The sequence below is a fragment of the Pelmatolapia mariae genome, linkage group LG3_W (assembly GCF_036321145.2).
Source record: "Pelmatolapia mariae isolate MD_Pm_ZW linkage group LG3_W, Pm_UMD_F_2, whole genome shotgun sequence".
Classification (NCBI taxonomy): Eukaryota; Metazoa; Chordata; class Actinopteri; order Cichliformes; family Cichlidae; genus Pelmatolapia; species Pelmatolapia mariae.
The window spans coordinates 54,451,432-54,523,520 of NC_086229.1; the positions used below are offsets into that span (position 1 = coordinate 54,451,432).

At 39.5% G+C, this 72,089-nt stretch overlaps 2 protein-coding genes and 2 long non-coding RNA genes across 4 annotated transcripts; 2 read left to right on the top strand and 2 right to left on the bottom strand.

Moving 5' to 3' along the window:
• The first annotated feature begins 1,035 nt into the window (after window positions 1–1,035).
• On the top strand, window positions 1,036–11,209 carry LOC134646956 (low affinity immunoglobulin gamma Fc region receptor II-b-like). Its single transcript, XM_063501019.1, has 6 exons — window positions 1,036–1,066; window positions 2,348–2,611; window positions 3,054–3,308; window positions 4,122–4,235; window positions 7,680–7,751; window positions 11,121–11,209. The coding sequence occupies exons 1-6, from the start codon at window positions 1,036–1,038 to the stop codon at window positions 11,207–11,209; spliced, it is 825 nt and encodes a 274-aa protein (XP_063357089.1).
• Window positions 11,210–30,134: 18,925 nt separating this feature from the next.
• Window positions 30,135–33,682, bottom strand: LOC134646963 (ladderlectin-like). The gene is made up of 5 exons (XM_063501033.1): window positions 33,622–33,682; window positions 31,129–31,238; window positions 30,910–31,038; window positions 30,345–30,453; window positions 30,135–30,202 (listed from the first exon to the last, which is right to left on the bottom strand). Exons 1-5 carry the CDS (start codon window positions 33,680–33,682, stop codon window positions 30,135–30,137), a joined length of 477 nt encoding a protein of 158 aa, XP_063357103.1.
• An 11,938-nt stretch (window positions 33,683–45,620) lies between these two features.
• Window positions 45,621–47,639, top strand: LOC134617173 (uncharacterized). The gene is made up of 3 exons (XR_010091501.2): window positions 45,621–46,026; window positions 46,836–47,003; window positions 47,333–47,639. It is a non-coding gene; the product is annotated as an uncharacterized LOC134617173 (long non-coding RNA).
• An 813-nt stretch (window positions 47,640–48,452) lies between these two features.
• Window positions 48,453–49,815, bottom strand: LOC134617168 (uncharacterized). The gene is made up of 3 exons (XR_010091500.1): window positions 49,696–49,815; window positions 49,363–49,659; window positions 48,453–48,543 (listed from the first exon to the last, which is right to left on the bottom strand). It is a non-coding gene; the product is annotated as an uncharacterized LOC134617168 (long non-coding RNA).
• Between the last annotated feature and the right edge of the window lie 22,274 nt (window positions 49,816–72,089).

Consider the following 72,089-nt stretch of genomic DNA (forward strand, 5'->3'; position numbering starts at 1 on the left):
CAACCTCTCCACCATCTTAGCCTGGCCCTGAACGTGTGGAGGCCTGCTGTTCCCGAGCCCATTGGGGCCGACTCAGCATCTGTTGCTGTGCAGCCTTAGCATGAGATGAGCACAGGGCCTGCTCCTCTGCTCCGCCCCGACATCCCGCTGCTCTTTGAAGCATCAGCAGTCAGGGCCTCTGAACTTTTACATGTTTAAACTTTTGAATTCCGGTTTGTTGTTGTTTGTTGCATTCACTGTTTCTTCTAGTGTTTTAGTTCCCTCTGTGACTAAGTACTTTTACCATGAGGTATCATGTCTTCTCCAGTGTTAGATGTTTATTTCCTGTTCCACTTTAGAGGTTAGTCTTCTTTCATGTCTTACGTTAGTTTTTCCTCGTTCCTTATGATCTTCTGCTCCTGATTTAATCTGTGTGTAATTATTCTAACTTGTGTCTCATTCACCTCCAGTCATTCCCTAATTAGTCCTTGGTGTTTATATATATGTCCCACTGTTCACTTTCTATGATCTGTTGCTGTGTATGTTTAATCCTTGCACATCTTTGTGGGTTTCCATCTGAAATGGCTCTTGACACTAAATTGAATCAAAAATGAACAATTATCCAACAAAAAACAAACAAAAGTAAAATAAATTTATGGTCCAGTAACATAACATCACATAATCAATAATAACCAAGTGAGAAAATTTCAAAAATCACTTCCCTTCAGTTTTCTTTACAAATCACATTTGGATGAGCTCTTGGTTATCACGTGACCAGATGCGTTTGGCACATATTTATTCAAACCACGTTCAAAGAGCAAAGGCAGGACAGAACAAACACACAACAAAGCAAAACAGGACCGCGTTCACATATTTACACACACTTTGACATTTGAGGTGTCAGAAAAAGACACATCCTGCACAAACAAGTTTTTAACACATTTAGAACAGGAGATGATTACGGCAGGAAGCTGTGGTCACTGTGACGTTAACAAAAAGTAGAAAGCATGCGGCACCCCCCAGGGTTATCAGCCTGCCTGTCAGTGCACCAGCAGCATGGAGATAGCAACACTGTGTGCTGTTATTGGTGAGTAAAAGTGTGTTGGAGCGCTCTCATTTAGTGCAAAAGCACTAGCTGTCTTCTTGTTTATGAGCATAATCTATATGTATGTGTTATATATGTTTTATGTTTTATGTTATGTATATTACACGTTATATTATACATTATATTTTCAATGGCTCATAAATGTTACTCTGCAGATCATAAATTTTCAGTTATCTTGTTGTTATGACCAGAATTTTTCAATAAAAGATGCACTCATGGCAGCTTCAATGCATGCCTTGAAGCTGCCATGTAATTACAAGGTTGCCATAAGTAACAGCAAATGATTGTTGTATTGTATAGTAACGGCTCAGTAACTTACTGCATGTAACTACTAAGTAATTGCCAGAATTACAAAGTGTATTTTAATTTGTGCGTTTAGGTTTTTCTTGACCGTTCACTTTAGTTTCAGAGCTGATTGCTTGTCTCAGTTTAGATTTGATCACATTAAGTATTATTATTTCAAAAGTTGTGTGGGTAAGAATTTGTCAGGGTCAAAAATTTTAAAGTTCAGAAAAACAACACAAAATACAAAACTGTGATTTTTGAATGCAGGTGAGTCACAGTCATGCACACGCAATGCACGGGAGTAATCTCAGTAAACCTGCACGTCAAAGCCTATTTAGGCTGGTTGCCATGGCAAATTTGTCCAAAAAAGCTTAAGTTTAAAAACATTTCATGTGTATTTTTCTATATTTTAATGTTTTCTTTAAGCACACAATATCATTCTGTTGGTTTCTTTGTTTTGGTAAAGTTTAACTTCATTTTCTTTTTTAAAATTTTCGTTACCTATGTTTTTTCCACATTTAATTTCATTTGTTGTTGTTGTTTCTTTTGGGACAAAATGTAAAAAAAAAACACCTCATAACTAATAAAAATCAAAAGTCAGAATTTTATTGTTAAAGGTCAAGGGCAGTCTGTCTTTGCTATTGTGTGTTCCCACTAACGGCATTTAGTTTGATGTGTTGCTTGTCTATATGAGATCGTGGGTGGCACATTAAGCTTCGATTGCATCCAGTCTACATTTGCTACTGTAGCTCGCTGCAGCCGCTAACCGCATCGCATTGTAAACAGGTAGCCATTCTGCGTTAGGCCGGGGTTTCATTACAGCCACATGCTAAACAGACACATTTTAATCCAAATAACATCCGTAGTGAAACAGCATCTAAAGCAGGCGTCTACGCACAGCGTTTCATGGTTGCTCCTTTCTGCAAGTGCATTAAATATATAATTATGTTTGCCATGATTTCTCTTTTTGTTTTGCAGCTTCACTCAGAGTCGTTCCAAACAGATCCCAGTTCTTCCAGTATGAGTCCGTCTCCATGAGCTGTGGAGAGCAGGAAAATTCTTCTGAGTGGAGAGTTAAGAGGAACACGTCCTTATACATAAACACAACATGTCCCTCATCCTCAAATGGAATAGATGAATCTCACTGCAACATCAGTGACCTTTACCCAACAGACAGTGGAGTTTACTGGTGTGAGTCTGCAGCAGGAGAGTGTTTTGGTGCTGTCACCATCACTGTGGCAGGTGAGCTTTGATCAACAAATCATGAGTTGTAGCCATTAGTGACTCAAAAGCTTCTACAAGTTTACAGATAACATCATCATGAAGAAGCAGCTCTTTTTATGCCAAGTAAGCAGTGTTGGTCTGCCCCAAGTAAACAGGATGTTTTAATTCACCACAAAGCCCACAACATTCACCATCTGAAGTTTGATCATATCACACTGTAATCATACAAATTGTATTTAACTCATGAACTATTCTACACAGGCTTCAACTGACTCCAGTTATTTGTTCCAGTGAAAGTCCTGTTATCTGCCAGCAAGCAGATAACCACTCCAGTCTCAGCTTAAAACAAAGCAAAATTTAAAAACTACAGAAAACAAAAGAAAAGCTTTTAAATAGAATTGCAACAGAAACATAACCTAAACTTGTAAGGGGAGTCTGAACTAAAAGTTTTATCTTTCAGCTGGTTCTGTGATCCTGGAAAGTCCTGCCCATCCTGTGATGGAGGGAGACACTGTAACTCTGCACTGTAGAAACAATACAGACTCATCCTCCAATTTCACTGCTACATTCTATAAAAATGATGATCTCATTGGGAGCAGCTCTACAGGAAACCTGACCATCCACACGGTTTCCAAATCAGATGAAGGACTCTACAGGTGTAACATCTCTGGAGTTGGAGAATCACCAGACAGCCAGCTGGTGATTGTTTCTGCAGGTGAGCAGAAAACATAAAGAGTTATAACATCTTACTGTGAGCACAATGGATTCATACTAGAAGCCAGGTATGGTTGTTTTAGGGTTAGGATGACAAAGTTGTACTTTTGTGCTTCTAATCTTTCTATTCTAATCCATTTTAAAGTGGGAGGGTGTTACCTGGGAGGGATACTATTATGCATTTTTTTTTTGCAACCACCAAAATATATCATTATTTTTCAAATTTTACCCAGTAAGTATTGATCAAATCTGAACATAAATACATCCAGACACCTTGCCCACACAAAATTAGCTTAGCTTGGTTAAAAGTTTAAGTGTAGCACTGTTCCGTCTTCAACTATTCATTCAGTCTCAAAACATGGACAAGTTTTAAAGACCTGAATCCCTCTTTTTATGTTTGTCTTCTAAAATGATGATTTTTTGCAATCTGAGAAACATGCAACACACTGGTACCAAGTTTCTTGAACACTCCCACCTCACCCACCACTTTGTGTGCAGAATATGCAGATTTATTGAAGAAAAAAAAGCTTTAAAAAATTGTTAGTTAGCAATCTTGAAGACTTGTTTAATAATGAGAGGAAAACTGCTGACTGAGTTCAAATGATGGATTTGTATCAACCACCAACCACTTGAATGTTTTTCTAAAGAAAGTGGACTATTACAACATCATAAGAATGTACTTGTTTGATGTCCTACCTGAAGGGTAGATCCTGTGTGCTTTCTGCCCAGCTTAGCACAAAAAACCCTGCTGGACGTTTACACAAAGGCCTGTGGCTCTGCATTTAGGCCAATGTGTGGTATTTTTGTTTTGAAGCAGGGAGTCCTGACTCGCCGCCTGATTCTCCCCCCCGAGTGATTCTTCCTGTGGTGGGTGTCTGCCTCATGCTGATTTTGCTGATGCTGCTCTGCCTCTGGAGGAGCCACAAAGGTCAGCATGTTTTGATGTAAATAAAAAAAAGAAATGACATTTTACATCCTGTTGCTACAATGTCACTTTCACTGTGTGTAGAATTCCTTTCTCTTGGTCGCGGTTAAAAAAAAAACATCGCCCAAGAAGAAAACTAAAATCTGCTGCACTCACATGAGAGTCCGGTCCTACCTCCTCCTACACTGTTCATTTCATAAAGGCAATACTACAGATACATCCAGGTCATTTCAATCAAACCTTCTTAATCCTGTAACCCTGATACTTTTAGAGCAGTCAACCTTTGATTTCTCCAAGCATTCCTGTGACTGTTTGGATTGTTTGACAGTAGAGAGACATTTAATGATTCGTCATCTGCACTTTAGTTCTGTGGTGGCTAATACTATGAATACATGAACAATCTGTACGAGATAGCATTTCTGTAGAAAACAGTGGGACAAAGATAGAGCCATGACAAACACTGTGAACAAAATCTGGAACAGAGGATGCAGGCGTGAGCAATTAATTTTCCAAATGGGCACAAACAAGCTGAACCCAGTTCTGCTCAGTTAATTTATATCTTTATAAACTGGTGCTGGTAAGAGTTGGGATCGCAGCACATGGTCACTCCTCCTTCAGCCTTGTTCTGTTGGCGTTTTCTTCCTGTTGAAAGGGAGTTTTTTTCTTGCCACAGTTGCAAGTCTTTACTGATAGTGGGACTCATTTAACTGTTGAATAGTGTAGACTTGTCTTTACCTTAAGGCATAAAGTGCCTCTATGTGCCTGTTGTTGGTTTTTGATGCTATAAAAATAAACCTTAATTTAACTGAAAATGAATCAATGCTGGCATAGTGATTTGCACTGTTGCCTCACAGCAAGAAGGTCCTGAGTTCGAGTCCACCAGCTGGCCAGGGCCTTTCTGTGTGGGTTCTATCTGGGTACGTCAGCTTCCTCACGCAGTCCAAAGACATGCAGTTAGGTTAACTGGCAATTCTCAATTGCCAGTTATTTGTGAACTGCCAATGTAAATACCAATCTGGTTGTCTATGTGTTAGCTCTGTCCAGGGCGTACTCTGCCCCGCAACCCTAACAGGGATAAGTGGAAGGAAATGGACAGATTGTGGCCACCTTTCTCTAGATGAACTACTGTGACAGATCGTCTAATCTCAGCCCTGATTTCCCGATTGTGCAGGAGATCAGAATAATCAAATGTCTCAAAAGTAGCTTTCAAATCTAGAGGCACTGAAACTGAGCGGTCACCTTTGTCACCTGATAAAAAGCAGTTAATGAGAAACCACTAATGCTGTGCAACACATGAAATCAATAAGATATCCATCAGGAAGTCAAGGCTGGCCAGGTTCTCTGTGGCACACATATCTACTGTTTATATCAGTGTGGACACATAGCTTCTTTAATGAATTTGGTGATGTTACATTGAGTGACTTGTTAATAGTGAGTTTCTCTGCATTATGCATTTGTGGTTGAAGTGATGATGCATTCACTATTCACTTCTCTATTCATTCTAACTCTTAAAGCTTTGTTTCTTTCATCAACAATGAGCTGACTGATGCTTGACTGCATATGTGTGCCTGAAATACTGGACTGTTGAAAAGGTTAACTCATGCATCATAAAACTGCATTTTAAGCATAATTATAGCCTTTACAAGGAAGCAGAAACAAAAGTCTGTCTCTAGCTATGCATTGGTGACCTACAGGCACGTCAAAGCTACTATTATTGTGGTTGTTCATCATTGTGGTATTGTGTGCAAGAATTCTAAAATGAACGTAGCCACACAATATTTACACTGCCACTTAATTTTAACCAGTTAATACAAAACCAACACTAATAAAGTAGACTGCACAAAAAGTGGAATAAACCTACAGAAATATAGAATACTAATAAAAAATATCTAAATGATGTCAGGTGATATCTGTAAATAATACTTGTATCTCTTAAATGGTGTAAGTGAAAAGGTTTACATGAAAAAAGAAGAAATTATGTTTGGAAAAACCAAAAACAGATCTATAAATAAAGTTACTGTTGTAGGCCAAACACTGTCATTAGTTTCATGTTGTTCTCTGTACAGTTGTAAATCACCTGAATGGTTTCAGAGGTGGAACATTTACTCTCTGCAGATTATTTTATCTTGAAATTAATTGATTCTCTGTGCTTTTCCTGTGGCTTACTCATCTGCTCTGTGCTGCTTGATCCTGCAAAGTCTGTTTCAGAGCCGGGCAGAGAATATTCAGAATCACACTTTGGCACATTAAATGTTATCTGAGCCTAAATATAACACAGCAGGTTTATTGCTTGAGAGTAGTTCAAAAGTTATGAACAAACGGTGTCACGCAATAACTATTTGCATTCTTCACTGGGAGACACTATTGTGACGTTCGTTATGACACTAGTTAGGAGTTCGTTATGACACTAGTTCATTCCTTTTCATGAGCAATCAGAGGGAACTCCTTTCTTGTTCACCAAACAAAGTAAACACTGAACAAACAGCGACAGAGCTTGTTCCTCTGGTCTTAGTAGATCTGTGCTCTCTTCCAGTCTAATCTTTCCCTGCTACAGGGATTGTTTTTAACCTTAAGTGTCAAAAGAATCCTGTTCACTTATTTTCAGTAGCAGTTCTGTGTATTTACCTTATTACTAGTTCAGTTTTCTGGATTTACATGTTTGAATCCAGCTGTCGTGTGAACACATGAACTGTTTGCAGATAAAGTGAACACAGCTGGAAACTGTGAGGAAACAGAACACAAGTAACACAAGTAACTGTAACACATATTTTAATCATGAATGGCTCCTAAACTTGTTATCAATGAATAACTTGATAATAAAATCATTTAGGTCAGGTGATAACTGTGGGTTTGTCACTGGGAGTGGGACTAATACAGTCTCAGTGTGTTAATGATAAAGGTGAGAGGTCATCCCTTCTTGTTTGTCGTCTTTAACTTACAATATAAAGCACCTTGAGATATAGATCTTTCTATCCATCTATATCAAGGTGCTTTATGTTGTAAGGCAAAGCCCATGCAAAACAGTTCTGTGTAAACTGGTCATAAACTCACTGAGGTAAGGTGATTGCTCCCAGTGGATCTGTCACTGGGAATGTTAGTCATCCCATGTGACACAGTTTCATAATCATGGTTTATGTAACATGTTTGATGTCAGCAGAGGGATTCCCTCTTGCTTCACTATGCAGGGTAAACCCAACAAACAAAACACAGGTAACACTTTAATGATGGGTGTTGGTTGGTAGTGACGGAGATCTGTTACTGTTCTCACGTCACTGCATTGTTTTCTTGGCACATTCATTTTCCGAAAATGTGACTCAGATTCTCAAATTCATTGTTTGCTTTGTTTCCAGCAGCAGTTTAATGTTTCCTTCTGTCTTACTACTGAAAGACACTTATGTGGATTAGAGTCCAGCTGTTGTGTAACACAGGAACTGTTCTGTTCTGCAGATAAAGTGAACCCTGCTGTCTCGTACTCTGACATTACCATCACACAGGAAGTGAAACCTCGTACTTTTAGAGGTAAGAACATAAAAACTCACTCACATATTCACAGTTGTCTCTTTTATCGCAGTCTTCTGTGTCTGACTGAATTTAAAGGCCTCTGTGATATAAAACTGTAAATAATGAGGATAAAAACAACCAGAGTTCATATGAGATTTTAAACTAAAGGACAAGCTGCACTAAACTTTAGTTCTCACAGCATAACCACTGTAAACTCACTCTGTCATTTCCTCCACTATGTACTGAAGACTGTGTGAAGTCATGTGCATGTTGTTGTTATCTGCCTAGAAACAGAAGACCTCTGCACTGTTACTGGTTAACTATCACCATAGTTACAAGCATAATGTTTTAGCACGTGCTCCAGACTCCGCCCTCTAGTTTTACTGTTAGTCAGCTCCTGCTGTTTCACTCAGAGACGTCCAATTATATTTGTTGTAATAAAACTGACATGCTCAGAGTTTCTGCACAGAGCTTCTGTGTTTACTCTGATGTAAACACAGACTGCAGAGGTGCTGTTTTATAGGCAGCTACAAATGTTATGTAACTCTTGAGGCTTTTGTTTATGCTGTTGAAGAACTAACATCCTGTGGGTTAAAAAAAAAAGCATGCAGACTGAGCGTGGGAACCAAAAAACACAACAATTACATAATATATCGAAAGTATATTTATAAACAAACAAGCAAACAAAGAAACAAACAAACATGGTGTTTCTCTTATTGTTCACAATCTTGTAAAAAGAAAACAAATGGCCCAGAATCCATCATATCCAAAGCCTGATGCTGTGTGGTGTGTCTCTCTTCTGTTATTGTCATAAAAGGACACATTTCATAAAAATAGTTACCGTCAGCAATTCTTAGAGACACTCTGCTGCTGCCACCAAAGGCTTGCATGAATAAAAAATGTAATTAACAGTCTTTAGTAAAATATTTTGCCTGTCCTGTTTTATTGCAGGTCAGATATCAAGTTTAATGTGACATTTTCAGGGATTTTCACTTTGTGTCTGAACAGAATAAAATAGCTGCATCTTTACACATTGAATCCTAATGTTACTGATCATTGGGCAGTGTGATGCTGCATTACTTGAAATGTATAAAACAATGAGAACACATACTGTCCACGCTCAGTTAACATGTGACAACTTAAAAATATATTATTTTCTCCTGTCTGTGCTACCATGGTGACCAGAACAAACCCAGTAACCAACTTAAACCACTGACATGGTTTTGTCATCACACATGAAGTAAAAAAAAAAAAAAAAAAACACTCAAATGAGCCCAGCGACTGCTCTGAAATACAAGAGAGGGACAATGCTGCATGGCAGGCCCTGCAAAACATACATCAGGCATTTACAGCTCCACATTACCTAACCAGAAACGCCCACTGCAGACAAATGCAACTAAGCTCTCTAAGGCAAGTGTCAGATTTATTAATAGAAAATAATGCAGAGCCTAACATAACATCCTCCTCCCCTTTCTCGAGCCATAAACTTTGTTTAAACATTTTATTTCAGTAGCACAAGAATTGTTGCTTCGGTGATCAGATGTGTTTGAGCAATAAAAAATAAAACTGTTGATGATTAAGTTCAAAACATGTGAAACAAGATTTCTGGATCATTTTCTACAGGTTCACAGCACCAACGGTTACAGGCAAATCCTATTCTTACGTTCAATACAAAAATCTAAACACCATATTTTGACTTTAAATTGTTATCAGTGGTAAATTGTACCTTTAGAAAAATCTTTAGCTGCTGAAACAGATAACATCCTGATATTAATGAGAAAAACCTGAGCCCTGGATTTTAATACACATCTGGTCTTTGAGAGCAGTGGTTGAGATGTGTAAATGTCACGTAGTTGGAAGCCACATGTAGCCCTTTTCCTACTCGACTGGACGGGGCTCGAATCTACTCAGTTTCAGTGGTTTTCCATTACAACTAAGTAGCACCTAATCCACAACGGGTCTTTATAGCTGAAAATCCAGTGATGTCATTGTGACACAAACAACACGACAATCGAGGATGTTGTTCTTTTTTTTTCATGAGAGAAAATTAATTTGCTCCAAGTATAAGTTTTTACAGTTTCTTATCAAATGGTAAGAATTTAAAATTAGTTTTACATGGTGCCATAGACCTCGGTCTCTCTGGCTCAGAGACAAAGGCTGCCACAGCCCGGCAGTAAACCCTTTTTATTGTGGGTCACAGAAACTGAATATTAACAACATCTGATGCCTGATATCAGCTCATGTTTCTTCTTCTGCACCTCTCTGGACATCAGCCTTACATGGTATACTTTCTGCTCCATCTGTGGCTTTTTGTCAGACACGAGGACTACTGTGTTGTCTAAAATGTCTATGCTAATTGGTGGCATGCAGTCTGTTGACTTTGACGGTTTCAGATCAACTCAGATCACTTAGAACCCAGACAAGTAGAGCCCAACAAGCTCAGCATTTTCATTGTAAATATTCACATTACTGGGAAACTGCCTTTATCCAGCTGCCGGTAAAAGTTATTGGTACTGGCTGTTACACTCATTGTCACACTGCAATTCAATGAGCTCCAGCTGTAGTTGATACGGAGCATTATCAGGGTCGATGGAGTAGGGGGAAGACGAAAAAATCAAAACGTGTCTTTTTCAATAGATGTAATATCCTGAAACTGTTCAATAAACAGTTCAACAGTTCAATAAAATACACAGTCCTATAGCTGTCACATGCCACGTCACTTGTGCAATAATAATGTCCTGTGGAAAACTTTCTAGCACCTCATGCAGTGCTGGAAAAGCTGCAGCTTAGTTTCGAAGGTTTTGATGTGCACATAGAGCTGGTTCACCACCACATCCTTCCTTTTGTGCAATGGTTGTCCCATTTCAGCCACAAACTGCCCAATTTTTTTCCTCAGAGGACAAAACCCCCCAAATCCCTGTAGTGCAGGTCTCCCACTGATCACTCTTCTGACATATTACATCTCCATACTCAGCTTGATGGTCGAGCAGGGACTGCTGAAACTGGCGGTGGTACAGGACTTTGAAACAAATTGACTGAATGGTCTGAACAGAGAACAGAACTTGCCGGTGAATCATAAAGTGAAGTTTAATAATGTTGCCTCCTTCTTCCTTTTGGTCCATATTGAGATGAAAGCATCACACAGGTGCTGCAGACACAAACAAACACTGCATTGTTGTCTAGAAGCAGAGATCATTGACACCTCCATTTAAAAGACTTCACACAGAGAAGCAGAAATCCCCCACCACATCCGTGTCATCACTTTTAACACCTTTGAAAGATGAGACTGACGCCAACCTTTCAGTATTAAATTAATTAAAAGGGGAAAAATGCTTTCACAGCTTTCATTCAGTTTGAACATTTTCTGAACCTGTCCTCTCTCCACAGATCTGGACTCTGAGGCGTCCTTCTACTCAACACTCAGTCTGGCAAACATGTGCCAGGAAGCACCTAAAAACTCCAGATTAAGTGTTTAAGCTTCTTATTTATTTATTCTTTGTACTAACGTGAAAAAATGTTTGTGGAGATTTCAAAGAATTTTCTTCAGCAGCTAAAATTTCTTGACATTTCTTAACATTTGCACAAATCTGTCATTTTGTCACTTTTGGTCAGTTCATATGTCTTTGCAGTTGGGTTGTATATGAAATAATTGCTGTGAGTCTCTGTTGGAGGTGTGTTTACTTCAGTCATGTTACATTTTCATTTTTTTATTGTTAACAGTTTATCTTTGTAGTGTCTTTGTCTTTCTTCATCATTTTTTCCAGCGACTTTGTAGATATCACTCTTATTTCTTTGTTGTTACTTTGAAGCAACCACAAAGATCTCGAGTAACTTTTAAGTTTTTTTGTAGTCCTAGTTATCATTTAGTTCCACATTGGGTTAGGGTTGGGTTTTTTGGGTTTTTTTTTATACATTCGTGTTTTTTTTTGTTTGGTTGGTTTTGTTTTTGCTTTTTAAATTTTTCTTTCGAACATGTGATGTAATTTAGCAACATTGTACCAACTTTTTTTGATTTAAAGTTTTCTTTTTCTGATTTTTTTTTTTTGTAGTTTGTTTCCCTTTAGAGTAGCTATTCATTGCTTTGCAGCTGTCTTAAGGCATTTGCATCTCTTCATCATCTTTTTTTGTGTTCTTTAATACACCGAACTTCTGGCTCAGAAGTTTTGCTGAAAGCAAACTTTCAGTTACCCAAAGGCAAAAATGTGAATGACTTGATTTGGAAATCAGTGCTTTTAATAAGCCTTGAACTTTCTGTTGTTACATGCAATGATTTTGTCTTGTTATGATAGTAATGTGATCTTAACGAACAATAAAACCACCAAACCCAAGATATAGCGCAAAACCTTTTTGTTGTTTTCACAGAAGGAAGAACAGTCCATATCTTTGTTATCGATATCTCTCTGGGACTCTCCCTATTAGGCCAGAGTCTGGCTGTATCTTGTCTTTGAGTGGCTTTCTCTGTCTTTTTCTCTAAGTAAAAATCTTACTACATAAATAATGGATAATACAGATTACAGCTTGCACTGCAGAGTAATGTATTAAAGCATAAGCAATTTTTTTCTATCAAAGTGCTTTATAATGCTTTATTTATCTGTATTTTCTTATACTGTTTTTGGTGCAGCTCCAGTGTTCTGAAAGGTCATATAACACCAGTAAGGGGGAGACATACATACAGGTGAGACAGTGAGTGAATCGGTGAAACTAAATTTTAGTATCACAACTAAAGGAAGGAAACCCTTAAGTTATTGTTAGAGTTTATGTCATGGTACCTGGGTCTGTGACCCAGGGTTTTGAGTTTTGTGAATGTTCAGGAATCTTCTAGTTTGTTATACTTAGATTTCAGTTCCATATTTTGTATATGTTGTCATTCAGGTTTTTGTTAGTATGCGGTTAAATTTTCCCCGTCCTTTTGAGTCTAGTTTCTTGTGATTTGTGTGTCCCTGTGAAGTTAGTCTTGTCTCATGTTACTTGTCTCCCTCCTCTGCCATGCCTCTGTGTTGTCTGTCATGTCTGTTTATGAATGTCAAGTTCGGCCTCACTCCTGTGTCCATATTTCGCGTGGCCAGAGATAGAGCCTTGAGGAAAACCACAATCAAAATGTGCAACGGAGGAGCATGTAGAGGAACTGCCTATGGACACAGAAGGTTTTTCATTTCAGAAATAAGAATGCAGTTATTATAGAGCAGATCTCTTAATCTCAACACAGGTCTCTACAGGAGATCATAATGATCGACTTAAATGTGACATTCAAATTTGAAAATGCTCAAATAAAAAGGTGATCACAAAGCAAAACACTGCAAACATCTTCAAAATAAATCATATGAACATGTCTCCTTATATCTACAGTAGCACAAACATACTAGATCACACTCATTTCGCATTGCATTTTAGATATTTAATGTTTTTCCTTTCATGATAAAGAAAAAGCTGCTGTGAGTAAGAAAGAAATCTGTCAGTGCGACTCTTTGGACTTGCATTGTAAGAAATAAATGCAGTGATGAAATATTTAGAGTTTCACAATAGAAGAATGCTTTCTTAGATAACATCTAGACAGGTGAGATCTGAAAGGGTTTTTTTTTTTTTTTTCTTAGAGAAGCTGAACCAAATGAATCTTTTCATAATCACTGGGGCATCACAAGGCTTTGTGTGATCAGTCATCTGTACAAGGACTGACCTTTGCCTGCTGTCGTAAATGCTGAACTCCTAACTATTCCGGCATGTTAGAAATGCATTGTTGGTATAATTACAGCCTTTAGAAGAAAACAGACAACAAATAAAGGATTGACTGCAGCTGGATACATATGGGCTCATATTGTGGTTATAAATATTTTGTACTTGCAAATCAGGATTTGTATGTGTAAAAAGAATTTGTGTGTGGACGTAGCCAAAAAATACGTGTGAAACTCTGCACTGAAGTTTTTTGACCCTATTTTTCTTCCTTTCAGCTGATTGGTCAATGTCATGTCAATCACAGATTTAACAATCCAATCAGAGAACAGATGGGTTTGGCTATCGGAGGGGCGCTTTTTTGAACTGCAGGTCCTTGAAGGGTAATACAGTTTGAAGCTGGAGGATCTCTATATAAATATCCGATAGAAGCTAGGTCCCCTAACTTTCAGCAGCTGTTGAAAGGATAAAGTTGTGGTATATCAGTGGTTAGAAATACCATTATTACTTTAGGATTAGTTTAACACAAAGTCAGGACTGTGAGTCACAGTGCGCAGCATAAAGGTACTTTCACATCTTACGCAGCATGTGCCGCTAATGCTAACTGCTAACTAAAAGCAAAGGATCCAGAATTTGTTGCGCTGGCTGCTGGGCTCTGTGGGTTTTTGCAGCAGCTCTACCTGTACTAGATGCACCTGCTCCTTGTCGTTTCTATCTCTGACTTTATGTCCTCTATAAGAGTTTCTGTTTTTTTTTTATCTTCAAATGTTCAATAAAAACATGTATGCTAATTCATAACGAAGAAAGCTTTGTAACTATCCCCACTGGTGAAGACTGTGTCATTTCCACAACACTAGGCGCTACTGTCAAAATGTTGCAGCAGAAATTGAGCCTCATCAGACCAAGCAATATTTTTCTAATCTTCTACTGTCCAGCTTCCATGAGCCTGCTCAGACTGTAGTCTCACTTATCTGTCCTTAGCTGACAGGAGCAGCACCCAGTGCGCCCTTCTGCTGCCGTGGCCTATCTTCTTCAAGGTTTGATGTGTTGAGCATTGAGAGATGCTCCTCTGTGTACCTCAGTTATAACGAGAAGTTATTTGAGTTACCGTTTCCTTAAATTCACTGTAAACCCTAAAGATTTTGGGAAAATCTCAGTAGACCAGCTGATTCTGAAGTACTCAGATCAGCTCTCTGGAACCACCAATCACTCTGCCTTCAAAGTCACTTAAATCCTCTTTCTCCCTCTTTCTAAAGTTCAGTTTGAACTCCAGTAGGTGTTCTTGACTGTACCTATGCCTAAATGCACTGAGGTGCTGCCTGGTGATTGGCTGGTAAGTATTATTGTAGGGCCAATAACTTACAACATAAAACACCTTGAGGTGACCGCTGTTGTGATTTAGCTCCATGTAAATAAAAATGATTTGAATTTGCAATATTGAGCAGCTGTACTGGTGTACCTAATGAAGTGGTTGGTGAATATGTGTAACTGCTGTGATTTACAGTGTGATAAATGTGGATGAATCCACTGCTGAAAACAGTTATATGCATCATCTGGGAGAACTAGTGTTCAGCTGTTTAAAGAAATTAAAAAGCTACACATAGAATTAAAAGACAATTGTATTCATTACACAAACAAATGCTGTTAAAAGATAATTTTAGACAGGGTGGTGGTGATGTGTGCAGAAATCCCCGATTATAGGCGTGAGATCTATTATAACACCTCTGACATAATGAGACTAAAGTGGGTGCATCAACTTGATCTTATCTAAGGGGAAAAAACATTCTTGGTATTTACGCCTACTGGTTATTTATAAAATTATTCTGTATTACTTTCTTGATTTCATTCTGGTTTATTTTCCCTGTTTTTTTCCTGCTTGCCTTGTGTTTCTGTGTCTGGTTCTGTGTTTATTTACCTTTCTGCGTTTGTGTCAAGTTCATATGTCTTAATAAATGTCTCAGTGCCATTTCCTGTTTTATTTTGGTAACCTGTGTCCCGTCTGCATTATGTTCAGTTTGAATTCCCTGGTCTCATTAGCTTGTATTAGTGTCAGCTGTGTGTTCCCACCTGTGGCCTGTATTATCCTCTGTGGGTATATATTGTCTGAGTGTCCCTCTCTCCCTTGTTGCAATAGCTCTCTAGTTGTGTGTCCTGTGGTCCATGTTTCAGAAGCATGGTGGAATAATTCAGTTAGAAATTAGTCAAAATAATTTATGGTTGATTCCATCCTGTCAGGGTGGAATTTTGGGGGAGAACCTATTAGGGTGGAAATTCTAAAGACAGAGCAATAATTATTATTGTTATCATTAATTATTAACAAAGAGAGGGAAGATAGTCAGAACTGAGAGGACCGAACTACCAGAAGGCAGCATTACCAGTGGCTGGACAAAGCTGGACTGAAAGACAGCACAGAGGCTCTAATTATGGCAGCACAGGCACAAGCTCTGAGCACAAGATCCATAGAGGCTGGGGTCTATCACACCAGGCAAGACCCCAGGGCAGGATAGACCATCCGCAGGGTCAAGAGGGGAATTTCTATGTGGTATTATGGAGTGTGTCATAATGTTTATATTCTTATGTACTTTTTAATGAACAAATATATAACGAGCAAGATGAACCGTAGATATTTACTCAGTTCTTAAAATCGGAAACGCTGATTTTCCACCCTGTTATGTTCCGTTCCATCCTGTTTGGAAACATGTTTTTTAAAAATAATTGAACAGAATCATTAAGTCTTGTGAAAATTCTTGTGCCATGTTGAGAAGTCAGGAACATTAAATGCACCAATATGTATACGTTTTAAAACTGCAAGTATTTTCCATGCTGCTGGGGAAAAAATGGGTTAAAAATAAATTGTTTTTGTATAACACAGACCTATAATATTTGTAATTAAATTATCTGTTACAGTTTAAAGAATAAGACATTATATTAACAAAAGGGACATCCTCTGTCTAAGAAAAAGTCACTATTGATCAATATTCATATGTTTAGCTATTTCTGGCCTATTTGTAAACGTCCCTAACAGGGTGAAACACATTCAGATGTGATGTTTAATAAAACTACCTGTAATTACTGTTTTATCGATCCTTGAGCTTGACCATTATGAATTTCATATATTTAGTATTGTCAGTATTGAAACAAATAATAAAAAATATAAAACATAATTCCTTTTTTTTCAAATGTTATGAAGCTGAAATGCTGCAAAAAGAGAATCACCCCATGATAAAGTTTGAAATTTTCATTGTTTACAGGCTGTGATCAGCTGACCTGTTCTGCTTGCGCTGCTGTTTTGATGTTTACTGCTTGTCGATTTAATTCAGTTCACTTTTATTTATTCAATGCCAAATCACAACAGTTGCCTACAGGTGTCAAACTCCAGGCCTCGAGAGCCGGTGTCCTGCAGGTTTGAGATGTGTTCTTGATCCATCACAGCTGATTTAAATGGTTAAATGACCTCCTCAACATGTCTTGAAGTTCTCCAGAAGCCTGATAATGAACTAATCATTTGACTCAGGTGTGTTGACTCAGGGTAAGATCTAAAACCTGCAGGACACCGGCCCTCGAGGCCTGGAGTTCGACACCCCAATGGTTTGCAAACTTTTTTTGCTAGGCCCCGCTTTGTTTCACAAGAAAATCTTTGCGACAACATTTCCAATATTTCTACACACTTAGGGTTTGGTATGTTCTTGACAGCATTTGACTTCGTTTTTTGTGTTTACATGTGGACGGAGATATTTTTTTCGAAACTGCCTGTGTGGACATGATTTTCTTTTTAAAACGAAAATGGAAAATCTCTGTTTTCATAAATACCCGTGTACGTGTGGACGTAGCCTTAAATAACAGGAAAACAAACCATCTTCATGGTGTAATTATTTTATGTTTAGTTGTTTTTTTCCTGTGTGATAATATTCAACATTTGGTTTGGACAGACCAGCGCGTGCTCCCCACGCAGGGGATATTTGGCGATGCTTTATCTTCTGCTTTGCGTTTCTGTGGGAGCCCCGTCACAAACCTGTCCATTATGCTAGCAGTGTCCAAGCATTCTTTGATTTATTATTCATACCACGCACCCCCACTTTGGGAATCCCTGCCTTAATGCATTTTATATTGTAAAATGTGTTACAAGAATACAGAGAAAACACTAACAACAAATAACTCCCTCTGAGAAGCACTCAACAGGGGGAAGGAAATTCTAACAGGAAGAAGCCTCCAACAGAACGAGCTTCAGTGAGGGGTGGCAATCTGCCTTAACCGGTTGGGATGAGAGGATGGATACAGGACAAAGACATGCTGTGGAAATGTGATTCATAATAACGAGAGAGCGGTGTGTAAACACATGGTGTAAAAAGCAGTCTACGCCTACTGCACTATAACTAAGGGAGAATTCAGGGTCACCTGGTCCAGCCCTAACTATATGCTTTAGCAAAAAATAAAATTTTAAGCCTAATCTTAAAAGTAGAGATAGTGTCTGTCTCCTGAATCCAAACTGGAAGCTGGTTCCACAGAAGAGGGGCCTGAAAACTGAAGGCTCTCCCTCCCATTCTACTTTTAAATACTCTAGGAACAACAAGTAGGCCTGCAGAGCGAGAGCGAAGTGCTCTAATAGGGTGATATGGTACTACAAGGTCATTAAGATAAGATGGGGCCTGATTATTTAAGACCTTGTATGTGAGGAGCAGGACTTTGAATTCAATTCTGGATTTAATGAAGGGAAGCCAAAACAGGAGAAATATGCTCTCTCTCTCTAGTCCCTGTCAGGACTCTTGCTGCGGCATTTTGAATTAACTGAAGGCTTTTCAGGGAGTTTTTAGGACATCCTGATAATAATGAATTACAGATCCAGAGCAAGTATCTGGCTAGACACCGTGTTTCTAAAAGTTTTAGGGCTGAGTATGATAACCTCAGATTTATTTGAATTTGGAAGCAAGTAACATGCTTCTTCACCTAATGTAATTTGATAGTCTTGTTCTTTCTCAGTTTCACAGCTTTTCTTTCTGTATTTACAGATTTACTGTACATTCCAATGAGTAAATCGGTCAAGCAAAAACTTGCAAACAGTTTTTAGTCTCTTCAAAGAATAAAGCACAGCAATAGTCTTGTTAGTTGATGTCTCTCTGGCTGATGGCCACACTGGTATCTTAGCTTTGGAGATGGTGAGTAATTTTCAGGTGGCACAATCTACTGGATTTTACAGTACTTATGTGCTTATGAGTCAGACTTTTGAACTGATCTAAGCCAAAAATAAAGAAACGCCAAACAAAATCTGAAACCTGAAATGCACTCATGCTCATCAAAGCTGCTGAAAATGGTTTTACAAACTCTATTGAGGCTGCAGGCTGTTTTGGTGCAGAAATGAGAACATTTCCATTTTATTACAGCCCCTGAACTTTGATCAACAACAGAAAATGAAAATGAATAAAAATAGTTTTACTGCCATTTATAACGAGACTATACTGACACGTCAGCAATGGAAAAGAAGCAGGTGACAGGTGATTTTTATGAGGAAACAAGAGAAGCTAAACACCCTATTTCACACCTCCGTGGGTTAACTTAGGTGATTTCTTGGGTCTGTAAGAGGAACACCACACTCAGAGCCAAGCAAAGCTTTGCTTTCCAAATCAGATCTGTAGTTTCTGTAGATGGTCTTAACCAAGCTGCATACTGATTGTGAGGGAATAGAAACCAGAAAAGCAAAGATAACACAGCAGTGATAAACTATGAGAAAATAGTAATGAAGACTGCCTAAAGGTCAAAACATGTAATGAATGCTGATTAAAGTCAGGTTTTTACACATGTGGCCCTTTATGCCATTGTATCCACTGCATGCTTAATAACATGACCTACTAATACAATTTTGATAACATTCAATTTCCTTGTAACTGGTACAGTCTGAAGGGGCAGCTGTGCTCTTATCAGGTAATACAAACATTAATATACTGTTAAAGGTCCTTTTTATAACATGAGTTTCAATGCAACAAACTGTCTGGGATTTTTCACCACTCTTGGTAGATACATGAGTGCTGCTTGAAACACAGTGAGTCATTCACTCTCAGTCTGTTTTTCTTTGATAGCGCTCTAATGCTTTCATCTAGGACTCTATTAGAGCAGCTTCACATGTTTCACATTCATTATGATTATTTATTTTACACTGTTCACTGGTGCAAACCCAGTGTCCAGAAACTCCCCATAACACCAGTGAGAGAACAGTTGGGACACTAAGTGATACTAAAAGGAGTCCTGATAGTTCACTGTTAGTGTTTAAATGGCTTCTGGCTATTATGTGTTCAGCAAAGCATTTGAGGCAGACACTCTTTAAACAATTAGAGCTTGTTTAAAGTGAACATTGTCTGCTTATTACATGTTTTTATTATTAAACTTTATTTTTGGGAATATTGCAGATATACTTCAATCATTTTTTCACCCTCTGTATGGAAAAAATATATTTCAGCTCTTCCTAATTTAAGCCAGCTTTCTTCTGGTTGTCCTTTTTTGAAAATAATGATTGTGTGATGGTTAATGTTTCTCAGCTTTTCTCTGTCAACACAAAATTGTACTTTTACTATTTTTGTATTTTTATATAACAATAATCCAACAGCAAAACCTACACAGTGAAAATGAAACAATCTCGTGCTCACCACAGCTGCTGAAACTGATCCTAAAATACAAATTTCTCGACACTGCCTGCTGCTTCTGGATATTAAAATTAAATGTTTTCAGTTCCTTTCTACCTCTGAACTCTAACGGGAAATGGGTTTCACTGCCATGTATTACCAAGACACTACAGCAATGACAAGTGATTTTATGAAATAAAAGCAAAATATAATATTTCACACCTAATTCCCCCTGCAGTCATCTACTGTGTCATTGTAATGGGAATAGTCAGTTGGTAGGGGAGGCCTTTGTCTAGCTGCATGCTGGTTGTGAAAGGGGAATGGATACGATCCATCCATTCATCCGCATATCCAATTCAGGGTTGCGGGAAGCCTGGAGCCTATTCCAACTGTCGTAGGATAAGATGCAGTGTACGCCCTGCACAGGTCACCTGTCTGTCACAGGACTACCTCACAGAAACACAATCATTCACACCTATGGTCAATTCAGAATCACCTGTTAAACTAACCCCATGTATATATTTGTGTTATGGAACGAAGCCAGAATACCCGGTGAGAACACGGAAACTTCACACAGACTGGAACTGAACCAGGATCTTCCTGCTGTGGGGTGACAGCGCTAACCATCGTACCACCATGTTAACCTGAAATGGATACCAGACAACCAAAAATGAGTCACTCTGCTGTTAGTACAGCAACACGCAAACCCAACAGACTGTACAGGTGAAGCGACAGATGCCACGTGGAAACAAAATGTGATATTACACACCTGCAGTCGCTGATTTACAAACTCAAGCAATCAGCAGTTGTGATTAATTCGTACTCCATCAAAATCTCACAAATTTTCACTTTTCTTTGGCTAAACTGGTCTGTGAGCTGCAGCAGGTACGCTTTCAACAGTGGCAAAAAAAAGTGTGTGCAGTCAAAACAAACCAGATACAGATGCAACAGTCTGCTGATGTAAAGGAAACAAGCCAGAAAGATTTGTCACAACATGCCAGAAGTCTCATCTGTTGCATTGTTAAGAGCTCAAACAAGTAAGATGTCATTCCTTTTCATTTTTTTTTTTCCACTTACACTTCAAATACACAGCAACACCCAGACAGTGAGTGCATATTTAAATTCTATAAGGCCATTATATCCAGAATAGATTAATGACTGTACTTAATAAATAACATACCCTGAGTTTATGTCAGATCTCATATAAATGAAGACCCAAACGCAGACACTAGAGTGAGGTCCAACAGTGATTTAAACTCATAAAAACTTCCAGAGTCCAGAAGGGTGGTGAGGAAATCAACAGAAAACACATGAGGAGAGTTAAACACCAAAATAAAACAGGAAGTAAAAAGTACATCGGGGGTGATGGGGTCAGATGAGGGCATCTTATAACATAAAACCAGAACAAATACCTCAAAATCATAACTTTTATTACAGTGTAAGCGTCGTATATATGAATCTTTTTCATGCCTGGAAATCACCGGATTTCCTCAGAACTGATAAATCATCTCTGAGGGCGCAGCCGTGACCTTGATTTCACATTGTGAGAGTATTAAAAAATGTTTTCCTGCTTCCTTATCTTCAGTGGAAGAAAAAAATACTCTTGTATCCTGGAAAATGAAAGGTTCATTGTAGGCCGACAGTGAATCATGTTATAAGGGGAAAAAAATGACGTCTCTCAGGGACTTCCATTAGGTCACTGTCTTGCTGTTGGCGAGGTTAGCATGTTAGCTTTGGGAATGTTAACATCATCGTGTTAGTAAAAAAACTAAATCTCACTAACTTTTGGATATCGCTCCAGAATACAGCTGGAGCACATCAAGTAATTCATTCACATTTATAGTCTGTTTTTTCATAGTGCTCGAATAAAACGCCATATTTCCATGTTTTATTCTAGGACTCGACAAGAGCAGCTTCACATTCAGAATAGCTATTATTTTTGGACACTGGTACAGGCCCAGTGTCCAAAAATTCCCCATAACATCAGTGTGAATACAGTAAGTAAGTACGGCTGGGACACTGAGTGAAATGAAACATGCGTCCTAATATCACAACTGAAAGGGAAAGCCCTGATAGCTTACTGTTAGTGTTCAAATATGCTCTGGTTATGAGCACATGGACAGTATAATGTTTTACATGGAACAGGATCACTCAGTTTAACCTCTGCTTTCCAAGCTCCTTAGACTACGATGACCTGGATGACTGAGAACCTTCACAGACACTCTGTTTGTAACAAGCTGTTCTGGCTCCTCCCCCTTTAAGCCAACCTTGCTCTAATTTGTCTTTTTAAACACAACGTTTGGTTAGCGACAGCTTCCTCCAATATATTCCATTCAGAAAGCCTTTGATGGATGCTGACTTTATTAAAGCAAGCGTTGCTCTGAGATCAGTCAGTTATGAGATGGTGACGAGAACAGGATGAGACGACAAAAAAAGAGCCCCACTCACCCTCTCCACCTGAGGAGTGACCAGGTAAGTAAGGTGAAACCGCACCGACTGTAACAATTACAGTCTTGGAAATTGATATCACCATGGTGATAATACAGCTTCAGCAGTATTAACACGGTCAGGTTCAGCTCAGTTTTTGTTGTTGTGTGTATCCTGTTTACTTATGGCTACTTCTGGTCTCTCTGTGTGTCACCCAGTATCCTGCTGGTGGACCATATATTCATGTTGTCAACAGAGTTTGCAAAGAAAAGCGTCTGGACTTCTTTAAGTTGCTTGAAGACGTTTCACCTCTCATCCGAGAAGCTTCTTCAGTTCTAAGGTCAAATGGCCGAGAGTCCCAGATTTAAACCCAGTGGGAGTATCCCCCCAAAGAGGGACAAAGGACCCCCTGGTGATCCTCTAATCACATGAGCCAAGGTGTGAAAGTGGGTGTGGGACCTAATCAGCCAGGGTTTCGGGTGAGCTCATTGTGAAACCTGGCCCCACCTTGTCATGCGAATTCCTGAGGTCAGATGGCCCAGGATGTGAGTGGGCATTAAGGCGTCTGGGGAGGGAACTCAAAACTGGATTATAGATGGCAGACAGTTGGTGTCGTAAACCACCGCCTCTGTTCAAAGATGGTCGCTCACAGTGGACATAGATGGCCTCTTTCACTCCTCTTTCAAACCATCTGTCCTCTCTGTCCAAAATGTGAACATTGGCATCCTCGAAAGAGTGACCTTTGTCCTTTAGATGCAGATGAACAGCTGAGTCTTGTCCCGTGGAGGTGGCTCTTCTATGTTGTGCCATGCGCTTGTGAAGTGGCTGTTTGGTCTCTCCAATGTAGAGGTCTGGGCATTCCTCGCTGCACTGTACAGCATACACCACATTATTCAGTTTGTGTTTTGGAATTTTGTCTTTCGGGTGAACCAGTTTCTGTCTGAGTGTGTTGCTGGATCTGAAGTACACTGGGATGTCATGCTTGGAGAAAACTCTCCTGAGTTTCTCTGATACACCGGCTACATAGGGGATGACAACGTTGTTGCGTCTGTCTTTCTTATCCTCCCTCGCTGGTGTCTGATCTTCTTTTCTGTGCCTCTTTGCTGACTTTATGAACGCCCAGTTAGGATAACCGCATGTTTTGAGTGCTTCCTTTACGTGTGTGTGTTCCTTCTTTTTTCCCTCAGGCTTAGAGGGAACATGTTCTGCTCGGTGGTGTAGGGTCCTGATTACTCCAAGTTTATGTTCCAGAGGGTGATGGGAGTCAAAGAGGAGGTACTGGTCCGTGTGTGTGGGCTTCCTGTAAACTTCGATGTTGAGGTTGCCATTCTCTCCAATGTGCACGGCGCAGTCCAAGAAAGGCAAACAGTTATCCTTTGTGTCTTCCCTGGTGAACTTGATGTCTTTATCCACAGCGTTAATGTGCGCAGTGAAGGATTCCACTTCTTGTGTCTTGATTTTGACCCAGGTGTCGTCTACATATCTGTACCAGTGGCTGGGTACTCTTCCTTTGAAAGAGCCAAGAGCCTTCCTTTCCACTTCCTCCATGTAAAGGTTGGCTACAATAGGTGACACGGGGGAGCCCATGGCGCAGCCATGTTTCTGTCTGTAGAAGCCTTCGTTGTATTTGAAGTATGTTGTGGTAAGGCAGAGGTCTAACAGTGTGCAGATCTGATCGGGTGTGAAGTTGGTCCTGTCTTCCAAGGAGTTGTCTTCTTGTAGTCGTTTTCTGACAGTCTCCACTGCCTCCGTGGTGGGTATGCAAGTGAAGAGAGAGACTACATCAAAGGACATGATGGTTTCATCTGGCTCCAGGGTAAGTTTCTGGACCTTGTTGGTGAAGTCGGTGGAGTTCTTGATGTGGTGTGGGGTGTTCCCCACCAGAGGTGCAAGGATGGTAGCAAGGTGTTTCGCAATGTTATAAGTGGCTGAGTTTATGCTACTGACAATGGGTCTGAGTGGGACCCCTTCCTTGTGGATTTTAGGAAGTCCGTAAATGCAGGGTATGGCATCCCCTGGATAAAGGCGGTGATATGTGAGGCGGTCAATGATTTTGTCCTTTTCAAGGTCCTGAAGGCAAGCTATAACTTTCTTTTTGTAGCTGCTTGTGGGGTCTCGCTTTAAAGCTTCGTAGGTGTTGTTGTCACTGAGGAGAGTAGTGATCTTTGTGTGGTAATCTGTTGTGTTTAGGACCACGGTGCACCTTCCCTTATCCGCTGGTAATATAGTGATGTTGTGGTCTTTGCTCAGGGAAGCGACGGCCTTCTTTTCTTGAAATGTGAGGTTAGACGGAGGGACTTTGGCACTGGAGAGGGTGGCTGAGACTTTCATCCTGAGTTGCTCTGCTTCTGTCTGTGATAATTTATTAATCTGTATGGCGGTTTCTGTGGCTGTGATGAGGTCCACTATGGGCAACTGTTGCGGAGAAATGTTGCGGAGCAAATGGCAAAATTGAGTCCTTTGGCTAAAGGACACATATATTCATGTGTCTTGATGCATTCTCAATCATCCAGGAAAGTAAATCTCCAAAAGTTGAATCTGTTCATCTGGACGGAGAAACGTTTCGTCACTCATCCAAGTGACTTCTTCAGTCTCAGCTGACTGCAGGTTATTATGCAAATGTACTGTTTATAAGGTTTGGGGAAACCTGCAGTCAGCTGAGACTGAAGAAGTCACTTGGATGAGTGACGAAAAGTTTCTCCCACAAAACGCTACGTCCAGATGAACAGATTCATGTGGTTGTTCCAGATGAATACATGGTTCCACACAGTTCTTAACATTGCTTAAAATATATATAACCCAACAAATGTGTGGACTACTACACACGCGAGAGAAGAGATGCTGAAAAGAACGTGGGCATGCTCAGACCAGTATGTAACCAGTGGTGTAAATAGCTGTGACATCTAGTGTCCAGATTCTGGTACTGCTTTTCTCAAGCAGTCAGTTTCACCGCTCACATTTAGTCCTTTTAAGGGTCAAAAATATCAAGAAAATTAATGGATAAAAACCTCGGGGCCTCGCATGAATGAATCATTTTATATGTTTATAAAGATTTAGCACTTTAATAGAAAACAGTATTTCAAGTTGTATGTACAATTGTTAGTGAATTACATAATTTGAGCATTTAAAAATACTCAACTAAATATTGTACTACAAAGCTTATGCACTGCATTGATGTGTTTAAAAAAGAAAAGATGTGTTTGGGATTGTTCACAATATTCTCAGATGTGTGATAACAAACATAATTTGTATTTTGGTTTTTTGGGTTGTATTTAAAGGTTTTTCACCTATGGCTGACTATGGCCGAAAAGAAGATTAAAGAAAAAGGAAAACAAAAGATCTGCCTGGTCATTGAGTGAAATCCAGTTAAACACCTGCGGTAGATGCATCAATCCCTTTCAAGCGGGGAAGCTGCACAAACTTAAAGAGCTTGACAATGTGGAAAGATTAAATTACAAGCTTTGCATAAAATGTGCTTATGCATTAATTCGTTGTTCATTGCTAGAGACACTAAGATAATGTATTTTGGTGTTTCTTATGACATGAAATCGCAATGAATACACCAAATATGCTCACGGTGAGGGTGGACTTTTAAGGAGCTGTTGGGAAGAAGGATTACTCACATGGAACAACTGCTGAATGTTGCCATAGTTACCCTCAAAATTTAAAGATTAGTTAATAAAAAATGTTAATGATTTGTAAGAAATATGCAGCGAAATCCAGTCTGAAATATCACACGAGGTAAAATCTCTGGATGTGCTCTCAGACACAAACTTTGAATGATGTGAACAGTCGGTGTTTACTGACATCTACTGTTCATTTAATGGAATTTCATTGGAAGACGTGCAAATAAAGTTAAGGTGCAGCTGTCTTGTGTTTTATCATGACAAGCCCCCCAAAAAGAAAATAGAAGACTGATAGTGAAGGAAATTGTAGTCCTACAGAACTAAACTATATGTATACCTGATAGTTCAGGGTTCATGCATATTTACTGGACATGCACAAACAGCTGGCTATGAAATGAAAGTGCTATCTGAAGTCTGCCTGTTTTTCCATCATTTAATCTGCTGTCATTTAAATGTCATAGACCACCTTTACTTCTTCATGAACTAAACAGTAAAGAAAATAACCACACTTACACTGTTTATCCTGTACGAACTGCACTTCAATACAATTCTTGCTTCAGTTTAAATTTGTTTTTGTCCTTTTCCATCACATTTTTTAAAAATATCATATAAGTCTTTAAATTCCATCAGACACAGAAGCCTGCTATAAATGAGGGAACTTTAAATGTAAGGTTCATTTCTTAAGCGCCTTTCAGAGATGTTTACAAAGTAAACTAAAGTGAGTAAAATAAACCAGACAAATAAGTCATATAATAGCCAAGAAAGACATAATGATGTGAAAAAACACAATAAGACACAACCAAGTAAAAAGAAAAAAAAATCATAAACATATAGTTAAATAAATAAAAGGTTCAGTAAAAATGTCAACAGAAAGCCTGTTTAAACAATTTCAGGTAGATTATACATGTTATTTAGGACTGGTTTCTTTATTCTAACATGATTTAAGAGCCATTTATTATTAAAATATGCAACATGTTACACTAGAACTGCCGGTGTTAGTGTTTCCTGCTGTGTTCAGTTTATCTGCAAAAGTTTCAACAGCTGGATGAAATCATGTAAATCTAGAAAACTGGGTGAGTAAAAAGTGAAAACAGCTGCTGAAAATAAAGTAAAAGAAATCTTTTGCGATACTTGTGATGAAATGTTAAAGAATAAAAATCTTTTCTTATTTAGCTTGTTTGGTTAGTATGAGGCGATGAAATATTAGCAGTTCGAATTAAACAACTCTTGAATGTTGACTGTAGTGAGATCAATGTGCCAACTGATAACTAGCTTCAGGAAGGACCCGGGTGTGTTGCATTTCTGCTCATAAAGCCGTTAAAAACACTGTTTGCAATGCCACAAATGTGTCAGAGCATGTGCTTCCTCATTTTGTTTACATGTTGTGCTATGATCAAGCAGCAGCATTAGCATTTAAGGGGCTAAATTATTTACAAATGGTCAAATGGAGTGAAAATTAAACATGTATTTACCTTTAGAGAAATTCAAGCAGATGAATCTCAATTCCCACAGAGAGAGAAGACTCCATGAAATCCTCACTATGTATATATAACAGAGGAGAGCAGGTCCACAGCCTCAAAGAGAAAGATTCAGAGACTCCAGTCTTCTTCGTGTGCTTCTTTCTGCACTCAAAGTTCCCGGTTATTCAGTTGACATATTGGTCACACATCAAAGCAGAACCCTGACTGTGTGAACAGCTGAGTGAAGCCTGTCCTCTTCTTCTGTGAAGCCACTTTCTGGGTTTTTGTGCCTCTTTATTTATTCCTAGTGGTATAACAATAAAGTGATAAGAATAAAGTTATGAAGTAATACATATAAAATAATGTATTTATGATAATTCAGTTTATTTGACTATCCACTCTCTGGAGGGAGAAAGTTAATTAAATTTTTAAACTAAGATACAATAATTTTGCTGTTGTAAAATCAGCATTTTGTGATATTTAAAATATAAACAATTGATGGTGTTGAATGCACTGGAAAAAGTTAAAAAACAAACAAACAAACAAAAACATGACCCTCACAGTGCTCGCCGGCTGGTCCAGATGGGTGTAGATACGACTGAGCAGGGAGATGATGGCATCCTCAGCTCCGAGGCCGGGCTGTTAAGTGAACTGAAGAGGATCCTGATGTGGCTTGACAATATGTTGTAGCTGGTCAAGGAGGAGTCTTTCCAGGGTCTTCATGATGTGGGAAGTCAGTGCCACAGACCTGTAATCCTGGGGCCACTGGGACGTGGTATCTTTGGTACAGGAACGAGGCATGAAGTCTTCCACAGCACGTGGACCATCTGCAGACTCAGACTGCACAGTTTATGAAAGACTCCACAAAGCTGGTGGGCACAAGCCTTAAGGACACAGGGACTCACCCCGTCTGGTTCGTCAGACTTGCCTGAGTGGAGTCTTCTCATTTGTCTTTGAATCTGGTCATGAGTGACAGTGATGGGTGGGGGAGGGGTGTCAGAGCTTTTACAGGACGCAATGGTGCAATGTGGAGATGGAGGCAGTGAGAGTGGTGTGGCTGTGAATTCTAGGCTGACTACATGTAAGTCAGTAAAGTGGTTAGCATTTACTGCACTGTCAAATCTGTTGAGAAACACATTGAACTCTTTAGCTCTGTCCTCACCGCCTCCAGCTTCTCTGCTGTTGAATGGCCTGAATTCAGTCAGTCACTCCTTGCCTGTGAGGGTAGCAGTCACGTCCCTATATTACGAGATCGGAAAAATGAGCAAACATGAGAACCGTTAGGAATTAATCTACACACGTACGTAATTTTACTTAAATTGCTTTGGAAAACACTATCTAATGTCATTAAAGCACTGGTTAGTGTTAGGGATAAGGTTAGCGTTAGGGATAAGGTTAGCGTTAGGGCTGGAATACATGGCTGGAACGTCTATTACAGCAGGATTGTCATTCTACTGGATTTCATCCATAACCCGGCGCATAGCATAAGAACGCAGAAGTTCATCTTTCGCGCTCCTCACGAATGCCTCGGGACTTGATAAATCGTCACGCCTCAGGAGTGTGAACGGGCTGAGTATGGGTCTTGCTTAGCCTCTGCTGTCTTGCTTAGGCTTGTTTAATTGTATTTTAGCCTGATTAAATGTTTTAACCACAGAAGTGTTTTGTGTATTTATCTGAGTTGCCCTCTCTGGGCACTCCTCCCTGTAACTTGCCTCCCAACAGTGCCCACCAGGTGGTGGTGTAGGTGTTGGTCTACTTTCTTCCAGTTTTCTGGTGTCGACCCCACTCAGCTCCCCCCGGGTAAACTTGATCTCTCCTCTCTTTACCTCTCTAAATACTATTATTTACACACCAAAGTTTGCCTAAAATTGTCATATTTTTGTCGTTGTTTATTATCCTCACTATGATGGATATTGGGTTTCAATTTTCGATTTCTCTGCTCTCAGTGATGAGCACACACACAGTAAGCTACAGATACACTTCTTTGTATTGTAATGCTCTTTATTGAATTGTGTATAGAAATTTCTTGTCATTTTTAGCTATATAGAAAGACTCACAAATAGACAGGACTGCTGTAGTAGAAATATTGTTGACAGGAAATCGCATGAAATAGATGAAATTGTCATCACATCACTTAATCTTGCAGCACATATATAAACCTACAGGCTTGCAGGATAAATGGATAATGCAAACTTGTATAACAAATCTTAACAGTTTTTCTCCAGGTTTGCTGAATTTGTGATGAGTTTTTAAAAAGTTGGTAATTGAACTAATGCATGTATAAAAGAGTAGACAAATATTAATATATGTACCTGGTAAATATGTATATACACTTCAAATCAAAAGACATAACACAGAGATATGCTTGTTTGATGCTTTAATGTTAAAGAAAGAAGAGAACAGTTTTCTCTGCAGAAGAAAAATGTAAAATCAATCCTTTGGTAACAAGTCTGCTCTCACTAAAGTCACAAGGCCTTAATGACAGCCCAACTTGTGTTGATTGGTCATTTTGTTTGGGTGCTACAGAGAGGAAAAATATGATGCTGCAAAATGAAATAAAGTAAGAGCTAGCGAAACACAAACACCATCGCAGTTTCAGTCCAAGAAACATTAGACTTTCTTGGCGCAGACAGATGGCAGATGAGCATCACACTGCACATCATCCCAGCACTTGGAACCTGAAAGGTTCACAAGTGGAAATCATTAAAATGTTAAACAAGTCAAAAACCTAAACTCTAGTTAACCAGCCTTTATAGCTCGTATCTTAGATCACTTAAACCTTTCAAACACATTAAGCAATCATGTTGTGTTCTAAATTACCTCCATAATTCATCTGGATACAGTGCTGATTGCGATCATTATTGGGCTCTCCTGGGCACCAGGGTGAATAATGAAAACTGGTCCCATCACTCCACAACCAAATACCCCCCTAGAAGACAGAAATTGAACACATTAGTTCAGGGCAGCCAAAATGTTAAGCATAGCCACAGTCCTAGCAGATCATCTGACTTTAAGGACGCAACCTTCTATGTAACAAACTGGAAACTCTCACATTGGGCATGCTCTTTAAGATCCTTTAGCCTACTAGTAGTTTCTCTATTATCTGCAACCCACATTTAAATCCAATTACACCCCAGGTCTGCCGCTCATATATTTTTGACATAGTGTATGGGTTATCATTTATGCCTGTTCTGTTTTGTCTTCTAGCTCCTTTCCCTGCCTCAGGCTTCCAACATGTGTACAGAAAAGACCAGGTACGTTCATTAGCCATATCATTAGATATAAATTACTGCAGGTGGAAATTAAAAAAAACATTTTGACTATAGTGGTCCTGACTGAATTTATTAGACCCCTAACAAATACTGTGTAATAATAAACAAAATACCTGGGGTGCATCAGTCCCTCCAATCCAAGTTTGGGGGTAGCCATGATGGGCAGTCAGACTCTGAACCATCTGGTACTCTCTGCTGCTGTGCACTGATGCAAGGTTTGCCCCCATGGACAAGCAATGTCTCTTTAGTGGAGGGTGACAGAGAGCAGAAGCTTTAAAAGTAATTAGTAACAGTTGAAAAGGATGTGGTTCAGAAAAGAAAAAGAAACTCACCTCAGCTCTAGCCCAACTCATGGCTGTTGGAACGAAGAGAAAGCAGCGATCACTGTTGCGAGTCCAACCATCAGGACAGCCATTGGACCTCTTGACCAGGTGACTCTTGGCTGGGTGCAAATGAATAGTTGTACATGTATCTCTGGTTGACACCTTTTGTATTTTTTAATCATGATATAAACAATCACTGACAAGTTATGCAAGTAGACAGTGAAACATTTGTTAAGTGATTCACAGTGTTCAGGTGCAGGTATGTGTACAAATGTGTAGGTCAGTTAACAAAGTGCAGGGAATTCATATTTCTTAGACATATATTTGTGCATACATGGAATTATAGTTCTATGTAACTGTAAGCTTTGCAGCAATTAATACATTAATCAAATTATAAGAGTAGTAACATATATATACAGTCAGGTCCATAAATATTGGGACATCGACACAATTCTAACATTTTTGGCTCTATACACCACCACAATGGATTCCAAATGAAACGAACAAGACATGCTTTAACTGCAGAGTGTCAGCTTTTATTTGAGGGTATTTACATCCAAATCAGGTGAACGGTGTAGGAATTACAACAGTTTGCAAATGTGCCTCCCACTTCTTGAGGGACCAAAAGTAATGGGACAGAATAAGAACCATAAATCAAACATTCATTTTTTAATACTTGGTTGCAAATCCTTTGCAGTCAATCACAGCCTGAAGTCTGGAACACATAGACATCACCAGACGCCGGGTTTCATCCCTGGTGATGCTCTGCCAGGCCTCTACTGCAACAGTCTTCAGTTCCTGCTTGTTCTTGGGGCATTTTCCCTTCAGTTTTGTCTTCAGCAAGTGAAATACATGCTCAAACGGATTCAGGTCAGGTGATTGACTTGGCCATTGCAAAACAGTCCACTTCTTTCCCTTCAAAAACTCTTTGGTTGCTTTTGCAGTATGCTTTGGGTCGTTGTCCACCTGCACTGTGAAGCGCCGTCCAATGAGTTTTGAAGCATTTGTCTGAATATGAGCAGATAATATTGCACGAAACACTTCAGAATTCATTGTGCTGCTTTTGTCAGCAGTCACATCATCAATAAATACAAGAGAACCAGTTCCACTGGCAGCCATACATGCCCACGCCATGACACTTCCACCACAATGCTTCACTAATGAGGTGGTATGCTTAGGATCATGAGCAGTTCCTTTCCTTCTCCATACTCTTCTCTTCCCATCACTCTGGTACAAGTTGATGTTGGTCTCATCTGTCCATAGGATGTTGTTCCAGAACTGCGACGGCTTTTTCAGATGTCGTTTGGCAAACTCTAATCTGGCCTGCCTGTTTTTGGGGCTCACCAAAGGTTTACATCTTGTGGTGAACCCTCTGTATTCACACTGGTGGAGTCTTCTCTTGATTGTTGACTCTGACGCACATACACCTACCTCCTAGAGAGTGTTCTTGATCTGGCCAACTGTTGTGAAGGGTGTTTTCTTCACCAGGGAAAGGATTCTTTGGTCATCCACCACAGTTGTGTCCCGTGGTCTTCCTAGTCTTTTAGTGTTGCTGAGCTCACCAGTGCGTTCCTTCTTTTTGGGAATGTTCTAAACAGTTGTTTTGGCCACGCCTGATGTTTTTGCAATCTCTCTGATGGGTTTGATTTGTTTTTTTCAGCCTAATGATGGCTTGCTTCACTGGTAGTGACAGCTCTTTGGATCTCATCCTGGCAGTTGACAGCAACAGGTTCAAAAAGCAAACAGCACACTTGAAATGAACTCTGGACCTTCTATTTGTTCATTGTAATTGGGGTAATGAGGAAATAACACACACCTGGCCATGGAACAGCTGAGAAGCCAATTGTCCCATTACTTTTGGTCCCTTAAGAAGTGGGAGGCACATATACAAACTGTCATAATTCCTATACTGTTCACCTGATTTGGATGTAAATACCCTCAAATAAAAGCTGACAGTCTGCAGTTAAAGCATGTCTTGTTCATTTCATTTGGAATCCATTGTGGTTGTGTATAGAGCCAAAAATGTTAGAATTGTGTCGATGTCCCAATATTTATGGACCTGACTGTATATATATATATATATATATATATGTGTGTGTGTGTGTGTGTTACCCTAAAAAAAGTTTACAAAGTGTTTTAACAAACAAATAAAAGCAGAAAGGAATGTGAAATAAAACAGGAAGTCAAACAGTGGTTAAATGAAGGTAGGCTGCAAGAAAGGAAAAATGAAGCAAAATTCAAAACACAAACTGTCAATAATAACTGTAAAATCAGTCAGAGACAAGTCTTTAAATATCTGTTTTAGGAAGTGATTCTGCAAGCCTTCTTGCAGTTTGTTCCAACAATGAATGTCCCTGATCACAAAAGCATGGCCCACTTGTGATTTAAGTATAACAGCAAGAGACTTAAATACATCTTTTGTACTACAAGTTGCAGATTCTACTATTCACTTATATAACTAATTACACACAATTATACTCAACATTATGCTGCAATACTCACCAGCAGCCATGGTTAGAGCCATCATTGCACAGAGAAGTGCAGACACAGTCAGCAGCTTCATGGTGATGTTAGTATCTATGTTGAAACAGAAAATATAAAATGTCTAACAGTTCATTAAAGAAAGGACACAAGATAATCTGAGAGTTTGTCATAAAACTTTTGATGAATATCTTCTCCTTTTTCTTTTCAGTATCAGCTGGTAGCTTCAACTGTCCAGCGTAGAGGTGCTGGACTTCTCTAAGACCAGCGTTTTTATACCGTTTATATTTACATATTTGCATAACCAGGAACTAACACTGAAAAAAACTGACATGTACATCATTTGCTAAACCTTCATCACACTTCTTTCTTTCCCAAGCAGAACCAAAATAATAACTTCTGACTTAAAATCACATATTGACTGAAGCTCAACAAAGATATAAAACTACAGGACAATTGACAAAGCCTGTGTGTTAAGTGAGAAGCTGTGCTCAGGAAGATTAATATACATTGAAACTAGTGTTATTGTCAGTGTTTAGCATTCTAAAATTATATTATAAAATATTACTCGTGGTTAAAAAAGCCATGAATATATATGTATCATTTGCTTTATTTGTTGAAATAGCTACAACAGTTTAATGTATGCAGTTCAAAGTATACAAAAGGCATCACAGTAAAACGAGATTTGGGTAAGATGTGAGTCTATTTATAGGTAAAGTCTTTTAGATTTCATTTTCTTGTACTAGTTCTAAAGAAAAAGTTGAGACAGTGCCATGTTTACGATTCTCTAGCATCCCACCTTCTTTTAACAACAGATCATAAACCTCTGACAACTGTAGAGCGTGAGAGGGAGAGACAGAAAGAGAATTTCTGATAATGATCAGGCATTCACCAAAGTAGTTGTGGTTAAAAATGCTGAGTTATAGATGAAACCATAACTCTTGTGAAACTATGTCTGAACTTCAGTTATGAAAGATGTTTTGAAATCGGCTACTACAAGCTATAACCAAAACTGTTGGCAAGTTGATGATAGCATCATATCCACCATTATCCACCACTTTCATGGCTGACAATGTATCCAACTATACAACAAGTTTATTTTGCAGGGATAAAGAAAACATGAAGTCAGGCTTTGTCACAAATCCATGTAACTGGCAGACAGGGAGAGTCTATAAAAATGGGCCAGGAGATTGGGCATGGGCAGGAGTACTGGCAGAGGCTAGAGCTGCATATATGGTTGAAAACCCTAGTTAAGATCCAGGAAGGAATTCACTTCTGAAGGCTTGTCTGCAGGCTGGGTCTGAAGTTGCCAATTCAATTTTTAATTCATTTTATTTATATTGCACCAAATCACAACAACAGTTTCCTCAAAGCGCTTTTCTTTTTTTGCAAGTTATATACAATTATAGAAAGAAAACAGAGAAAACTACAACAATCATATGACCCCGTGTGAGCGAGTATAAAAAGGAAAAACTTCATTTTAACAGAAAGAAACTTCCAGCAGAACCAGGCTCAGGGAGGCCCAGTCATCCTACATGACTGGTTGGGCAAGGGGAAGACGACAGGACACAGACATGCTATGGAAGACAGCCAGAGATTAATAGTAACTAATATATAAATGCAAAAAGAGGTGTAAAAACACATATTGAGAGAAAAAGATGACTGAAGAAGAAACACTGCATCATGGGAATCCCCAGCAGCCTAGAGTTATTACAGTGGAACTAAGGGGGTGTCCAAAGTCATAGGCTGCATCCTCTTGAGGCCACATTTGTAGGCCGATTACGTCACAGTGATGCGACGAAGGCTGTCCAAATTGGTAGACTCTTCCAAATTCAGCTGACAAATGCGTTCTCCTTTTCCCCAGATGAAGGATGGTTCGCATGTGTCCCACCGTGGCCCACCATATTCCAGAATTCATAGTGCAGTCCAGCCAATTCCAGTTTCCAACAATGGCGGCCGCTACTTAGTTTAAATATTACTCTTTTTACTTTTTCTGGGTCACAAAATAAACTTTTAAGATATGAGAATGTAGTTGTGTAAACTTCAAATATCTGCTCGGTTTATCAAGACCTCACATTTTTCGGGGTAACAGATGCTTTTGGAGACGTCTGTTACCCACCAGCTCGATAGCTAGCCGGAGCGAGAACAGCAAACTCTCAGCACATGGTTTTCAACCCCTCCGTGGTCTTTCGCTACTCAGGTTAAATAGGGCGACCATATTTTAATTTCCAAAAAAGAGGGCACTTGGCCCAGTCATGAATTTTAAAAATAGTTTGTTTAAAGAAATTTTTAACATATTTAAAAGATGCCTTCTCCGTGCAGTTAATGAATGGTGAAATAAAAAATGTCATATAGGCTTTTACAAGTCAACAAGTGCAAAAAAAACCCCAAAACTTAAAAACCTCTGGAATTAAATAATGTTACAGAAATAATGCCTCATCTGTATAAGAAAAATTAACCAATGAGGTACCATGCAATGGTTTCTGCTGGTTCATTTGGCGTTTCTAACCTCAGTTAATTTTGTTTGCACGCCACCAGTCATAGCTTCAGTCTTGATGCAGGCACTGCTGAACTGTTTAGCTGTGTTAAAGTCTGGAAATGTTTTTTTTTGTTTTTTTTAAGCAACACACTAGTGCAATCCATGGATTAAGCTACTGTGATGCTTCATAGTATGAAATGCCAGTGCACCTTCTGCTCCAGCTACAACAGCGTCCTCGTTTTTCCGAGGTGTAACAAAGAACTCAGTCAACTTACTAGATGAATTTTCACCTTGCGCAGCCTTTTCATGTTTTTCTGTGTGTATGTAAGCAACAAGATCTCGGGCACCTTTGTGAGACACACAAACGTTATGTGCCAGCTCTGCAAACAGTGCACTACGCCTCCCATTTATTCCGACCGGGATGGGGGAACAACCACTTACAACACAGCAGTTCGGGGATGACGTTGCACATATGGGTCCTCTGTAGGCCTATAGGAAAACCCGGACGTTTTCATCCATCTCAAAAATCCCCCCAGACGTCCCGGACAGAATGTGAAAAGTGGACATGTCCGGGGAAAAGAGGACGGTTGGTCACCCTAAGGTTAAACATGATATAGAAGTCACTTAGACAACTTAAAAATTTTATTATTTGGCTTTTTTTGTGTTTTATTTGTTCCTGAGTAAATCGGTTTGGCTGAGATTAAAGTTATAGTTTTCACACAGCGTCAAACAGAACTGATTAAAGAGAAATGTGAGATGGTCGAAAACTTACGCCAGTGTCCTGTTATATTTTACATAGCAAAGAGCAGACGGCTGAGTCTTTCTAAAATTAGAAATATCCTGTTTCAGAGTGACACTGACAAACTAGTTCATGCGTTTATTACTTCCAGGCTGGACTACTGTAATTCATTATTATCAGGATGTCCAAAAAACTCCCTGAAAAACCTTCAATTAATCCAAAATGCTGCAGCAAGAGTCCTGACAGGGACTAGAAAGAGAGAGCATATTTCTCCTGTTTTGGCTTCCCTTCATTGGCTTCCTGTTAAATCCAGAATTGAATTCAAAATCCTGCTCCTCACATACAAGGTTTTAAATAATCAGGCCCCATCTTATCTTAATGACCTTGTAGACCATATCACCCTATTAGAGCACTTCGCTGTCGCACTGCAGGCCTACTTGCTGTCCCTAGAGTATTTAAAAGTAGAATGGGAGGGAGAGCCTTCAGTTTTCAGGCCCCTCTTCTGTGGAACCAGCTTCCAGTTTGGATTTGGGAGACAGACACTATCTCTACTTTTAAGATTAAGCTTAAAACTTTCCTTTTTGCTAAAGCATATAGTTAGGGCTGAACCAAGTGACCCTGAATCCTCCCTTAGTTATGCTGCAATAGACGTAGGCTGCCGGGGGATTCCCATGATGCATTGAGTTTTTCCTTTCCAGTCACCTTTCTCACTCACAATGTGTTTATAAACCTCTCTGCACTGAGTCATACTTGTTATTAATCTCGAGCTCTCTTCCACAGCATGTCCTTGTCCTGTCTTTCTCACCTAACCCCAACCGGCCCCTCCCTGAGCATTGTTCAGCCGGAGGTTTCTTCCTCTTCCTCTTAAACTCAATTAGGTATAAACTTACTGTCATCCAAACTGTGTGTTATTCTAAGTACATGTCCCTTTATCAATTATATATAATTACTAAATTATGAAAAGAGTTGAACAAGCTCACAGATTCTGCTTCATTTTGTAATTTCTGTGCTCTCAGAGATGGCCCCACAGTAAGCTATAGAGAGGTTTATTTGTATTGTAATTCTTTCTATTGAATTTGTATTGAAATCTATTAAAAAAATCTTGTTTCATCCCTATCCTAATGAGGACAAACGTGATCTTTCTCTTAGTATTTACTTTGGCTGTATGTTTGGGGTTGTTATCCTGCTGCAGAATACATTTGGGGCCAATAAACAATCATTCATATGTCTGAAAGCATTCTTTGTTTACAGCATTTTTTCACACCTGCTAAAAACTTTTGCACAGCACTGTATATGCACTTCAAAACAAACAAACAAACAAAAAATTATGCAGAGACATGCTTGCTTGAAGCTTTATTGTTGCAAGAAATAAACAAGAGGAAACAAGACGTTTTCTCTGCAGAGAAAAAAAATCACAATCAGTCCTTTGGTAACTAGCCTGCTCTTATTAAAGACAAGACTGCTTTAAAGAAAGCCTCACGGACAGCCCAGTTTGTGTTGGCTGGTCATTTTGTTATGACAGAGAGAGGAAAAATATAGTGCTCCAAATTAAATGAAATAAGAGCGAGAAAAACACAAACACCATCATACATCAGTATGTGTTTTATGGGAATTTCATGCTCCAGTGTCAGTCCAAGAATGATCAGATATTCTTGGCGCAGACAGATGGCAGATGAGCATCACACCACATATCATCCCAGCACTTGAAAACTGAAAGGTTCAAAAGTAGAAATCAGTAAAATTCTACACAAATCAAGGCCAAAACACAGGCGTTATTATTTGTATCTTTGATCACAGAAACTATTCACACACATTAATAATTCATATTAATAATTGTGTTCTAATTTACCTCCACGATTTATCTGAAGGCAGTCCTGATTGCGATCATTATTGGGCTCTCTAAAGCACCACTTCTTAAAGGTAAAACAGGTCTCATCACTCCACAACCACTCACCCTCCTAGAAGGCAGAAATTGGACTCATTGGTTCAGACAGGCCAAAATGTTAAGCCTACCCAGAGTCCTAGCAGATCATTTGACTTTAAGCACACAGCTTGAAGTCTTGAAGCTACTGTCCCTGCATTAGTTGCCCCACAAATGCATATGAAAGAGCAGCGATGTTCTTAGAGCAGCGATGTGTTAATAGACCTCTCTGCATTGAATCATATCTGCTATTAATCTCTGTCTCTCTTCCACAGCATGTCTTTCATCCTGTCTTCCTTCTCTCACCCCAACCAATCACAGCAGATGGCCGCCCCTCCCTGAGCCTGGTTCTGCCGGAGGTTTCTTCCTGTTAAAAGGGAGTTTTTCCTTCCCACTGTCGCCAAAGTGCTTGCTCATAGGGGGTCATATGATTGTTGGGTTTTTCTCTGTATCTATTATTGTAGGATCTACTGTACAATATAAAGCGCCGTGAGGCAACTGTTGTTGTGATTTGGTGCTATATAAATAAAATTGAATTCAATTGAATGTGAGATTATTATAAGTAATTATTCTCCAATGGTTAATTTTTTTGTATTTTTTGAAGAAATTCATGTAGTCATTATTAGTTAATGTTAAAGGAATGCTTGGCCTTAACAGCTCTGACTTTTGTCAGTCTGACTACAGTGGTGAAGGAATATAGGGTTGTTCTTATTTTCCTTCTATTCAGTGATGAATCCTAAGATGTTATAGCTTTACAGAGGGCTTTTTTAAAACTATTTTTTCAGGCTAAATGATTATGTTCTAAATTAGTGAGATGCCATTTCCTCTCTAGCATAACTCCAGCGAGTTATCTGCTTTAAGCTGCACATCTGAGAGGGAGTCATGTAATTCTGATTTGAGGCTTCCTTTTCAGAGGAGCTACAGTATCCGGAGTCATAAACAGTGAACTTTTCACCTTCTGCATGAAACTGTGGAGACCCTGAACAACTCAGTGGTATTGTGTCAATTGTCAGGGCCCACAACCCCTTTACAGGAAGTCTGGTTCAGGTCTCTGTTGAAAAAGTTCTAATCTCTGATCCTGTTAGTATTACCCAGCAGGCTGTGTAGAGTTCAGATTGAGCCAATGTGTGGGTCAGGGGACTCACCCAGTCTAGTTACTGTCTAGATTCAAGATGGTGTAACTCGCAGCAATGCATAAGGAGCAGACAGCAGTGCAGCATGTGCAGCTTGAAAAGCTGCAGGACACAAATATCCCATATTGCAGCTACAAAAACAATTTAAGGGCAAAACACAGAGTCAAGGCTGTGGTGAGCTCCCACCTGATGCATCCCTTAATTCTGAGCACTCTGCATATGCTGCCGCCTACCTCGATGACATTATCATCCACAGTGCCACTGGGGCAGAGCATGTGCAGCGGGTGGACATTGTCCTGGAGTCCCTGAGGAAAGTGGGGCTAAGCAGGAGAAGTGTGTGGTTAGATGGAGGGAGGTACAGTATATGGGGTACCTCTTGCAAGGTGGGCAGGTGCGCCCTCAGATAGGGAAAAAGGATGGTTAAAGGCTGATGGATCGGAAGTGTGTGGCGGTGTGTAGTCTGCGGCTCTGCTGCTGAGGAGGGGTGGTGCAGTGGGTCTCAATTATTTGGCACTTTATCACAGATTTCTGGCTACTTTTAACTCTTTCACTTTTGTGCTGAAAAAAAAACAAAGACCAAAAAAGCCAAACAAAGATGCCATGTTTTCAGTTAAATATTTGCAGTTTAATTTAAAATATTTATATAGCACCAAAATCTCAACGGCCACCTCAAGGCAATTTACATTATAATGTAAACACCCACCAATGAAATACAATTTCTCAACAGTAGCTCAACATTTTAAAAATTGCTTCACCATATACAGCATTGTTTCTGCCATTTTGGCTGCTTATTGTTTTTTTGTGAAATATTCTGATAATGATCGGGTATTTGCTGAAGTACTTATGGTTAAAAATGCTGAGTTAAGTCTTGTGAAATATTGTCTGAACTTTGCACATGTTTTGAAATCCACTGTTTCTTCGCACTCTAACCACGACTGTTCGAAAATTGATCATAACATGATAATGAATTTTTCCACCAGTCAGATTTAGATAGAGTCTCTTTGTTTTGTATCCTTTGTATGTTAAAGAAAAAAATAAAAATAGATCTACCAAGCAACAGACATCCATTTTGGTTGTCTGATGCATTACTTTCTGGGGTAAAACTGGTCAGCCCTAATCTGTCCTTTTAAAAGTCTTATTTTTATTTGGTTGAAAAGTTCCATTCATTTTCTTGCACTTATCCAGGGCTGGGTGATGAAGCCCAGCCAAAGCAGAGAAAGCATAGAAGACTAGGCCTCCTTATCCCTAGCCACCACCACCAGTTTAGGAAGACTGAGGTGTTACCAGGTGAATTGAGAAATATAATCTTCCAACATTTCCTGGGTCTGCCCTGGGGCCTCCTATGAGTAGGACATGACCAGAAGACCTCACTGCCCAGAAGGCATCAGATGCACAAACCCCATGAACTAGTTCCTTTTGATGTAGAGTAGGAGTGGCTCCACTCTGATCCCCTCTTCAATGGCTGCACTCTTCAGCTTTTCTCTAAGGTAGAGCCCAGCCACACTTCAAAGAAAGCCAGTTTCCATAAATAACCCTTTGGTAACTACCAAAATGTCACAGGACCGAACGGACTCAAGCAAAGACCAAGGTTCTTTTAAAAAGAAAGTCAACAGTTTGTTTACAGAAACACCAAGTGCAATATATAAAACGTGCAGAGGTCAGGGGTTCCGAGAATCTGTGGGGAGTAAGGGAAAAAGTCCACACACACAGACAATGATCCTCTCAGTCACTCATGCTCTCCCTCCACACACACCTCGTCACTCTCAGATAATCCAGGGTCAGGAAACAGGAACAGGTCCAGGGGAATTGTTACGGCCCCTGGCCTTGGAGGAAGTGGGCCGGCCTTCCTATATGGAAATTCAAGCATGCTAGGGCTCACAGATGATTGGCTGGTCGTGGACCTGTGCCAGCCCAACTGCATGCAGATGGGACTGTGCCAGTCACTCGTGGGGGTGCTCTTTGATTTGAAGAGACTGTATAGGCTGTCCCTCCTGCCTCTGCCTTTGTGCCTCTGTTTATGAGTTGCTGCCCTTATGACTAGTGCTCTTTTTATTTTCAGCTGCAGGTCTCAAAAACCCTCCATAAGAGTGATTTAAAAGCTCTAGTAATAGACAAGTTGGTGTGATTCAAGCCCCTGCTTTGCCTGTGGTCTCTGGTGTGCCAGGCCAAACCGCCTTGCTTGAGGAGGGCCATAAGTATGGTTCTAGTGGAGATGGTGAGGGGGATGAGCGAGGAAAAACACCGCACACGCTTGCTCGCTATGATCCACTCTCCCCTTGAAGTTCAGAAGGCAGGAATTGAACTCGGTTGAAGGTGCGGCTGGCCCAGAACAGGCAGGCTCAGCTAGAGCTTGAAATCAGAAGGCTGGAGATAGAGGCAGACAAAGCTGGAGTCTCAGCCACAAGCCTCATCTGCCTCTGCTTAACTTTCCGGTTCCACCTCCTCGACCACTTCTGCTTTTGATATCTGTAAGTGCATTTCTTTAGTGCCTGCTTTTAGAGAAGCTGAGGTTGATACATATTTGCAGCATTTGAGCGTATCGCTGGCGCGTTGCAGTAGCCTAGTGATATTTGACCTCTTTTGTTGCAGTGTAAACTGTCCGGCAAAGCCCAAGAAGTGGCGGCAGCGCTTTCTTTAAAGGACAGTTTAGACTACTTGTGTGTTAAAACAGCTGTTTTGCAGGCGTATGAGTTAGTCCCCGAAGCCTATAGGCCAGGGGTGTCCAAACTTTTTGCAAAAAGGGCCAAATTTTTATAAAGTTAAGATTCCCGGGGGTCAATGGTTCCTTTTGACATTTTTTTCCATTACAAAGTTACTTGAAAATATAATGAAAAACAATTTTAAAGGTCACAATTGCCTTTTTTCTTAAAATGGAAATGTACCTAAATAAAAGCCACACAGGCATGCATGAACAACTCTAAAAACACAATTCTACCTTTCATTTATATCTGGAGAGTCAGATAACATTGAACAAACTTTATAGAATACCCTAAATTTCCATGAGTTTGCAATATCTTTGCCTCATGAACATTTTAAACAGGAGTTATAAGTAATGAAAAGTGGTCTGTTATCAATAAAGTTTAAAAAAGTGAATTTTGCCCATGAGTTTTACAAGATCTTTCAGGAAGCCACAGTTTTTCACATCTACAGGAAGATTACACAAATGTGAAGTTCACTTGCCACAAGAAATAAACAAATATGTAAATATACACAAAATGTACACAGTTTTGTGGAGTAACGGAATACATGTACCAGCATCACGTGTTACACACACATGGATTACACAGTGGTCTTTTCCTGTTTCATATGTTAGGCTATGCCCTCTCTATTTTTGGTAATTCCATGCCAGTGGAAACCCAAACTAAACATGCATGGAGATGGAAGCATGTAAATATAATAATAACCACTGCAGCTGAAAAGAGTGCCTGACGAGCCCAGTTGTAAGTAAGCTATTAAGGCTCGACTGTAGACTTTGTTCGTGTTTTTCTCCGAAACAATAAGTTCCATTGGAGCAGCCTTTCAACGCATCTCTCTGTGTCTTGCTAGCAAAGTTGACCCAGACAACAAAGTAAAGCTAGTTTTCGGCTACGAGCCCGACACGGAGCCCGACACGGAACCCGACGTATTAGCCAGAGGTCCCTTTACTATGGTTCGGAGCCGCGGACCTGTTTTATATACCCGCGGAATAGTTTTCTAAACGAGATCACTGCAAAAAGTGCAGCCTTACCTAATCTCCACCCTACTGTTACTCATTTTATATTAAGACTTAAAAATCTAGTTGCTATTGGTATGGCGAGTAGCCTTCAGTAATAGTAATAAATCACACAGCAATAGTACAGGGTGGGCCATTGGTTTGGTGTGGTATATGGGGTACAACGATAGTGGGTCCATTCTTCATCAATGGAAACCTCAAGGCCACTGGATATTTGAAATTGCTACACGATGATGTGTTTCCCTCTTTATGCACTGAAGCTGGCACGTTCCCTGAGTTTTTCCAGCAAGATGGTGCACCACCACATTATGGGTGCCAGGTCCGAGCATTCCTAGATGAACAGTTTCCTGGAAAGTGGATTGGTCATCGTGGGCCAGTTGAATGGCCCCCAAGGTCTCCCGATCTGACCCCCTTAGACTTTTATCTTTGGGGTCATCTGAAGGCAATTGTCTATGGTGTGAAGATACGAGATGTGCAGCACCTGAAACTACGGATACTGGATGCCTGTGCTGGCATTTCTCCTGCGGTGTTGCTGTCAGTGTGTGAAGAGTGGAGAAGAGGGTTGCATTGACAATCCAACACAATGGGCAGCACATTGAACACATTTTATAAGTGGTCAGAAACCTGTAAATAACTCATGAAAGAATAAAGTTACGTTGAAACCAAGCACACCATTGTTTTTCTTGTGACATTACCAATAAGTTTGATGTGTCACATGGCCTTCTTCCTATTGAAAAGTTGTATCCAAGATGGCCGACTTCTAAATGGCCACCATGGTCACCATCCATCTTGAGGAGTTTGCCCCCTCACATATACTAATGTGCCACAAACTGGACTTTAATATCACCAACCATTCCCATGTTATTACGGTGTATCCATATAAATGGCCCACCCTGTACATTCATGTAGTTGTAAAAAGCACAACAATATATTAAGTAATCCAAAGTATTCAGACTACGTTACTCTCATTGAGTAACATAACGGAATATGTTACAAAATATATTTTGGGGCATGTATTTTAGAATTAGAATTAGAATTAGAATTCAACTTTACTGTCATTGCACATGTCATAAGTACAGGGCAACGAAATGCGGTTTGCATCTATCCAGAAAGTGCTTTAGACATAATATAGATATGTTACAAAATATATATTAGCAATAATATAGATATATAGATATATTACAGAATGTTACAATGTACACGGTATGAAGGTATGTTATGAATATGCTATAACTATAAATGCGTACAGGCTGTAGTGAGTGCACAAGCTATGTACAGGATATAAATATGAAAACTATACAGAAATATAAAATATGAACTATGCAAGTTATAAACAGTTGTAAACAGCTGTAGAATTATAATTATCATTTTGTACAGAATGATTGTCCATACAGCATTTACAGTAGTGCAGTTTAGATTAGAGATGGCACGATACCACTTTTTTATGTCCGATACCGATACCGATATCATAAATTTGGATATCTGCCGATACCGATATTAATCCGATATAGTGTGTTTTTTAATCAATAAAACTGTTTTTTTTAATATCTTGCTGCATTTTGTATAAGTTCATACTCAAGTTTAAATAAACAACAACACTAAAGCTATTCTGTTATATGGAGGACCACAAGAGCCACGTGCATCGAAATAAAAATTTCTGTGCTTTAATAATGAATTGTAGAATAAATTCTGCAATTGTAAATTCATTTTTGAATTCCAATTTAATAAACTGCATTTCAAAATCCTTTTTCCAATTGCAATTTAATAAACTGCATTTCAAAATCCTTTTTCCAATTGCAATTTAATAAACTGCAGTTAAAAATCCTTTTTCCATTTGCACTTTAATAAACTGCATTTCAAAATCCTTTTTCCAATTGCATTTCAAAAAACATTTTTGAATTCCAATTTAATAAACTGCATTTCAAAATCCTTTTTCCAATTGCAATTTAATAAACTGCATTTCAAAATCCTTTTTCCATTTGCAATTTAATAAACTGCAGTTAAAAATCCTTTTTCCATTTGCACTTTAATAAACTGCATTTCAAAATCCTTTTTCCATTTGCAATTTAATAAACTGCAGTTCAAAATCCATTTCCCTTTCCTGTTCGCTCCGGGATTAGGTGCTGGATTAGCTGCTGGATTAGCTGCTGGATTAGCTCTTCGATTAACAACTTGCTGGAGGCTATTCAAATTAGCCACACCGTGGGATGTAAGGAGCTCTCTGATTGGTTGGTCAGACACAGGCTGTCTGCCAGCCTGGATTTTTCTAGCTCATAGCTTCGCCCTGCTAAGAAGCCTGTGTGCTTGTACAAAGGCCGTTCAGCGTCGGGATTTACACTCGGCTCGACACGGATATGTGAAGGATGAAGGGACCCTGCAGCGAAACGGAGAGCGCAACCTCTGACTGAGTGCCCGTTTTCGCAGTCTGACCACCTGTTGAAGGTAAGGTGCTAACGTGGCTAACGCTAGCATCACCGCACGTAGCCCCGTTATTTTAAGATCATCTTAGTTTATGAAAGTTTTACGTCGCAGCTGTACGAGCTAGCTACGTGTTTTGTAAGCTGCTGTGCTCTTCACAAATAAAGCTGGAAGCAGCTCAGACTGTTAGAACCAGCACTGAGCCCTGTTACATTTATACAGTGTTAGAGCAATGGCTGTAACCTACAGCCTTTAAACTAGCGATTAAAATGCTGACAGTAAACTCGTCAGTCCAGATGTTACCACATTACTTTGTGATACTTAGAGTTAAAACAACTGAGACAGGCTGATTAAAATAACAGCTGTCAGTTCTCTCATTCCTTATATCAAGACTGGAGATCACACTACTGATTTCAGTTCATTTAATATATGAGAGCACAGATTCATTCTCAACTGGACATAAATGATGATCAAAGGTTGTATATATGATGAATTCATCAAATCCCAGCCTCTAACACAGTGCGCTGAATCTTAGCTTTGAATGTCCAGTATATTCTAATCAGTGCAATGTAAGCATTCACTGAACCTACAGTATCTACACCTGTGTGGCAAATGTGTGGTAAAGATACAGATAATGAAATTTAATTATTAATACAATATACATCATGAGAAACAAAAGCTGAAATTGATTCAGTTTAGTACTTTTCTCTGTATGCTCTGTGATTATAAAGGCCTTAAATTCTGTGATATATACTGTTCACAGAGGTCTTAAAGTAGTTAAATCACTGCTGATAGTCTGGTTGTTTATATTTTCACGTTTTTGTGTCTGTAAGGCTGTTTGATGACGATTTGGACTCCTCTGGGAGATGAGGACACACACACATCTGTTCCATACTGCAGCCATTGATGGTGTTACAGCTCTGAGTCAGCTTTGGGCCATCAGATGCACACACTGGAAAACCAGCACCTGGACTTCATGCAGGAGAGACGGCCTCAGTGATGTAGGTTCATAAGCGAGTTCAAACATTTCTGGCCTCTTATCACTTAGATTCCTTAATCTTAAAAGTGAATGCATTTAAAGCAGGAACTGCACACCTAGCTGTCAAAAGTTTGGCAGCATGAGTAAAGTTTTGTAGGGTCCTTGTTAAAAATTCCACAAGCACCACACCACATTTGTCATATATAGTTCATTTTGTACAGGACATTTTTGAAATTATAAACTATATATTCTAGTTATCCACTTGTCAGTAATTTTTGAGTAAATGGATGGCACTGATAAATCAGTGGTGATGCACCTGCAAATGTTTTTAACAAACTTTGTTTTTTGTAGAATTCATCAGCAGCTGTGAAGAGATGCATTTGAATATCTTCTGGTTCCACTTTTCCTAACCTGGAAGCGGAGGATGGCTGATTCCTGACAAGGACACACACCTCAGCGCTTATCATGGGTGTTACATCCTCCGTGCAGCAATTCCAGAGAAAACGAGAGAGCAACGACAACTCATTAAGACCAGACAGAAATCTGTCCCTTTCTGGCAGCTGTGGAAACTTTCAATAAGAAAGTTTGCATTCTTAGAACAATGCTGGGTCATGTGTGATGTGTCATCATATGAGGATATTACATTTTGACTTAATTCTGCTCAATTAAGTGTTTTGATCGCTGATCCAGTATAGCAGCTTTGTGTTGTGCAGCAAGTTAAAACTCATTGTCCTCATGAGCACAGCATCTAACAACTCTCCTTAAAAAAACCGAATGACTTTAACTGGACACAATGGTTTCCAGTGGGAGATACATTCATCACTCATCCGTGACACTGGAGAAGTCACCTGGATGAGTGATAAAACAATTTTCCATGGAAAATCCAGAGGAACTAAACTTTGTTGTTGTTTCTCTGGGCTCAATTTCAGCCTCAGGAGCATCTCTCAGAAGAAAACATTTTGCCAATAATCAGATAAAAAGATTGTTGAACCAGGTGGTATTCTCTGGAGTTTAAGACCAAAACTGAACTCAGTGAATTGACATTAGACTGGAATTCATAAGATGAATCGAAATACTGCTGAAGCTGATATATATATATATATATATATATAATAATATATGTGTGTGTGTGTGTGTGTGTTTTTTTTTCTCCAATTCACCAGGTCTGTAAAGTTCAGTATGACTGTGGTACATGATACAAAAGAATAAATACAGAAGAATAAAGACTTTATGTGAATAACTTTACTCTTCTTAAAAATAACTCATAAAACAAGTAAAAGTACAAATGTGTACAAGTTAGAGACTTCCTCAGTAAGTTTACACTCTTTTGGAGTGATTTTAATTATGTGTTAAAGAAGAAAGAGATTAGGAGGTGAGGTAGAGGATGCAGAGTCCATCATCACTGAGGCCGTCTCTCCTGCATGAAGGTGCTGGTTTTCCAGTGTGTGCGTCTGATGGCCCAAAGCTGACTCAGAGCTGTAACACCATCCATAGCTGCAGTATGGAACAGATGTGGGTGTGTCCTCATCTCCCAGAGGAGTTCAAATCGTCATCAAACAGCCCTACAGACACAAAAACATGTGAAAATATAAACAACCAGACTATCAGCAGTGATTTAACTACTTTAAGACCTCTGTGAAAATCATTTACAGTATATATCACAGAATTTAAGGCCTTTATAATCACAGAGCATACAGAGAAAAGTACTAAACTGATACAATTTCAGCTTTCATTTTTCATGATGTATATTGTATTAATAATTAAATTTCATTATCTGTATCTTTACCACACATTTGCCACACAGGTGTAGATACTATAGGTTCAGTGAATGCTTACATTGCACTGATTAGAATATACTGGACATTCAAAGCTAAGATTCAGCGCACTGTGTTAGAGGCTGGGATTTGATGAATTCATCATATATACAACCTTTGATCATCATTTATGTCCAGTTGAGAATGAATCTGTGCACTCACATATTAAATGAACTGAAATCAGTAGTGTGATCTCCAGTCTTGATATAAGGAATGAGAGAACTGACAGCTGTTATTTTAATCAGCCTGTCTCAGTTGTTTTAACTCTAAGTACCATAGAGTAATGTGGTAACATCTGGACTGACGAGTTTACTGTCAGCATTTTAATCGCTAGTTTAAAGGCTGTAGGTTGCAGCCATTGCTCTAACACTGTATAAATGTAACAGGGCTCAGTGCTGGTTCTAACAGTCTGAGCTGCTTCCAGCTTTATTTGTGAAGAGCACAGCAGCTTACAAAACACGCAGCGAGCTCGTACAGCTGCGACGTAAAACTTTCATTAGCTAAGATGATCTTAAAATAACGGGGCTACGTGCGGTGATGCTAGCGTTAGCCACGTTAGCACCTTACCTTCAACAGGTGGTCAGACTGTGTAGACAGGCACTCAGTCAGAGGTTGGCTCTCCGTTTCGCTGCAGAGTCCCTTCATTCTTCACATATCTGTGTCGAGCCAAGTGTAAATCCCGAGGCTGAACGGCCTTTGTACAAGCACACACGCTTCTTAGCAGGGCGAAGCTATGAGCTAGAAAAATCCAGGCTGGCAGACAGCCTGTGTCTGACCAACCAATCAGAGAGCTCCTTACATCCCACGGTGTGGCTAATTTGAATAGCCTCCAGCAAGTTGTTAATCGAAGAGCTAATCCAGGAGCTAATCCAGCAGCTAATCCAGCAGCTAATCCAGCACCTAATCCCGGAGCGAACAGGAAAGGGAAATGGATTTTGAACTGCAGTTTATTAAATTGCAAGTGGAAAAAGGATTTTGAACTGCAGTTTATTAAATTGCAAGTGGAAAAAGGATTTTGAACTGCAGTTTATTAAATTGCAAGTGGAAAAAGGATTTTGAACTGCAGTTTATTAAAGTGCAAGTGGAAAAAGGATTTTGAAATGCAGTTTATTAAATTGCAAGTGGAAAAAGGATTTTGAACTGCAGTTTATTAAAGTGCAAATGGAAAAAGGATTTTGAACTGCAGTTTATTAAATTGCAAGTGGAAAAAGGATTTTGAAATGCAGTTTATTAAAGTGCAAATGGAAAAAGGATTTTTAACTGCAGTTTATTAAATTGCAATTGGAAAAAGGATTTTGAAATGCAGTTTATTAAATTGGAATTCAAAAATGTTTTTTGAAATGCAATTGGAAAAAGGATTTTGAAATGCAGTTTATTAAATTGGAATTCAAAAATGAATTTACAATTGCAGAATTTATTCTACAATTCATTATTTAAGCACAGAAATTTTTATTTCGATGCGCGTGGCTCTTGTGGTCCTCCATAGTTTCTGAGGTAAGTCGAACACAACACACGAAGTAACGAATAACGACCCTATCTAAATCCCAGTAACAATTAACGCGTTCCTGATTTTGGCACAATAACTAGTTACCGTGCTCGTTACCACAATAATAACATAGTTACTGTAACGCGTTACTTAATAACACGTTAGTCCCTACACTGCTCACAAGTCATCAGACAAAATCTTCATGAAACAATAAAAGCTTATAAAAGCTCAATAAAAGCTTCCTCACTGCTTTGCTTGACAATGTGTAGAACAAACCTGATGACACAAATACCTAGAAAGCTTAAAAGTCAACGTCTTGATGCATTCTCAATCATCCAGGAAAGTAAATCTCCAAAAGTTGATTCTGTTCATCTGGACGTAGCGTTTTGTGGGAGAAACGTTTCGTCACTCATCCAAGTGACGTGGTTGATCAGTGGTCTTTGATCAGTAGGTTTTGGTCAGTGGTTGTTGATCAATGGTCATGAGAATTTGCATAATTATGATTAAGGAACTGACCTCCCAGCCCATTGTTCCTTCAGTGGGCTGGTTTCAGTCATTATGCAAATGTACTGTTTATAAGATTGGGGAAACCTGCAGTCAGCTGAGACTGAAGAAGTCACTTGGATGAGTGACGAAATGTTTCTCCCACAAAACGCTACGTCCAGATGAACAGAATCAACTTTTGGAGACTTAAAAGTCAACGAAACACATCCAAAGTTTGAGGGCCATGACCAAAAAAACGAAGCTGACTGAGCCCAAAACACCTAGAGGCATGTGTGGATATTTCAGTGATCACAGCAGTCTTTTCTCTGTATGGTTTACTTTTTAAATTGATTCATTGTAAGCAACACAAACTTTAACAGATGGAAAATTTTGCTGGAGCACACTGATCATCACAGTCACAGATTGATGTCTTTTTTTTAATACAAAACACAGGATAAGATTTTAATACCACATATTCTTACATTTTCCGGGTTATTTACGATACAGTAATATTGATAATCAATGTTTATGTAATGTTTATCATAATGCAATGAATGCTCTTTTTCCTATTTTCTGCTGATATAAGCAGGCAGCTTAGTGTTTGACCCAGAATTTCAATAGTTAAAATTTGACTCTGGTTTGAGACTGACCTGTGACATGAGACCCAGAATGACCATCTGTAGATAAAAACACTCTCCAAATAAACGGAGCAGCCTCTGCAATGATCCACACACAGACTAGAATGAGCTTCAGTCCAGGAAACAGTGGAACAAAACTTCTCTCTGTGAGGACAGAACATACACTTCTCAACAACACTTGGATCAAAACAGAAATAAAAGCATCTACAGCCACTGCACCACCTAAAATCCTCCACTGTAGCCAACCTTTTCTGTGAATGGGGTTTTATAAAATGCTGTCAGAGCAGGTTTTACATCTGATCCCAGACCTATAGACAGTTAAAGTAGCCAGTGTCTTTGTGTCTAAGATTTGAGCATCCACATTTATACAACTGAAAGTTTTTCAAATCCAGCCCTGATTTTTGAAATGTGATCTGGAATCATTTAATCGGTGTCAACAGAAAGAAGAGAGAAAGCACTGGAAAATAAAATACAGATTCCAGCGATAACGCTAGGAAAATTTCTCCAGGAAACTCCCTATTCCAGTTAGCAGCATTATCCTGTGCGTCTTTTGGACATAATTTAGTTTCTCGAGATCCACCAGGCTAAAAAGAAAGGCTCATTTTGAGGCATCATTGGCCTGATTCATATTACGGGTACACAGCATAAATTTGCTCATATTTTATTGTCTACCTCTGATTGACCATGTCTCTGTGATTGAGACTTTTTCACACACAAAAAAGAGAAAAGTTTCAGGAAATTTGCCCATGGTGCAACACGCTCCAAGACTCACTTATCCACCACATCTACTCAGAGAGAGAGAGAGAGAGAGGGAGAGAGAGAGCTCAGGCCTTCACTGAAGCAGTTATGGTTAAAAATGCTGAGTTAGAGATGAAGCCTTAACTCTTATGAAACTATGTCTAAACTTAAGTTTTTTTGTTTTGTTTTGGGTTTTTTTAATATATATTTTTATTAGAATTTTTTCCATAGTAACAGACAATGACAAAAGAAAAAGTACACAAGATCCAGAACAGAACTTAGCTCAGGCAATACAAAGTTCTGAGGCACATACAAGGCAGATAAAACAAATCAATAAGACCAATATTCAGGCAAATTATTTCAGTTTGGGAAAGCCCCGCAACAAGGAGGATGAAAGTACAGGTCCAACGTATTTCAGATATGGTTCCCAGGTTCTGTCCAAGGTGGAGTTGAGCATACAAGTTATATGTTCATTGGGAATACAGTCCATAACAATGTTATGCCAGGATTTCTTCGTTGGGATTGCTGGCCTGCCCCAGAGGAGCAGGATATTCTTCCTGGCTGCAAAAGATAACACCTGGAACAGTCTCTTGTGCTTGCCTTTGTTAACCAGATTGTCCATTACTCCCAGTATAAGACAGAGAGGGTCCAGAGGAACAACAGAGTTGAAAATAACTGAAAGCACCTTTCCAACATCAGACCAGAAATATTGAATTTTCACACATGACCAAAAACAATGCATAAAGTCACCCTCCTCCACATTACACTTCCAGCATAAAGGGGAGGAGTTTACATCTATTTTACTTTTTAAAGAGGGTGTGATGTATGCCCGATGAACAATTTTTAACTGAATCGATTTTGCCCGATTACAGACAGATATCTTAGAAGCACAGGCCCAAATCTCCTGCCAGTCTGGATCATTTATTGAGCGGCCTAGGTTTCTTTCCCTGTTTAGCAGTCAGGAAGCGAGGGGCTGAGTGAGAGTTAAGAACCTTATAAAAGGAACTGATGGATTTTCCAGACTGCAGGGAGGACAAAGCTCCACTGCGGACCTAGTAGGGTCCAACAATAGGGTGGTGTCAGTAATTATAAAGTGCCTCAGTTGCAAGTAAAGAATTCCACATTTTGAAGGGGAAAACATTGTTGAAGCTGCTGAAAGGAAAGAAGGGTCCGGCCTCTAAAGAGATCACCCAAGTTAACCAGCCCCAAATTAGACCAGACCACAAAACCCCGGTCCAGACATCCAGGCAAGAAATAAGGGCCATTCATAACAGGAGCCAGGGAGGATGTCAAATGGGCCCGACCCTCCAAAGCACGGACAGACCTCCAGGCCTTGACAGAGCATAGGATAATAGGATTGTTGGAGAGTTTTTTGACTTGACTGATCTCTTTAACAAATAACAAATTAAACAGGGGACATTTGGACTGAGAGGATTCAATATCAAGCCAGATCGAGGTAGAGTCGCATCTGAGCCAGTCTGCGATCACTGTAAGATGAACAGCAAGTTGGTAAAGTCGCAGATTGGGTAAATCAACACCTCCATCTCGACTGGACATCTGGAGTGTGGCCATTTTAAGTCTGGGCCTTCTTTTGCTCCATATAAAAGCACTTAACCAACCCTCCAAAACCTTAATAACCTTGTTAGATAACAAGATGTGGATCATTTGCAGAGGATATAGCAGTCTGGGCACAATATTCATTTTGATCAGGGCCACTCTGCCAAGCCATGAAATGGGGAGGGGGGACCCAGCACTCCAGATCAGCCTTGATTGAATCGAAAAGAGGGACAAAGTTGAGCTTGAACAGCTGATGAGAAGAGGGAGAAATCCGTATCCCCAAATAAGTAAACCCAGTAGGAGACCAGTGAAATGGAAAGGGAACAGTTGAACAGTTGTAACTGTCAATAATGACCCCAGGGGCATGGCCTCTGACTTGGCAAAGTTAATCTTATAGCCTGAAAATGCACTGAAAGATGAAATTACTTCAGCAAGACGGGGGAGGGAGATTTCAGGTCGGGATAAGAGCACCAACACATCATGTGCATATAAAGAGACTTTATATATCTCCTCTTTAACACGAATACCAGAAATTAAAACATCCTGTCTTACAGCCTGGGCTAGTGGTTCTTAAGTTTTGAAACATGTTTTGAAAACTATTACTTCTTCCCAAGGCTGCTCGCTAATTTATGATAAATGAGCCATGGTAAATGATTCTCACTTGGTGGCGCTTTGTATGGCTCATGTGTGTAGCCTGTTTTAAATAAAAACCTTTACATAAGTTCTTTTATAGTGTGATCTTCACATGGTTTAAAGCAAAATTCACAGTATTTACTAATTCTGTCTTTGAGGATTCTAGCTTAGCGTAGCTATTAGCTTAGCTCTTAGTCACTTACAGCATGGCTTCTTCACCTGGCACCCCCACAATTTACATATATATAGTGATTAATTTTGGGGTAGCATGTTTTTAGGGTTTGAAAGGCACAGATATTGTTTTAAGAAAATATGTCTGATCTGTTGTGAAACTCTGGACACATATGGGATCACTTAAGGTTTTCCCTTAGGCAGCAGTTGTCCTTTATCTCTCTGAAACATTCTTTGGGTACTTTCCCAGCTGGGAATTTACTCAGGGCCTTCGTGATATGATGTTCTGCTTCCCTGGCCTCTGGCTGCTAAAAGGTTAGAGATGAAACCATAACTTTTGTGAAACAATGTCAGAACATGTTTTGAAAAACATGTTTTGAAAGCTGATACTTCTTCAGACTAATCAAGACTGTCTTGTAACTGGCCTTGTGCTGGCCCATGTGTGAGCCACCTGTGGCAAACGTGATCTGGGCCTCCAAAGAGCCGTCATTCTTAGTGGTATGTGGGCCATGTGTAAGCACATTGTGTGGGCCAGGTCCGGGCCATACCAATTTTGCTATGTGGGAATGTATGTAATGTATATGCCAGATATGCCAGATATACATTATATCTGGATTTCACCATTATGGCTACGTTTAGGACCCTTTTGGCTAACTGTAGACACTCTTCTCAGTGCGAGAGAAACAGTCCTGCAGTTGATGATTCATGACGTTGGGCCTTGTTGTGTATATGCATAAGAGAGGAGCAGAGGAAGTGGTCAGACTGGCCTAAGTGTGGGAGTTACCTGAATCTTTATGTTTGTATAAACATGATCCAAAGTTTTTTTCCTTTCTGGTCGCACGTGTTACATATTGTACATATTGGTAGTGTTAGTTTAATTAGTGTTAGCCTCCATAATTAGCAAGACTGTTAGCTCCCTCCATAGAAAAAAAGGTTGTGGTGTAACAGGAAAGTACTCTGTGTCCAGTCAGCTGTGTGTGTGTGTGTGTGATCATTCTTTTTTTTTTTTTTTTTTTTTTTTGCACCTGTCCCGTTTGGCTCTTTTGCCATCAGAATTACTGTCTAAAGGCGAAGAAAGATGCCCAACGGATTTACTTTACCAAATAGACCATCCCAGCCTTGCCGTAATGGTCTATTTGATTCACCTTTAATTGTTTATTTTATTTTCACTTGTTGTATGCGGGACAGACTTTACTGGGGGAAAGAATGGGGAAAAGGAAGGAGGGAAAGAAAAACAGTGGGGAAGAGGGACGGGGAAAAAGGGCAAAAAACAAAAAACCAACAGAATAAGCAGACAAAAAAATATATATATATATATTGACCACCTGGATCACCTGTTGAGAAAGAAGAAAGAAAACAAGCAGAAGAAAACAAGAGTCATAGAATAAACAACATCACAATGATATATGGGAATATGGCAGTAAATATTAAATGTTAAACATTGTTGTGCAGCACGTGAGATCGACAGCGCACAGTGTGCTTTGAGGTAGGAGCCAAAAAGGGTGTAGTTTGTGTGTGTGATCACCTGTGTGTACACCTGTGAGCATGAACGCGCTTGTATTTAAAAGGTTCCTTCATGTAATGATCTGCTAGAGGGTGTGGGGGGCCACTGCCCCATCCTCCAGGGCATGAAGCAGGTGTGGAGGAGATCAAAACTCCAGACATCCAGAGGCCCCCAGAACACAAGAGACCAAGGAAGACCAACAGAGGGGCAGCCGCACCACTATCCCAGAAAGAGCTGAGGAGAGTCCCAGATGAGGGGTCACTCAGCAGCCGCGGAGCAGAAACCAGGGGGGGTTGCAGTGACGAGCTCCGCCGGCAGCCAGCTGTGCCTGAGTGACCGAGCCCCGGGCCGAGAGGCCGAGGGCACCCCATCTCCGAAGTGGCCCGAGCGAGCCCCAGGCTCCAGGCCCCGACAAGCAGCCGCCAAGGAGTGAGCCGGTGGGTACCTGGGCGCGTGTGTGTGTGATCATTCTTTTTTCAGACCAGCATATAAATGCACAAACCCCCTCATCGTCTCCTAGCTCCACAGGTGTGTTGGATCTTATTGAAATGCAGCTCTCTCAGACATAGAAATTTGCATGAATGAGTAGTTCAAACTTGTTCTTTTTTTTGATCAGGGATTGTGTATTGCTGAGAAACACTCCTAGACTGTGTCTGGCTGGTACTTTTGAGCAGCATCCCTGCTTCTGCTTCCTCTATCCTCCATCTTTCCCATCTGCGAGTAACAATAACAATCCACGTATCACCCACTGGTCGTGTTGGTTCCTTTGGTATGTTAAAGGAGCAGCAAGACTCTTCAAATCTTGTCAGTTTCATGTTGTAGCCGATGTGCAGTAACTCCTGGCCGCTTTATGTGAGATTAGCAACAATTTTAAGCAAACTTTTATTCACTTAGTTATTAGGGGGTAATGTGCTTAGAATTTTGAAGTGAAAAAATAAATGTAATCCATTTTGGAGGAAGCTATAACATATAAAGATGTGGAAAAAGTGAAACGAGAACAAGTGAATACTTTTCAGATGCATTTAAAAAAAAACGGAGTCACAGGGATTGAAAATGAACAACAGCCTTCACAAGTAAGCTTTCAACAGTCCCACGTTTAAAATTTTGCACACTTCTTTCTTTACATCATTATTATTTCAGAAAAGTTCAGGAATATCATTCAGTGAAAGGAGAATCATTTTAGCATACATCTGGGTGTATACAGTCACGTGACCCTCTCTGAAGCTATGTGTATCTGTTTGTCCTTGGCTCCTGGAAACAGAAAAAACAAAAGACTTAGCACATATCCTCACCCCTCATGTTTATGTGTCACTCTCAAGGTTGTACTTTCACTTTCATTTTGACTGCACAGAGGCCCGGTACAGCCTCTCTGATTGCTTTCAGATGTCATTTCACTGACAGTTTCTTTTGTTTGCTTGGTAATTAAACTTGATTTTATTTATTTTACTCTAAAGAAAGTTTTAAGAACAAATGGTCATATATTTAAGGAAACCTATTAAAGATTATAAATGTCAGCTAAACCATCTGTAAGGTCAAGTAAAATAATAATAATAATAATAATAATAATAATAATAATAATAATGTTACTTCCATCAATTCAGTTTACAACATGGTGTATTATACATGTTAATAAAAAACACAGAGATCCTGAAAATTGTTTTCTGAAGTGCTCATTTGTTGACACTGCTCTCTTCATTTCCCAGACATCGAAGATCATTGTGTACATCTAACCCTTTGATATGTTCATCATTACAGATGAGGTGCACTTTGGTGCCAGTGTCCTGTCTTAATGATCACTGCATTGCTGACTTCTGTCCAATAACAGCCCTGTTTTGATGACTGGTAGTAGCAAAATTTTCATAGTTGTCACAGGAACCTATGATTCAAACTTGCACTTGTTTTTGCTGTTCCCTCCCAGGACTCAATGTCTCCACTCAGTTTTTCCTTTTACTGTCAATCATTGCTTGTTTTTAAGCACTAAAAACAACCTGTTTTTGTTTAAGCACTAGAATTTGGCAGATTGGGGGAACTTCCACTGCTGCTGTCACTTTCAGAACACTAGGATTTGCTACACTTTGATGTTCAGTTCCAAAAGAAAAACAAAAAGAAAATCTGTATCCGTTTAGCTAGTTTGTAGATGTGTGTCATAGCAGCATCTGCCTGTATTTAGCAAATGATTAAAAAACTTTCAAATGTTTCCCACAAACAATCAGCTGGTGCTGGTATGGATGAAGACAAATTACTTCACCACATTTTATTAATTAATTATTTTTCCCTTGGAAAGCTAATTCAGTGCAGTTGTGTGTTATTGTATTAGATTGTTGTTGACAAATCAAAAGCAAACCAGGAGTTAGGGAATATTTTTTGCATAGGAGACTGGAGGAGCTTAAAACATTTATGTTTTCCAAAGGTAAGTTTAACTCTATGGTTCCAATGTCTGACTGAATTATAGGCTGTTGTGGTGCATTATGGGCAATGTAGGCATCAAAAACTAAAACAGGAGGACGACTGTTTTGATTTATGGTTTTACTACAAAAGTACTACATAAGTGTACTCACAAGCAGTGTTGGGTAAGTTACTTTAAATTAGTACTTTAGTTACATTACTAGTAACTTCTATCAAAAGTAACTCAGTTACTGCAGGTTACTTGTTACTTTCAAAGTAACTAGTTACTAGGGAAAGTAACTTTGGTTTTACTCAGAATTCTCTTGTTAATGAGTTGCTTCCCTAACTAGATACCCAGCAAGATTGCCAGTCTTCTAGCTTGCTTACTTGCCACAAGTGCACTGTGCCACCTACCAACAGAAAGGAAAAAATAATGTGCATATTTCCATGAGAGAAATCCCACTCCTAGACCATCATTGACCGCCGCCATGATTTTAGCCTACGTCACAGCGTCATGTGCGCTTTTTACATCCAACACGGAAACTGCAGTCATGGTGCTTTCGATTGTACTCAGAACTCGGAAATTCTGCCTTCCGAGTAGGAAGATGTAGGTAACACCAGACTGCAGATGAGCTGCATACAGGGCTGGACTGGAACAAAAAATCGGCCTGGGCGTTTTGACTAGAGACCGGCCCACCATTATAGGAAAAATCATAAAGCCTTTGAATGAAAACAAACGGTGTTGTGACAGTGATGTACACTGTTTTGATGGTATATATGTATCAATGTATCAATGTATCAATCTATCAATCGTTTGTTGTAAGACTCAGATAATTATTTGTTAAAAGCTAGATATTTTAAATGAGAATAAGAAAGAAAGGTATTTCTTTGTGCCCCCTTTTCCCTGTTAATGCCCTACCTGGCCCCATGGCAAAAGCTTTGCTAGATCCGCCCCTGCACAGTTACCAGCTGTCAGCTACTTAGAAAAGGATCCTGGTGATATTTGTCTCTCAGAAACAGTTCATAACTTCCCTTCAACTCATTAATGTCACCTAAAAGATAAACCTGTTTCTCCATCACCTGTTCAGCTCTGATGATTCAGTAAGGACATCTCCTGGTTTCATCTTCATGTTTCCCTCTCACCACATATCCAAACCGATATCATGACCAATGTTCCCTCTAATTTTTCATGTGTCTGAGCGAACACACAAACTCCCTGAGTGGTCCCTTGGACCACTGTGAGCAACAGCAGACGCGTGCACTGTGGTCACGCCAGCATCAAATCCATCCAAGTTACATGGTTTATTAAAATAATCAAATTACAGCATTTACATTCATGTTAGACTACTTTTAATTAACTGCTTTAGCCCACTTACAATGAAAATTTAAAAAAATAATCTTGTTCATGACCTGTGTAGTATGTTAACACTATTGGAAGTAAAAATAACGTGAACTCCAATTTTAAAAACACAACTTTCTTTTTTTTTTTTTAAATAAAGCTCTGACTTGTATTATGAGTATGAGTCTGTGGTCTTGGAGAGAGTCCTGTAACTCTTTGTCTGCAAAATACAGGATATAATGACCAGTGTTGGGCAATTAATTATATAGTTACTTATTCAAAAAAGTAACTGAGTTTTGCAAACAACAAAGTTTTTTGCAGCTGTTTACCTAAAAATGCAGCCAAGGCGTTTTTTTTAAATAAAGATTTCAAACTATTTACAGAACAATCAGCTGTTCTGCATCAAATTTGATGCCACACAAATTATTTGTGCCACTCCAAAAAATAATTTCTGTCCACTATGAGATAAAGGAGAACAACAGCCTGATACCTGCCTGACAACAGGAGATGTATCACTCCTGTAACACCTGTAACATTCAGCAGTCGCCTCATTGTTCTGACACACAACAAAACTACACTACACACTAACTACACAAGATTTGCGCTAAACGTCGCAAATCTCTCGCATCTCAAAACACCACCGTCACTCCTAAAACTTCCCCCCTCCCTAAACATCTAAATGCCATGTTTGGATTGGTCGACATGGTACATTTTTCGACCAATAGGAAAGGGGTTTTTTTTTTGTTTGTTTGTTTGTTTTGTTTTTGCTCACAGGCGGAGAGTGATTTCGAGCGTTTTCCTTATAAAACGCCGTTTTTACCGTTTCTTCCTGCAGTAAATATAAACAACGATAGCATTCAGGAAGAAAACCAAACATTGCAGATATTTTTATCATAACTCTGGTTTTACATGGCTCATCAACACAATTTAAAAACTGGTATAAAGTCCACACTTTTTCCATCAATTGTTCCGTCTGTCCTGCTCACATCTCCAATGGTTGTAGTCGTTGTCATTAACGTGGCTTCACTCCTCATCAGCCACTTTGCCAGCTAAAACACCGGTGTCGGCACATAAGGACGCTGTCATAGCCTGTCAACAACGTTGATTAGCTGCGTATATACGAATGTGAATCGCGTGATTGGCTGGACTATGGGATAAGGTGGCATCGTTCTGATCCCATACTGGAGCAGCCAGTCACTTACTGACTAACACTACAAAACAGAATTGTTAACGTATTTACTTTAATTTCAATTCAGGTTAGATTTTTTTTTGTGCGCAACGCAAATTTCAGAGACCGTGCCATCAGTGCGCAATTGCGCACGCGCGCAGTTTAGAGGGAACATTGATCATGACCAGCAGCTTTCACAGCTGTGGCTTCAGCAAACATCAGCTGATACTAGAATTAATATTAAATAAATTCTAACAACAGCTGATCAAGCTTGAATGTGCTGCTGTTGTTTAGCGCGACATCTACTGGGGTCTTCTTTCTGGCTAACAGTGGGCGATAAACAAACAAGAGAGAAAAGCCGATCAGCTGACCATTGATCAGTTTCATGTTAGAAGCAGCAACAGGAGGGGGAGGGGGAGAGAATGAGAGAAGAAGAGGCAGCTGCAGCGTAACGACAGAATAAATCCAGCTTTGTGTCTTTTTCCATTCTAGCTGAAGTACGGGACAAACTGTGTTCCTTTTCACCTCAACACAAAATGCGTAATATTTTCTTTGAATACGAGACTATTCCATTTGTACAGGACGGTTGACAACTCTAATAACTAACCTTATGATTAAAATAAAGTTCACTATCAGTAACATCAAAGCACCCACCCAGCTGCAAAGAAACTCCATCATGCTAGCTAGTACGCAGTATGAGTTATTGTAACTGACTGTAAAAAGTCAGCATAACGAAAATAAACTCCACCTAAACTTGGTTTATATCTGACCCAGATAGACTGCAGGTCATAACTTCTTACCTGAAATTCAGTTCACCTGATACTCGGACTGGCGGCTGCCTCGGGTCTCTCCTCCTCCTGCCTCTTGTGAGTACAAGAAAATAATTATTAGAATGTAATGTGTTAAATTTGTTTAGATCACAGTAATAAGGAAGGATTTGTCTCTGTGTTTCAGTTTGGTTTAGCTGTGGCCTGAGAGTGTGTGTAATTCTTTAGAGAGAAAGGAATTTCTGGACACTGGGGGTCTGGTGTCATAAATAAAAGGAGACAGGAAGCTACGGTTGGGGGTTGCTGATGCTGATGCTTGTACCTTTAATAAAAACTCATAATTGTTATAACTTAGAAGTAGGTTTGCAGGAGACTCTCCACCTGATCTGTAAATGTAAAACAATAAGAGGCCAACGACCCAGTGGATGCAGAGTGGTGGTCTCAATATTTGTAATATGTTAACTCTGTTTTGTATGTGGTCTAAAGGAATTTGGCATAGCTTGGGTGAGGTTACTTTTATGACCCCCAGGAAGTCACGTACGCAGAGACACACACACACAGTGCTTTAACTGTTATGCACCCACACCTACGCGCATACATTCACTCACGTGCACACACATAGACACATGGGTACGCGCACACATAGGCATTCACAGGCTCGTGCATACACACAGAGACAGAGTTTGGAGCACACCATGGGGGTTTTATGATGCGGCCGCTTCTATAAAGCTGGCTGTGACTAATGTGGCACCCTGAGTATTTTGAGCATTAAGAACAAGTTTCAGTTGTGTTCCTTTTGTGTTCGTGTCCCCCCCCATCATCATCTTTTTTTGCTAATTGTTGTGACAATAGTTTGCATCATAACTCAGAGCGAAAAGCTCATTTGCTCCCACCTGATGTGATGTTAGGGCGATATTTAGTTTCGCCAGTAGGTGGCAGTGGCGGCTCAGCCAAACGGGTAACTGGCAAAATAATCTCTCACAAAGTAACGCAGGCCAGTTATTACAATGGAAGCCGCCAGTAACACCGAACTGTTTTACTGTGTTTCAGGTGAGAGCAATATACGAGCACTACATACATTTATGTAAAGTTGATGCTTAATTAACACTTTTGGAGTGTAATTCTTGTTTATATGGTGTTTAATGTGAGGGAATAAGGGAGTTGTTTTACGTTATCTGTGGGTAATGCTAGTAACGTTTGTGCGCTAGCTAAGCGATGTTAGCCTCCCGCATTAATCTCTGTAACTGTGTTGTTCCATCAGTAATGTGAAAGGAAACTGTTAGCTGGTTTCAGTTAAAGTTATAGGAAATAGACCAGCCAGTACATGTTATGTTGTCTGTTGTTTACTGGTCATTTTCTCTGTGTGCTAAGGGCTGATTAATACAGGGCCATTACACGTAATGCAACAAAGTAACGCAGGCCAGTTATTACAATGGAAGCCGCCAGTAATACTGAACTGTTTTGCTGTGTTTCAGCACAATAAATCTTCATGTGCACCTGAATGAACCCTGTCGTCCTTCAGTGTGTAACACTAACAAAGGGGTGAAGATTTTGCAGAGGGACACACCGGCCTCGTCTTCCCTTCTAGAAGTACATGCTTAAATGAAGATGAATAAAGATGACTAAAGGTTTTGTGAAAATAACTACTGAGTTCCAGTGCCGTTTCTGGATGCTTCGACGAATAAAAGAACCGGGGTAAAACTGATTTCCCAACACTCTCCTTTCCCTCATCCACCTGCTGGCCTCTGTGGAAGCTCCACCATAGTCACCACCAAACAAGTTATTTTTACACATTGGCCATCCACCACCTTTCTACGGTGGCCCTGAGAGGCCAAATGGACTGCAACTTCAGAAAACACTTGCAAAAAGAAAAATGCTGCAAAAAGAAAAATGCTGCAAAAAGAAAAACACCTGCAAAAAGAAAAACACTTGCAAAAAGAAAAAATACGGTGGCCCCTAGAGGCAAAGCACTTGCAAACTCCAAAACACTTGCAAACTCCAAAGCACTTGCAAACTCCAAAGCACTTGCAAACTCCAAAACACTTGCAAACTCAAAAGCACTTGCAAACTCCAAAACACTTGCAAACTCAAAAGCACATGCAAACTACAAAACACTTGCAAACTCCAAAACACTTGCAAACTCAAAAGCACATGCAAATTACAAAACACTTGCAAACTCAAAAGTACATGCAAACTCCAAAACACTTGCAAACTCCAAAACACTTGCAAACTCAAAAGCACATGCAAACCCCAAAACACAACGGAAGTGCTCCAGGACGCTAGGGGCAGTGTTGAGCTTTTGTTAGCTAGTAACTACACAAGCCATGAAGTACCGGATTTGGGCTGTAGGCCGCATTTTAAGGCCGATTACGTCACAGTGACACGACGAAGGCTGTCCTAATTCAAAGGCTGCTCCAACTGCGGCCCTCAAATGCGGTCCTTAATTTCCCTGAATTTTAAGGATGGGTCGGTGAAGCCTTCATGGCCCAACATACCCCAGATTTCATAGTGCGGCGGTGGTGTGGATAATTTTGCCGAAAAAACGGCGGAAGCGGAGCGGCCGAAGAGTAAACTTTCAGAAGTAAGTGCTGAATATTATGTCACTTATTTATGCGCAAATATTTTTATAATGAAGATCATTAAAACATTACTGTTGGCCACATGTTGGGAAAGTTATGTGACATTAGCTTGGTTTTAAAGCCTTTACTTAAAAATATTAGTCGACCTTAGTCTTACAGAGAATGTGAGGATTTCATGGATAATTAAAGTCAGTCATAAATCCACAAACACAACAAGCTGAAAGTCAGTGATGCAGCTCGGTTTGCAGTCCTGAATATCACGGCACAAGCAGGATCCACTGCACTGTTAATGTTAGCTATGTTATATTGCTGCTTCTGTTCGGTGGTGTCGAGCCAAACGGACTTTAACGTGTGTTTGAACGAGCTGACGGTTCACTCGTTAAGCTGAAAGAAAGATGCTTTAATCACAGGAGTCACACATGTGTCCACTGTACCATCTGGAACTCTTCTTGTTTAGCACTCGTAATAACACAAACGCTAAATCTTCCTTCTCTGTGCCGTTTTGTAGCAGTGTGTACACCTGAGACTGTCACCTGTCTGTCTGTCCTGCACTCTCTCTCTGTTTCTTTCTCTCTGATTGTGGAATAAAAGTATGAACATGTATTTATAAGTTACACTTGTGTTTGAATCCTGCAGCTTATCACACATTTGATTTCCATGTGTGACAACTGCAAGTGTCCAGAATGAGGACAGACTGAGGGACCCACTGCTGCACATCATCTGTGAGGCTTTGCACCCCTGATGATCCACCAGGACAAACTCAGCAGTGTGTGAGGAAGAGGAAGAGCCAGCAGCAGCTGATAGATGGAGAGAATAGACAGACTGTTCCCTGTTTGTGAAGGACTGCTAGGAAAGTTTAACATCACTAATGTCTGTCCTGAATCAGTCTTATTAGGTAATTTTCAAATAATGTTATCATCCCAGTGTTTTCAGTGTGGGAGAAAGTACTCAGGGCCTTCAGGTTACACACTATGAAAGGCAGCAACAAGTTTAATATTCAGAAACCTAAAGTATGTATCAGCAGCAGAATGGAGCTAAAAATAAATGTTTGTTTCAGTTCTATGAAGCTTTGAGTATTTTGGATTAGTAGTCCTGCTGTGTTTGTTGCATCATGTTGCTGTGATTGTTTATATGCTTCATATATTCTGAGGTAAGTTGATCTATAGTGTTACACCATATTCTATAAGGATGTTATGTGTTTGTTTACTTTCTGCCCAATATGACCCATTTAGCAGAAGTCAGCCTGTTTAAGGCCCTGATATCTATTCTGTATGACTTAAAGCAGTTATGACATGGTCTGATTTTCTCACCCAATAAAGGAATATTTAATATATCAGTCTACTCTTCATTTTATCAGAAACAGTTATCACAGTTCATACATTTGCTTTTTACACACATATGTAAGCATTGAGCCAAATTTAGTAATGCCAACATACTGAAGCACCAACATTTGTCTCTTATATATGATACACCTATATATATATCTATATATAGATATATAGATATATATATGTATATATATGCACTGTCAAAGATACTTGTCTTTGAGTGAAGATTTAAGGTGATAAGACATAAATAACTGCAACTTGAATCTGTAAGCTCAGTATTTAACACAGAGTTCATGTTAACTGCCGCAATAGCTAATAATGATCAATATAATAACTATTATATTGGCCATATTATATTTACATTACCAATGTGATATGACTTTAGTCTCATAAACAACATTAGCAAATTGTTATTTATTAACTAATCTTAAATGACTGTTCAGTACAGAAATGAAGCCCAAAAAGCATGTTTTACTGTCCTGTGGTCTCAGCCTCAGATACTTATCAAATCACACAAAGCTCTTGTAGAAACAAACAAACAAATGAACAATATCATTTGTTTGTTTGTTTCTACAAGAGCTTTGTGTGATTTGATAAGTATCTGAGGCTGAGACCACAGGACAGTAAAACATGATTTTTGGGCTTCATTTCTGTACTGAACAGTCATTTAAGATTAGTTAATAAATAACAATTTGCTAATGTTGTTTATGAAACTAAAGTCATATCACATTGGTAATGTAAATATAATATGGCCAATATAATAGTTATTATATTGATCATTATTAGCTATTGCGGCAGTTAACATGAACTCTGTGTTAAATACTGAGCTTACAGATTCAAGTTGCAGTTATTTATGTCTTATCACCTTAAATCTTCACTCAAAGACAAGTATCTTTGACAGTGCATATATATACATATATATATCTATATATCTATATATAGATATATATATAGGTGTATCATATATAAGAGACAAATGTTGGTGCTTCAGTATGTTGGCATTACTAAATTTGGCTCAATGCTTACATATGTGTGTAAAAAGCAAATGTATGAACTGTGATAACTGTTTCTGATAAAATGAAGAGTAGACTGATATATTAAATATTCCTTTATTGGGTGAGAAAATCAGACCATGTCATAACTGCTTTAAGTCATACAGAATAGATATCAGGGCCTTAAACAGGCTGACTTCTGCTAAATGGGTCATATTGGGCAGAAAGTAAACAAACACATAACATCCTTATAGAATATGGTGTAACACTATAGATCAACTTACCTCAGAATATATGAAGCATATAAACAATCACAGCAACATGATGCAACAAACACAGCAGGACTACTAATCCAAAATACTCAAAGCTTCATAGAACTGAAACAAACATTTATTTTTAGCTCCATTCTGCTGCTGATACATACTTTAGGTTTCTGAATATTAAACTTGTTGCTGCCTTTCATAGTGTGTAACCTGAAGGCCCTGAGTACTTTCTCCCACACTGAAAACACTGGGATGATAACATTATTTGAAAATTACCTAATAAGACTGATTCAGGACAGACATTAGTGATGTTAAACTTTCCTAGCAGTCCTTCACAAACAGGGAACAGTCTGTCTATTCTCTCCATCTATCAGCTGCTGCTGGCTCTTCCTCTTCCTCACACACTGCTGAGTTTGTCCTGGTGGATCATCAGGGGTGCAAAGCCTCACAGATGATGTGCAGCAGTGGGTCCCTCAGTCTGTCCTCATTCTGGACACTTGCAGTTGTCACACATGGAAATCAAATGTGTGATAAGCTGCAGGATTCAAACACAAGTGTAACTTATAAATACATGTTCATACTTTTATTCCACAATCAGAGAGAAAGAAACAGAAAGAGAGTGCAGGACAGACAGACAGGTGACAGTCTCAGGTGTACACACTGCTACAAAACGGCACAGAGAAGGAAGATTTAGCGTTTGTGTTATTACGAGTGCTAAACAAGAAGAGTTCCAGATGGTACAGTGGACACATGTGTGACTCCTGTGATTAAAGCATCTTTCTTTCAGCTTAACGAGTGAACCGTCAGCTCGTTCAAACACACGTTAAAGTCCGTTTGGCTCGACACCACCGAACAGAAGCAGCAATATAACATAGCTAACATTAACAGTGCAGTGGATCCTGCTTGTGCCGTGATATTCAGGACTGCAAACCGAGCTGCATCACTGACTTTCAGCTTGTTGTGTTTGTGGATTTATGACTGACTTTAATTATCCATGAAATCCTCACATTCTCTGTAAGACTAAGGTCGACTAATATTTTTAAGTAAAGGCTTTAAAACCAAGCTAATGTCACATAACTTTCCCAACATGTGGCCAACAGTAATGTTTTAATGATCTTCATTATAAAAATATTTGCGCATAAATAAGTGACATAATATTCAGCACTTACTTCTGAAAGTTTACTCTTCGGCCGCTCCGCTTCCGCCGTTTTTTCGGCAAAATTATCCACACCACCGCCGCACTATGAAATCTGGGGTATGTTGGGCCATGAAGGCTTCACCGACCCATCCTTAAAATTCAGGGAAATTAAGGACCGCATTTGAGGGCCGCAGTTGGAGCAGCCTTTGAATTAGGACAGCCTTCGTCGTGTCACTGTGACGTAATCGGCCTTAAAATGCGGCCTACAGCCCAAATCCGGTACTTCATGGCTTGTGTAGTTACTAGCTAACAAAAGCTCAACACTGCCCCTAGCGTCCTGGAGCACTTCCGTTGTGTTTTGGGGTTTGCATGTGCTTTTGAGTTTGCAAGTGTTTTGGAGTTTGCAAGTGTTTTGGAGTTTGCATGTACTTTTGAGTTTGCAAGTGTTTTGTAATTTGCATGTGCTTTTGAGTTTGCAAGTGTTTTGGAGTTTGCAAGTGTTTTGTAGTTTGCATGTGCTTTTGAGTTTGCAAGTGTTTTGGAGTTTGCAAGTGCTTTTGAGTTTGCAAGTGTTTTGGAGTTTGCAAGTGCTTTGGAGTTTGCAAGTGCTTTGGAGTTTGCAAGTGTTTTGGAGTTTGCAAGTGCTTTGCCTCTAGGGGCCACCGTATTTTTTCTTTTTGCAAGTGTTTTTCTTTTTGCAGGTGTTTTTCTTTTTGCAGGTGTTTTTCTTTTTGCAGCATTTTTCTTTTTGCAAGTGTTTTTCTTTTTGCAGGTGTTTTTCTTTTTGCAGCATTTTTCTTTTTGCAGCATTTTTCTTTTTGCAAGTGTTTTCTGAAGTTGCAGTCCATTTGGCCTCTCAGGGCCACCGTACCTTTCTTTATTTATACCGTTACGGAAAAAAAAGAGAAAAAAAAACATCGGAAACATCAAAACGAAAAATCACCACTGGCCCACCGAGTCCAGCTATGGCTACAGATGTGTTTAGTAGTAATTTGTTTTTGTAGAGGGCTAGCAAAACAACCGTTTTTGAGGGCATTGCCATATTGGAATCCCGACTTCTCTGACGAGGCTAACCAGAACGCCGTTTACTGGAGTGTGTGACATTACTCCCAGGTCCGTGTTCCGATTTCTGAGGTAAGTCGAACACAACACACGAAGTAACGAATAACGACCCTATCTAAATCCCAGTAACAATTAACGCGTTCCTGGTTTTGGCATAATAACTAGTTACCGTGCTCGTTACCACAATAATAACATAGTTACTGTAACGCGTTACTTAATAACACGTTAGTCCCTACACTGCTCACAAGTCATCAGACAAAATCTTCATGAAACAATAAAAGCTTATAAAAGCTCAATAAAAGCTTCCTCACTGCTTTGCTTGACAATGTGTAGAACAAACCCGATGACACAAATACCTAAAAAGCTTAAAAGTCAACGTCTTGATGCATTCTCAATCATCCAGGAAAGTAAATCTCCAAAAGTTGATTCTGTTCATCTGGACGTAGTGTTTTGTGGGAGAAACATTTCGTCACTCATCCAAGTGACTTGGTCACTTGGTCAGTGGTTGTTGATCAATGGTCATGAGAATTTGCATAATTATGATTAAGGAACTGACCTCCCAGCCCATTGTTCCTTCAGTGGGCTGGTTTCAGTCATTATGCAAATGTACTTTTTATAAGATTTGGGGAAACCTGCAGTCAGCTGAGACTGAAGAAGTCACTTGGATGAGTGACGAAATGTTTCTCCCACTAAACGCTACGTCCAGATGAACAGAATCAACTTTTGGAGACTTAAAAGTCAACGAAACACATCCACTTTTAAAAATAGAAAGTTATTTCAAAGTGCTTCACATGGGAATATAAAAGCATATTAAATGAAACAAAACTGTATAAAGAGGGTATAAAAGCATATCCAATAAAACAGCATACTACACATGAATATTACCTAAATTCCTGTCTAAACAGATGTGTTTTGAGCTGTTTTTAAAAGAAGCCACAGAGTTGATGGTGCATAGCGGGCGAGGTAAACTGTTCCATAATATTGGAGCCAGGGTTTGAAAAGCACGATCTCCCTTCGTTTTCAAAAGGGTCCGTGGAATGATTAGAAGACCACTATCAGTGGATCTAAGGATCTGGTTTGGAGAGTAGGGTTGGAGAAGCTCAGTGATATAAGTGGGGGCATCACCTTGTAGGGACATGAATGTAAAAGTGAGGATTTTAAACCGATATCTATACCCAACCGGAAGCCAGTGCAAGGATTTTAACACAGGGGTGATATGGGAGAATTTATGACTGTGGGATAAAAGCCTTTCTGCGGCATTTTGGACCACTTGGAGACAATTTAGGGAAGCCTTAGATAGACAAGAAAAGAGTGCGTTACAGTAATCTAAACGAGAGGAGATGAAGGCAAGGATAAGCATTTCCAATTCGCCTTTGGATACAATAGTCCTGAGTTTGGCAATGTTTCTTAGATGAAAAAAGCAGGAGCGGATGACAGAATTGGTATGAGCGTCAAAAGACAGAGATTGATCAAAAATCATCCCAAGATTCCGAGCGGTAGCTTTTATTGAGGATGAGAAAGGACCCAGACGTTGACTAATTTGGGGCTTGATGCTCTCTGGAGAAACAAACACTCAGTCTTGTCTGCATTCATCTGCAAGAAATTGTTTGTCATCCAATCAGTAATCTCTTTAAGACAATCCATTACAGTGGATAATTTGTCTATTTCCCAGGGTTTAAAGGAGATGTAGTGATAGGAGATAGTGGGGTTAGGTGAATTTAAAAGCCCAAAGATGTGAATGTGAGTGTGAATGGTTCTCTGTCTCTGTGTTAGTCCTGCAATAGACTGGCGACCTGTCCAGAGTATACCCTGTTCCAGCTCACCTTTGACCCGAAATATAATAGTACAGGTTTTGCAAAATTATCTTTACAAATTATCTTATATCTGATAAGATAATTTAGAGCATACTCTGACTGGTATGTAACCAGTGTTAGTGATGTAAACAATGGTGATATTTAGTGTCCAGATTGTGGTATTGTCATATTTCCTGTATTGAAATTCCCCAGGTGGTGGTGTCAGTCCCCTTTCTTCCATTGTTCTGGTGTCAACCGCACTTGGTTCGAACCACACATCTCGCCTTTCTCTTTGCGTTGCTAAATACTGTTATGTACACTCCAAAGTTTGTTTAAAATAGTTAGATTACTGTCATGTTTTGTTATCCTCTCTATGAAGGAGATTAGGCTTGAATTTGTCATTTCTGTGCTTTCAGAGATGGGCCCAGGCACGGTAAGCTACAGATAAGTTTCTACATATTGGATTATGTGTTGACAATTTTTTGTTGTTTCATCTTTAACTGTATACAAGGAGACAGGAGTGTTGTGTTTAGGAATAATGTTGGTAGAGAGTTAGAAAAGGGTTAAAAAAAAGTAGATCAAATTTTCATCACATGCCCACTTACCCTGGCATTACATACAAATTGTTAAGAGATATATTCTTAAACACTTCTTCAGCTTCGAATCAGAGAGGAGAAACACACAGTTTTACTTGCAGCAAGGGGAGCTCTCAGAACGCCCGCACAGAAGTGAGGGCTCCAAGAGTCCGCTCTCCCATTGCCCTGGTCTTTATTATATACATCGGTGGGCGTGTTTATTCATTACATTGGAATGTGGATTTGTATATGTGCGTGTGTGTGTGTGTGGGTGCATGTGTGGGGTCAGAGTGTGACCCCATAAAGACTTCCCTAAACCTGCTGGCCTGGAAGTCCAGCAGTTCATCTAAACAAAAGGCACTTAGACTAAAACTGACATAGCTACGTTTATCCTATCATAAAACAATAAGACAAGGTACAACCTTTCCCATGCTCCCAGGATGTGGGTGTGAATGCCAGAACACTCTGGAATACACACAAAGTTGTTACAGACCTCCTAGGATGAGACATTCTTTCAATATGCCATCAACTATATACTTCTAAACACAAATGATTACATGCAGTATTCTACCATATGCAAACTTATATAATTAAAATATTATACTGACTACTAAGTACAATTTTCCATTGACACAAACATAAAGGTGGAAACACAGATTTGTATAAACAATCTTAGCACTTTTATTTAAGTTTAC

Excerpts from the sequence above, each read along its gene's own strand:
- LOC134646963 (XM_063501033.1), bottom strand. The coding sequence starts at position 33,682 with ATGAAGCTGCTGACTGTGTCTGCACTTCTCTGTGCAATGATGGCTCTA. Across the intron at positions 31,239-33,621 it reads GGCTCTAACCATGGCTGCTG|CCAAGAGTCACCTGGTCAAG; the intron begins GTGAGTATTGCA and ends ATTTGCACCCAG. Across the intron at positions 31,039-31,128 it reads TGAGTTGGGCTAGAGCTGAG|AGACATTGCTTGTCCATGGG; the intron begins GTGAGTTTCTTT and ends CCTCCACTAAAG.
- LOC134646956 (XM_063501019.1), top strand. The coding sequence starts at position 1,036 with ATGGAGATAGCAACACTGTGTGCTGTTATTG. Across the intron at positions 3,309-4,121 it reads GCTGGTGATTGTTTCTGCAG|CAGGGAGTCCTGACTCGCCG; the intron begins GTGAGCAGAAAA and ends TTTGTTTTGAAG. Across the intron at positions 7,752-11,120 it reads GAAACCTCGTACTTTTAGAG|ATCTGGACTCTGAGGCGTCC; the intron begins GTAAGAACATAA and ends CTCTCTCCACAG.